Source organism: Schistocerca gregaria, chromosome 10 (assembly GCF_023897955.1).
Source record: "Schistocerca gregaria isolate iqSchGreg1 chromosome 10, iqSchGreg1.2, whole genome shotgun sequence".
Lineage (NCBI taxonomy): Eukaryota > Metazoa > Arthropoda > Insecta > Orthoptera > Acrididae > Schistocerca > Schistocerca gregaria.
In genome coordinates this window covers 121,139,484-121,211,572 of record NC_064929.1, presented here as the reverse complement: position 1 = coordinate 121,211,572, position 72,089 = coordinate 121,139,484, and the positions used below count along the sequence as shown (strand labels likewise).

General features: G+C 43.6%; 1 protein-coding gene across 2 annotated transcripts; it reads right to left on the bottom strand.

The window, feature by feature from the left end:
* Positions 1 to 21,953: 21,953 nt before the first annotated feature.
* Positions 21,954 to 47,174, bottom strand: LOC126293479 (constitutive coactivator of peroxisome proliferator-activated receptor gamma-like). Of its 2 annotated transcripts, none has more exons than XM_049986723.1 (2): positions 47,046 to 47,174; positions 21,954 to 24,563 (listed from the first exon to the last, which is right to left on the bottom strand). In XM_049986723.1, exon 2 carries the CDS (start codon positions 24,540 to 24,542, stop codon positions 22,776 to 22,778), a length of 1,767 nt encoding a protein of 588 aa, XP_049842680.1. In that variant the 5' UTR covers positions 24,543 to 24,563; positions 47,046 to 47,174; the 3' UTR covers positions 21,954 to 22,775. The 2 variants fall into 2 exon arrangements, with proteins under 2 accessions (XP_049842680.1, XP_049842679.1); XM_049986722.1 differs by lacking the exon at positions 47,046 to 47,174 and adding an exon at positions 44,696 to 44,791.
* Between the last annotated feature and the right edge of the window lie 24,915 nt (positions 47,175 to 72,089).

Here is a 72,089-nt window from a genome sequence, read left to right as displayed (position 1 = left end):
CAACAATTGCACATGAGAAACTCCGCCCAGTGAGCATGGCTTTACATTGGTGATTATCTTATGGTCTCGTAATTATCTAACGCTACAGTGCACTTTCTGGATAGGATGGTGGATCTTTTGCTGTATCTCACACTTAGACTCTCACACGCATCATTACGAAAATTTCCTCCAGACCGAGCGGTGCAAAAAAGGAACATGCATAACCCACTGCCCCTGAAACTAACTTGTTACTCTCCCATGCCAATCACACATACTTAAATTTCATGAAATACATCACACGAGTAACATACAATACAAAGAATAGTCACAACGTTTTAATCATATCACTTTCCCACTTCAATTAGTATTCATCCCAGTTTCACACGACACTGCCCAACTTCGTAAGTTTTCTTTCCTACTATGGACTCTGGAGGATATATGCACGTCTTCGTGTGCAATGCAAGCCAAGTGGCGTTGCTGGATAGACGGCTGACACGCCTTGCTTCACTCTCCAAGTATTATAGTTTGAATCAAGCGTCACACGGAAACATAACACGCAAAGTAATATCAAGAACATATTCATCACACACGCGAGTCCTCAACTGATACCATGGACGAGTACATCTCCTTATCCTTTGTCTCATACACAGATTGAGACCCTTACAGTACTCAACACGTGGAAGTACTCGTCTCTAATTTCAAGTCCTGCACACGCCATTTCTTAAATATTTCCAACTTATAGTACACACGCCAGTAATTCAGCTTAACTTTAGCACTCGGAAGCATTTCAACTTATTGCTACACGTGGTTTCATTGAGACCGTTGGTCACTTCAAAAAGGTTACTACGATCCCCTTAATGTTACCTGTCTGACATTTAATTATCCCCACAAAAGTTCTTTGAAATAGAGAAATTATTATTCCACATGCATACCATTCTATCGACTCTTTTGTCTTTACGGAGCACACCTAAGACAGGTCTTACCAACACAAGATCCAGCCCCAGAATGTTGAAACATGGCCGTTCTTCAGCTCATCTCGCACCTCTGTCGAGGTGGGGGAAGACCATGCTACCCATTGGTCAGCCACATTTCAGGCGCTCAATGCTCCGGTAAATTTCATCTCTTTGGTTCCACCAAAGGTGACCAAAGGACCGTCTCAAAGATGATCATATATTGCATATTCACTATCTGTGGTTAGCAGACGACCATACACTCATTCATTTCGCAGATGTCACCAAACTGGATGTAGGGATTTATTTTGTGGGAGTGCACATGTAATCTATTAAATAAATAAATTGTCATTCTTTCCTACACTGGTATCCGGCTTCGCTGTATTAATTGAAATTGAGTTATTATTAGAAAAAATATGTTGTTCTGACAAGGATAACGATGAATGTTGTACCTATTTTCAATGTCGGGCAGTACTGTACCCTTTCAGCTTGATAGTCTGATTTCATCAGCTTCCTTAATAACACTATCCCAATAGCTGGACATGCAAGCCAGAATCTCCGTGCTGTATTCCATACGATGACTGGTGTCAAGGCAATGTTCTGCAATAGCGGATTTGCTCGGCTGTTGTAAGCGTGTGTGACGCTTATGTGCAATACACTGATGTTCCACAGTCCTGACTGTCTGACCAATATATGACATGCCACAACTGCAAGGAATACGACAGACCCCAGCCTTACGCAAACCAAGATCATCTTTTACGGACGCAAACAGGGCCTTAATCTTAGAAGGTGGTCGAAAAACGCATTTCACATCATATTTCCGCAAAATACGGCCGATCCCTTTGGAAATGCTTCCTGCGTAAAGCAAAAAGGCCGTAGACTTAGGTGCCACTCGGTTGCTATCGTCACTCACTTCTAGCACAGAAGGCTGACGGCGCAGCGCACCTTTCATCTGCCTCTCACTATAACCATTGTGACGAAAGGTGACTTCGAGATGTGACAGCTCAGCTGCCAAACTTTCACGGTCTGAGATAACGTGGGCCCTGTGAACCAAGGTGCGAAGTACTCCTTCACGCTGAGCTGGATGGTGACAACTATCAGCTCGCAGATACAAGTCAGTGTTGGTGGGGTTCCCATAAACAGAATGTCCCAACATACCATCAGTCTTCCTTTTGACCAACACATCAAGGAAGGGAAGGCATCCATTCTTTTCCACCTCCATAGTGAACTGAATATTCCGGTGGATTGAATTCAGATGTTCCAAAAACCATGAGGCCACACAACAAAAGTATCGTCTACACATCTGAAAAAAAACACGCAGGTTTCAAGGTCGCTGACTCCAATGCACGTACCTCAAAGTCCTCCATAAACAAATTGGCCACAACAGGTGACAACGGGCTTCCCATTGCAGCTCCATCAGTCTGTTTGTAGTACTTACCATTGAATAAAAAGTAAGTGAAAGTCAGCACATGTCGAAACAAATTTGTTAACTCGACACCAATCTTAACCTCAATTAGCTGCAACTATTCAGAGATGAACGCAAGTGAAAAGAGAAACCACATCAAAACTGACTAAAATATCAGAGTCACTCAAATGCCCAGTCTCAGTGTCTAATTCTAATTCTCGACGTTCTGTGATCAATCTCACGGAGTAAACGTTTGACGACGCAGCTTTGTCTGTGCTGGGGAAAGGTTCGAACTTCGCACCAAAGCCTAAGAGTTTGCCAGTCGTTGATTTTATTAGTTCTGTCGAACAGGGTGTTTATAAACTATCTTCCGAGACTGCAGAAGGGGTTAGGAGGGAAGCTTCTCGTGTGTCGACTGGGGCCCGTCCACCCGAGTGTAACATTACAGCAGCTGAGGTGGCTCCTTTTCGTTCACTCAGAATGAATCCTGATATTGTTATTTTACATGCGGACAGGGGTAACGCCACCGTTTTGTTGAACAAGCACGATTACACCCAAAAGATGAACTGTCTACTTTCTGATTTGGCGTATCGCAAAATCGGTGCTGACCCTACTTAGAGTGTTGAGAGAAAGACAAATGAACTCCTGAAGAAAAGTTCTTTGTCACAGGAGACTATCAAGAGTCTTAATTCTTACTGTGCTGTACCACCTAGATTATATGGCCTTAACTGCAAGGACTCAGTATAGAGTTGCACTCCAGTTTGCTCTCGCCAGAGGTGCTCTCCCAGTGAAGTACTGAGAAGAGACTTGCTCCTTGCTCTTTTAGTACACGTACGAGCGCACACGCTCTCATTACGTGATCGCGCTCTAAGAGCAGCCCCTCTCCATGCCATATGTGAAGGGGTATATACACTCCTGGAAATGGAAAAAAGAACACATTGACACCGGTGTGTCAGACCCACCATACTTCCTCTGGACACTGCGAGAGGGCTGTACTAGCAATGATCACACGCACGGCACAGCGGACACACCAGGAACCGCGGTGTTGGCCGTCGAATGGCGCTAGCTGCGCAGCATTTGTGCACCGCCGCCGTCAGTGTCAGCCAGTTTGCCGTGGCATACGGAGCTCCATCGCAGTCTTTAACACTGGTAGCATGCCACGACAGCCTGGACGTGAACCGTATGTGCAGTTGACGGACTTTGAGCGAGGGCGTATAGTGGGCATGCGGGAGGCCGGGTGAACGTACCGCCGAATTGTTCAACACGTGGGGCGTGAGGTCTCCACAGTACATCGATGTTGTCGCCAGTGGTCGGCGGAAGGTGCACGTGCCCGTCGACTTGGGACCGGACCGCAGCGACGCACGGATGCACGCCAAAACCGTAGGATCCTATGCAGTGCCGTAGGGGACCGCACCGCCACTTCCCAGCAAATTAGGGACACTGTTGCTCCTGGGGTATCGGCGAGGACCATTCGCAACCGTCTCCATGAAGCTGGGCTACGGTCCCGCACACCGTTAGGCCGTCTTCCGCTCACGCCCCAACATCGTGCAGCCCGCCTCCAGTGGTGTCGCGACAGGCGTGAATGGAGGGACGAATGGAGACGTGTCGTCTTCAGCGATGAGAGTCGCTTCTGCCTTGGTGCCAATGATGGTCGTATGCGTGTTTGGCGCCGTGCAGGTGAGCGCCACAATCAGGACTGCATACGACCGAGGCACACAGGGCCAACACCCGGCATCATGGTGTGGGGAGCGATCTCCTACACTGGCCGTACACCTCTGGTGATCGTCGAGGGGACACTGAATAGTGCACGGTACATCCAAACCGTCATCGAACCCATCGTTCTACCATTCCTAGACCGGCAAGGGAACTTGCTGTTCCAACAGGACAATGCACGTCCGCATGTATCCCGTGCCACCCAACGTGCTCTAGAAGGTGTAAGTCAACTACCCTGGCCAGCAAGATCTCCGGATCTGTCGCCCATTGAGCATGTTTGAGACTGGATGAAGCGTCGTGTCACGCGGTCTGCACGTCCAGCACGAGCGCTGGTCCATCTGAGGCGCCAGGTGGAAATGGCATGGCAAGCCGTTCCACAGGACTACATCCAGCATCTCTACGATCGTCTCCATGGGAGAATAGCAGCCTGCATTGCTGCGAAAGGTGGATATACACTGTACTAGTGCCGACATTGTGCATGCTCTGTTGCCTGTGTCTATGTGCCTGTGGTTCTGTCAGTGTGATCATGTGATGTATCTGACCCCAGGAATGTGTCAATAAAGTTTCCCCTTCCTGGGACAATGAATTCACGGTGTTCTTATTTCAGTTTCCAGGAGTGTATTTTGATCTCTTCCATTACTCCTTCAGCTCAAGGCGACAGGAATATCGTCTGCCAATCAGCATTGCTCTTCTAAAACGGGAGAATGACGTTTTGTTTAATCTGGCCAATCTAGAAATCTGTAGCAATGTTTGCAGCCTGTGAAAACCTCTGTAACTATGTGCTATGTTTGTAAACAATGCATAGCCTGGGCGCTCCCACACAATGTACTGGAATTTGATTTTAAGCCAAACATGGGGTCATTCCCATTTTCACTCGGCCACACGCTGTCTGCTCCACGGGTGGCCGAGGTTGACTCGTCCTCTGAAGGCACCGGCCTCCCAGTGTGTGGTCTGCCTCTTTCGAACCATGTGACTGTCATGTCTTGAATGTGTGTGTGTACGCCCGCCTCGAGTATCTCAAACCCGCGCTTACTTGTTATTTGCATATCATTTACGTGATTTCATACAGCATTGACTTTATCTGAACGAGTTTGGGTTCGAATGAAGCGTCTTGGTGTACGGTATATCATTGTGAGGGCGGAATATGTAAGCAATGAAGGTCAGGAAACCCCGACGTTTTACGTACCTCCCTCCTTCTGACAACATTTTTGTCTGGGTTTTGTCAATGCCGAGGAAAACATTGAGAAAGTCACGCGAAAATGTTGTTTTAGGTTTTCCAGTAAACTTTTCTCAGCCATTCTTAACAATTTTTTCTAATGATTTCTTCATAGCTATTGTTTCTATTTTTTAATTCTACAATTTATGTTTTGTTGTCAGGCAAATATAGACTTTACAAACGTTGTTATTCTTTGTCGTTGCCAGTACGTGTCTCTGCTTTTCTTTTCGATTTCCAAAAAATGGTTTTTACAATATAAATTTTTTAAAAGTCGTTATTGTACAGTGTATCATGTTTTAGTGTGGTTATATCTTTTCTTTAGTTAAGCTTCGTGTGAATGTTCGCAAGAGCTCTGTTGTGTGACTGTTTTATTTATTTTAGGCATTATTTTTCTTCTTTTGTGTTACTGTTTTAAAAGTGAAGAAGTGTTTTCTCTTTATTCTATCCTCTTTCTGCCTATGATTAACCAAAACCTTTTTTATCTAAAAAACTAATTTGGCTTAACAAGGATTTTTTGAGATTATCTACTTATAATAATTAATTTCCTTTACATAATATTTTAAGGTCTCTATCACATTATGGGCTTTATGTATATGATATAATTACTTTTATAAAAAGGAAAAAAATATTTTTACAAATATATCATTTTCTTAACTCTGCATTTGTATTTTATCAGTCTTTTCGTTTTGTGATGCGTCACTTTCTATGCTCGACGATCCCCACTGAAATACAGGAAGGCATCGACTCATTTGTATGGGTGTCACAAATCATGAGAGGAGCACTCGAGCTTGTGATGCCAGGACCTTCTTGTTGACATTGTCATCTTGGAGTAGTACTTTTAACCGATGATGATGACTGTGGTTTACTGCATAAACAGTGATCTCTTGGTACTCCTTAAGGTCACACCTGGGACAGTATGGCAGTTTGATGATTGTAGTTGACTACCGACGATCGTCACCCAATATTGTGCTGTGACGTCTTGGTACTTCACACCTGGTTCAGTATGGGAATTTGATGATGTGGTAGGGCGAAAAATGTTCATTTTGCTGAATCTATTTCTAGATAATGTTGTTTGGTACTACTTAACATTCCGTTTGCCGTTCGCTTGTATTTGTTTGCCGATTCTAGGTTTATTTTTGGAGAGGTGCTTGTAGTAGTTGCCATGTCTCAAAGATCATGGAAAGACATTTGTTACAATTTGCTCTTCTTCATCTTGCATCTTCTCTTCTTTCTTGCATTCTTCTGCTCTTCTTGGGCTAGGAATATGTGAAAGTGTATGAGTGATATAGGATTTGTAGAATCTGACTGCCTTTTCAAAAGTTACTTGGTGAGTTTGTAGATCTTAGTTTTTTTTTTGTACCTTTATTGTCGTCTCGTCGTATTATGATTCTCCCCACGCTCTTCTGTTGTGTAGCAGTGTCATGACGTCATGACATACGAAATGTCCATGCTGCGTGTTGTCCTCCTGAAGTTCAACCTGGCTTCAACCTGCATTTCCAGTGTGGCGTTGGTATTCATGTTGTTGTTATTGTCCTATGTGCTTTCTCAACATGTCTGTACCCTCTCTGTCGCTACCTCGAAGCATCTGGTGTTAAGGGAGCTGGTGATTGGTGTTGCAGTCGATGTCCCTTTATTCGGGTAGAGAAATTTTTTACAGTGTTTTGTTTTATACAAATAACAAGAGATTTTGGCTCTATGCAATGTAATGTTTATAAAAATGAGAAAATTATTATTTAGTTCTCATATAATAATTTTATTAAAGCATATATCTATCATTTTTATATCCTACCACTTCTTCATTCTTTTAATTTTTGTGTACATTTATTGTTTGTATGGATGTTGTAGTGTACTTGATACTAGAAGAGATTGTTAGTGTGTATTGTGTCTCTTTTTATTTTTATTAATGAGTTATTTTGTTGATTCTTAATTTATTTTTTGATTTAGTGGTTAGCACACGATTTGCGATTGCTCCTCTGTCTCTTTCCCTTTCTTCCCTTGTACCATTTCTTCCATTCACATTCTTTTAGGTGGCTCACATATTAGATACCAATACTTTTACCTGTTTTTGGGTTCGTTAGCTCTACGGCATTTTCGTGAGCGATCTAGGAAATTATCATTGGCCCTTTATAGACTGCAAAAAAAAAAGTTTTTTTGACTCTTATGTGAAACGTAATGAGTTTTTACGAATAACTTTTGGCCCAGTGTGAAGCGTTTCATTGTGGCAGATTTGTCTTGAGTGATCTTACGTCCTATTGCTGCTGAGCGAATATTTTGTAAGGCAGAAGCGACGATTTGGCTATGTTGCTTTCTGGGAATAACTGGAAATTTAATGTTTTTTTTTTATTTTTTCTGATGGATCTATATTCTTTAATACTGCAATTGGTGAACACGTAGGGGTACTATGTGGTGTCTCACTAATTATTTCTTGCAAGTCTCGTAGATACAACTCCCAAGTACAATGGTTCTTTCTGCAAAATAGTCTACAAAGCGTTCCCAATTCTTTCATGGTACGTTCGGCCAGATTTCCACTTGGTTTATATTTGGAAATAAACTTGGGTTTGATTTTTAATTTGTCTAATGTGTTTTTCCAATGTACTGATCTGTATTGGGGCCCACTATCAGAGATGATTCTCTTCATTCTCCCAACTTTTGAAGTGCTTTACTAATTGTCATTCAAGTGGCTTTCCTTAAGGGTGTAAGTGTAGTTTATTTTGATGCTAGTTCAATTACAACAAATATGTAGGTGAAGCCTTTCCTTGTTTGTGGAATTGGACCATAAATACCAGTTGCTGCAATCTGTCTTAATTTATCAGGGTTAATTGGAAACATTGGGGGTCTGATATGTCACATGTTTTGACTGTATGAAATTTTTACAACTTTTAAGAACGCGTCGAATACGTCGCTACATATTTGGGAAGCATACTGTTTGTTTCATTTTTAGATAGCATTTCTTGGGTCCAAAATGTCCGCTGCTAAAGTGGGTATACCAAATGTATTTATTAATTACTTCGTCAGGAGGAGATTTTCACTCTGCAGCGGAGTGTGCGCTGATATGAAACTTTCTGGCAGATTAAAACTGTGTGCCCGACCGAGACTCGAACTCGGGACCCCTGCCCCTCGCGTGCAAGTGCTCTACCATCTGAGCTACCGAAGCACGACTCACGCCCGGTACTCACAGCTTTACTTCTGCCAATATCTCGTCTCCTACCTTCCAAACTTTACAGAAGCTCTCCTGCGAACCTTGCAGAACTAGCACACCTGAAAGAAAGGATATAGCGGAGACATGTCTTATCCTTTCTTTCAGGAGTGTTAGTTCTGCAAGGTTCGCAGGAGAGCTTCTGTAAAGTTTGGAAGGTAGGAGACGAGATACTGGGAGAAGTAAAGCTTCTGTAAAGTTTGGAAGGTAGGAGACGAGATACTGGCAGAAGTAAAGCTGTGAGTACCGGACGTGAGTCGTGCTTCGCTAGCGCAGATGGTAGAGCACTTGCACGCGAGGGGCAGGGGTCCCGAGTTCGAGTCTCGGTTGGGCACACAGTTTTAATCTGCCAGAAAGTTTTTTACTTCGTCAGGGATGCATGCTAACCATTGTAGAGTATCATCATTACGTTTGAAAAATAGGATATTATCTTTTACTATGTATTTTTTTTCTAATTTCAGTGTTGGTTTAAATGGTAAGTTGGTGTTTAATCTTATGGCAGGTTGGATTTTGGTTTTGTTCGTCAGATATATTTTTTAAAGCATTCGTGAAAATTTTCGGATGGTACGTTTTTTAGATAATGGACAGTCCGTTCTTAATCTTCAATGTTGATTTTCTGATGCTCTGCCATTCTCTGTGGAGAACGAGACAACGCGTCGGCCAGAATTTTTTCAGGTCCTGGTATGTATGTGATTGAAAAGTCATACTCCTGCAGTACTTGCATCTATCTTGCCAGACGTCCGTGGGTTAATTAGGAGCACATTAAAGACTCTAATGCTTTATTGTCTGTGTATACTTGCGTTTTTCTGCCAAACAGAAAATGTCGATATTTTTGAAATGCCTATACTATGGCTACAGCTTCTAATTCTGTTACAGAATAATTCTTTTCTGCTTTCGATAGTACTCTACTTGCAAAGGCTATTGTTTTATGTATTTTCTAACCATTCTCCTCAGTTTGTTGAAATGGTACCGCCCCTAGCCCTGTCTTTGCACTATCAGTTACTAGACAGAACACCTGATTTAAATCTGGGTGTGATAAAATTGGAGCATTATGCAATGCCTCCGTCAACTTATGAAATTCTTCATCTGCTTGTTTATCCCATATCCAGGGTGTGTTTTTTCCTGTCAGTGCACACAGCCTAGGAGCTGCAAGTGTCCCTATGCATATAATTTTTTTTAAAAATTTATCAAACCCAAGAATCCGCAAAGACTTTTCTTTTTGTAGGGAGTAGGAATATTACGAATAGCGTCTATCTTCTTCTCGTCTGGCGTTATAACTTTTGCAGATACGTTATGTCCTAAAAAATTAATTTCTGATTTTCCAAAATGCGATTTAGTAATGTTGACGGTGACCCCATGTTTTTCCATAATTTGTAGAAAATTATCCAGTATATAACTATGTTCTGCCCGAGTTTCCTCCGCCACAAGAGCGTCGTCAACATAGCAAGTAATTTTCTGAAGTATGTCGAGATTCAGTATGGAATTCAGACCACAAATACAGGCAGCTGACGAAATTTTGAGGCCAAACGGTAAATGTTTGAATTGATAGCAACGACCAAAGACTGTGTATTTTCGACATGAAGGCTCCAATTCTATTTGCCAAAAACCTGACCGCGAATCGATGGATGAAAAAAATCTGTACTCCATGAAACTTCTGAATGAACTCTTCCAATTCCTCTGGTCTATCTGTTTCCAATTGTAGTTATCTGTCTTGAATCGAATAACAAAGTATACTCCTATCCTTCTTACTTACAACGTTTAAGGGTGAATTATATGGTGACTTGGCGGGTTCAGTTATGTCATCACCCAACATTTCTCTGATTTCAAGAAATACTTGCTCTCGATAACTACACTCCTGGAAATTGAAATAAGAACACCGTGAATTCATTGTCCCAGGAAGGGGAAACTTTATTGATACGTTCCTGGGGTCAGATACATCACATGATCACACTGACAGAACCACACGCACATAGACACAGGCAACAGAGCATGCACAATGTCGGCACTAGTACAGTGTATATCCACCTTTCGCAGCAATGCAGGCTGCTATTCTCCCATGGAGACGATCGTAGAGATGCTGGATGTAGTCCTGTGGAACGGCTTGCCATGCCATTTCCACCTGGCGCCTCAGTTGGAGCAGCGTTCGTGCTGGACGTGCAAACCGCGTGAGACGACGCTTCATCCAGTCCCAAACATGCTCAATGGGGGACAGATCCGGAGATCTTGCTGGCCAGGGTAGTTGACTTACACCTTCTAGAGCACGTTGGGTGGCACGGGATACATGCGGACGTGCATTGTCCTGTTGGAACAGCAAGTTCCCTTGCCGGTCTAGGAATGGTAGAACGATGGGTTCGATGACGGTTTGGATGTACCGTGCACTATTCAGTGTCCCCTCGACGATCACCAGAGGTGTACGGCCAGTGTAGGAGATCGCTCCCCACACCATGATGCCGGGTGTTGGCCCTGTGTGCCTCGGTCGTATGCAGTCCTGATGGTGGCGCTCACCTGCACGGCGCCAAACACGCATACGACCATCATTGGCACCAAGGCAGAAGCGACTCTCATCGCTGAAGACGACACGTCTCCATTCGTCCCTCCATTCACGCCTGTCGCGACACCACTGGAGGTGGGCTGCACGATGTTGGGGCGTGAGCGGAATACGGCCTAACGGTGTGCGGGACCGTAGCCCAGCTTCATGGAGACGGTTGCGAATGGTCCTCGCCGATACCCCAGGAGCAACAGTGTCCCTAATTTGCTGGGAAGTGGCGGTGCGGTCCCCTACGGCACTGTGTAGGATCCTACGGTCTTGGCGTGCATCCGTGCGTCGCTGCGGTCCGGTCCCAGGTCGACGGGCACGTGCACCTTCCGCCGACCACTGGCGACAACATCGATGTACTGTGGAGACCTCACGTCCCACGTGTTGAGCAATTCGGCGGTACGTCCACCCGGCCTCCCGCATGCCCACTATACGCCCTCGCTCAAAGTCCGTCAACTGCACATACGGTTCACGTCCACGCTGTCGCGGCATGCTACCAGTGTTAAAGACTGCGATGGAGCTCCGTATGCCACGGAAAACTGGCTGACACTGACGGCGGCGGTGCACAAATGCTGCGCAGCTAGCGCCATTCGACGGCCAACACCGCGGTTCCTGGTGTGTCCGCTGTGCTGTGCGTGTGATCATTGCTTGTACAGCCCTCTCGCAGTCCGGAGCAAGTATGGTGGGTGTGACACACCGGTGTCAATGTGTTCTTTTTTCCATTTCAGGAGTGTATATGGAATGGAATAAGGTGGAACACAAAAGGTTTTGTGATATTTGACCTCAAATTTGTACTGAAAATCTTTAATTCTACCTGTCTTTGGTGCAAATACATCCGTTGTGATCTCAATATGTCTTCTAATTTTTTTTTTATCGTGGAGCAAAATATCATCTATTTCCTCTATCTTCTTTATAATCTCTTAATGAATTTCTTCTATTATTTCTGGTGGGAGTGGGTCAAGGTTTTCCTCAAACTTATATCTAGGGTGTCTGTCTCTCCTCCTCTATTTCATTCCCTTCTTGACTTAAATGCAATTGCTTTACTTTTCCCTGTTCTTTTTCATCGTTCAAAGTTTGAATAAAATATAGTATTACATCATCTATTGTTGTGAAGCCTTGTGGTATGCAAATTTGAACCTTGCGCGCATTAATGAAATCTTCACCGATTATCATATCAGCCGTAAGTTTTGGTACGATTATAAAATTGTTTTTAAACTCGTAACCTTGCCAATTGAATGAAAGACGTGTTTCGTATTTCACCTCTGTTGCATTTTTACCTAAGGCTCCAAAAACTCTTATCCATTTTGTCGTTAAAAGCGGTACTTCTTCCTCTCTATTGCACCTTTCAAATAGGCTTTCTGAAACAGTCGTCACTTGCCTTCCACTATCTATGATTGCTTGTGTCGTGATTTCACCAATGTTTATCATTAATATGGGTTGTATAATTGTGGATGTTACGATTTCCTTTTCTTGCATCAAATCCTCTGCTATAGATTCGTAGCTTAACCTGTGGATAATTGTACCTTTGTGTTTGTGTTTGCTTTGGTATTAACTCCGCGAGCAAATCAGTTTGCGACCTATCGACCCCTTTTCGTCTGTTTTCGAGCTCCTGCCTCTCCTTTTCCTTAATTTCCAAACATTCCCGAATGTACTGTCTCTCTATCTCCTCATAGTCACCCATCTTGTATACATTGTAGGTCTTTTGTGTTCGTGGCGTCTGTGTTTTGTTTTGATCTAGGATACTCTGGTCTGTTTTATCGCGTTCATTTACTTGCTTCCCGCCAAATACATTGCTAAATCCGGTTAACAGTTCGTCATCGCTTAGGTTTTTAATACACGGAAGTCGCGGCAGTTCATCCTCGCTGTCAGAATTCTCCCATTCAATGTTGTTTTCCCAGGCTATGTAGTGTAATTCAAGCGTATCTGGCGGTGACTCTTTGTCGGAAATTTTCGTAAGTCCCTGTTTGTCTGAATTTTGGCTATTTTCAGTTTTTTTTCTAATTTTGATCTAGCTACTTCCAAAACATGAATGTCCTTTTTTGGTCGTTTTAATGAATGGACGTCAAGTTGCCTAACCTCTTCCGGATTTTCCCGTCAATCTTTACGTTTTTCTGGATTTGGTGGCCCAATTTCTACTTACGGTTTCCCTTTGCTGTGTTGTTCTTGTCTCTGCGGACCATAATTTCCTCTGTAATTTTTCGCGCCCTGGTCTCGCCAGTTGCTGTTTCTAACATAATGACCTCTTTCAAAGTACCCTTCACTGTTGGCATTTTGATTCATAAACCCATATACGCCACTGTATGAGTGTCCATCACCGTTCCTACTTCGGTACCAATTATTCTGGTTATCGTTTCTGTGCCAATTGCCTCCATTGTGCCACTGTCCTTGTCTTTTAAGTTGCCTGAAATTATTGGTGTTAGGATTACGATTATTATTATTGGAATATTCGTTCCTAGTTCTCTCCTTTTACTGTTCCCTTCCCTTTCTTTTTTGTTTCACCTCGTCTTCTTTAAACATAAATTCAAGTTCCCGTAAAACCTCTTTGAATTGCTATTTTCATTTTTTCCTACTGTCGGTTGTTGATACATTACCGGCAATTTCATTGTACATAGACGTATCAGCTCTCCGTTACTGTATGGTTTGACTAGGCATTGATTCTTTTTGTCCATTGTATCAAAGAATTTCTCCCCAGAGTTTTCATTTGGTGTCATCTGAAGTAACACGTACTTAATTTTGTTTTGGGCCTCCTTAGGCCAATATCTTTCGAGAAATGCTGTTCTGAACTGTAGGTAAGATGCACAGGTAGCCGCGATCTTTTGCATCACCTCTGCTACTGTCCCTGACATGTGTACACAAATGAAGTGAAGTTTGTGAGCTACGCTCCAGTGGTTTGGTAAGCCTGCTTGAAACTGATCGGTGAATGTAATATGATGTTTCCTTTGTTAAGATGTTTAGACTTTATTTATTCTGTTTTGTTTTAATGCTCATGTGTGAAGTTGATGTTTCAAAGTTATTCTGATCTTTTATGTATTTACTTACGTCATAATTCCTGTAACACTGATGAATATGTTTATTTCTATTGTTTTGTAAAGCCTGTATTACTACAAATGTTATCTGTAGTCTTATGTTCTCTAATGATGTATTTTGTACGTTTGTTATTGTATTCTTATGTTATAAAATTGTAATTGACACCAGTTCATCAAATTAAGTAACTTGTAAGTTACATTTCACTGCACACGTTTCTGTTGGTCATAGTATATGGACAATATGTGAGAAGTAGGGACTGTTAGTGTTTGCACGTGTGTTAATAATTCAGCAAGGGACTGGATAACATCATTGCTGGTTCTAAGGACATTTAAAAAAAAAAATTGTGAGTGCACAAGTGGTGGCTCATGGACTTGGTCTATTGTCCACAAGAGTCTTCTATGGTGATTGTGCACTTGCACAGTCGCAACAGATGGCTGCTAGCCATCTCTACAAGGACTACATTGGGTCTACACCTTTGAAGACTCAACAACGCCATTATTTATACAAGGACTGCAGTGGGTCTGCACCTCTGGTGGCCCACCAATACCGTAATCTCTAACAAGACTACAGTGGTCTGTTCTGTGATGACCTACCTACCAATATTCTACAAAACGTCGACTGACTTTGCTGTGGGTTTGTTCTGTTGTGGCCCATTACCTGTCTACACCGTCTTTCTGTTGGAAGGACAACACTACTTCTTCAAGACTGAATGGAAATCCACTACTTCTGTGTGCATTTTCTTTTATTGTCCAGACTTTGAGAAAAAAAAACACTGCAATTTTACTGTGATGAATGATCAGGACTGTCTTTATGAACTGTGAGAAAATTTTAGCTTTTGACCAACATTGTATCAATAAGTGTGTGCATTTGATTCCTTTGTTATTGTAACTATGAAATTTGTTTTCAAATCTGTATTGGCCACTGCCCAAAACAATTTGTAAAATTTTTTGTGGGGAGCATGGGGGCTATGTAAGTAGTCTGTTTAGGTTTTCTTATTGGTAACGCCACGTAGCGCTCTGTATGAAAATCACTGGCTGTGCTGTGTGCAGTCTGTGGCTGGTTTGCATTGTTGTCTGCCATTGTAGCGTTGGGCAGTTGGCTGTTAACATCGCGTAGCGTTGCGCAGTTGGAGGTGAGCCGCCAGCAGTGGTGGATGTGGGGAGAGAAATGGCGGAGTTTTGAAATTTGTAAGACTGGATGTCATTAACTGATATATGTAATATGACTTTTGAACAATATTAAGGTAAATAGATTATTTTTTTCTCCATCAAAATCTTTCATTTGCTAACTATGCCTTATCAGTAGTTACTGCCTTTAGTAGTTTGAATCTTTTATTTAGCTGGCAGTAGTGGCGCTCGCTGTATTGCAGTAGATCGAGTACCGAAGACTGTTGTGAGGTAAGTGATTTGTGAAAGGTATAGTTTAATGTAAGTCAGGGCCATTCTTTTGTAGGGATTATTGAAAGTCAGATTCTGTTGCGCTAAAAATATTGTGTGTCTGTTAAACACAGTCATGAATAATATTTCTAAGGGGACGTTTGAAATGTGCGTGCATGCAGGTTAAAGCCTTCATCCTTGAAATGTTGAAATTTTCTAACTGTAAGGAAGTGGTCTGTATCATATCTGCTCATAAATCCGGTTTGTGGCTGATTCATAGACTCAAATAATCTGCCAATGTTTGTGGTCGTGTTTATTCTCTGGTAATCTACTGCCTATCTGCCTAGTCTCAATTTCCTGACTCATACCAGCGTCATACCGTATCATTGGCAAACAAAAGTGTTGTTCGTGTGTTTCTACTCTCGTCGTTCGCGGTATAGTACCTGTGCTGCTATGATGTTGTGTCATTGGATTCTCTGTTTCAGTTGCCTGTCTTTCGACTGGTATCGGCTGAATGTATGTGTTCCGTTTTTTCTGGTCCTTGTGGCTTGTGGTGTATTACTTTGATGGGGATCTTCTGTTTCGATTTCTTCGCAAGTGTTATTTCTAGCTCGTGTTCGTGCACTGACTTAATGCTTGACTTGTCAGTTGTTTCGCTACAGGTGTAATCGGCCTCGATCTGTTCTTCGATAGTTTGTATCAACTCTGTTCGAAGCTTCTCAAACTGATCTTCGCTTTTAAATCCTACTTTATTGATCCGCTGACGATATTTTTTTCAGTGCAATCTTTGCCACCTTGCTTTGAATTGCTTGTTCTTCCGAAATTTGTATTGCTGTTCGAGTGGCTTTTTTCGTAAAACGTTCCACCTTTTTCGCGTCTGTGTTTATCTGAGTGATCTGACTATCCATTCTGGCTATACCTCCTTAAAAAAAAAAAAAAAAAAAAAAAAAAAAGAGAGAGAGAGAGAGAGAGAGAGAGAGGGTTCAAATGGCTCTGAGCACTATGGGACTTAACATCTGTGGTAATCAGTCCCCTAGTACTTAAACCTAACTAACTTAAGGAAATCACACACATCCATGCCCGAGGCAGGATTTGAACCTGCGACCGTAGCGGTGACGCGGTTCCAGACTGAAGCGCCTAGAACCGCACGGCCACACCGGCGGGCATCACTTTTTCCATTTGAATTTTAACCTGTTGGATCTATGTCTTAATAGCCTGATTTCCTGTTTCAGTTCCTGATTCTGTTTCGTCATACTAGCGTTTATTTTTTGTACCATCTCCATGATCGCGTCCTGTCCTGTAACACTGCCTTCTGCTGAACTATGTATTCTCGATCTATTGTTTTCTACTCGGTCAGTTACGTCGTGTACTGGGCTACGCTGTGGCGTTTCTAAGTTTGATAACTGCTGTCTGTGTTGAGGACTAGTTGCGTTTCTCATTGAACCATTACGTGGCGCAAACCTAGAATCTACCCTGTAGGAATCAACATGGATTCCGGAAACAGCGATCGTGTGAGATCCAACTCGCTTTATTTGTTCATGAGACCCAGAATATATTAGATACAGGCTCCCTGGTAGATACTATTTTCCTTGACTTCCGGAAGGCGTTCGATACAGTTCCGCACTGTCGCCTGATAAACAAAGTAAGAGCCTGCGGAATATCAGACCAGCTGTGTGGCTGGATTGAAGAGTTTTTAGCAAACAGAACACAGCTTGTTGTTATCAGTGGAGAGATGTCTACAGACGTTAAAGTAACCTCTGGCGTGCCACAAGGGAGTGTTATGGGACCACTGATTTTCACAGTATATATAAGTGACCTAGTAGATAGTGTCGGAAGTTCCATGCGGCTTTTCACGGATGATGCTGTAGTATACAGAGAAGTTGAAGCATTAGAAAATTGTAGCGAAATGCAGGAAGATCTGCAGCGGATAGGCACTTGATGCAGGGAGTGGCAGCTGACCCTTAACATAGACAAATGTAATGTATTGCGAATACATAGAAAGAAGGATCCTTTATTGTATGATTATATGATAGCGGAACAAACACTGGTAGCAGTTACTTCTGCAAAATATCTGAGAGTAAGCGTACGGAACGATTTGAGGTGGAATGGTCGTATAAAATTAATTGTTGCTAAGGCGCGTGCCAGGTTGATATTCATTGGGAGAGTCCTTAGAAATGAAGTCCATCACCAAAGGATGTGGCTTACAAAACATTCGTTCGACCTATACTTGAGTATTGCTCATCAGTGTGGGATCCGTACCAGATCAGGTTGACGGAGAAAATAGAGAAGATCCAAAGAAGAGCGGCGCGTTTCGTCACAGGGTTATTTGGTAACCGTGATAGCGTTACGGAGATGTTTAGCAAACTCAAGTGGCAGACTCTGCAAGAGAGGCGCTCTGCATCGCGGTGTACCTTGCTCTCCAGGGTTCGAGAGAGTGCGTTTCTGGATGAGGTATCGAATATATTGCTTCCCCGTACTTATACCTTCCGAGGAGATCACGAATGTAAAATTAGAGAGATTCGAGCACGCACGGAGGCTTCCCGGCAGTCGTTCTTCCCGCGAACCATACGCGATTGGAACAGAAAAGCGAGGTAGTGACAGTGGCACGTAAAGTGCCCTCCGCCACACACCGTTGGGTGGCTTGCGGAGTGTAAATGTAGATGTAGATGTGAAACAACTCCGCATTCTGTCCTCTCTGTTGTGTATGTCTTGTGTTTGCAGGTACAGTTGCGTCTGTTTCGTGGCGCTCGTAACTCCGCAAAATTCTGTGTCTGTTGTTGGGGCATATTTAGAATGTGTACGATAGGTTCTACGTATTCTAAATATTCCCCCTCTTCCTCACTGTCTACTTCTCTTCGAACGTTAGCTAACCGACGGATCATTGACTGTATTGACGCGTATTCTGTCCCTGAATATGCGGCAAATAAACGCATTTCCTGTGCTCGTTTCGCTTCTAATCTTTGCCATTTCGTACGTGGGCTGTTTATTTCTGGCTCAGAATGTGCCCTACCGGGAATTTCATATTCTCGAAATTCGATGTTCTCGTCCCTTCGATTCCCATCTGTCTGACCTGTCTCAATTTTATCCCAGTCCAACTGAGACTGCTGATTCCAGCTCCCCGACAGACCTAATCTCTGATTCACCGTCTGACCTATTCTCAGGTTCACCTTCTGTCCTATTCTCCATAACCTCGTTTACTTGCTGTCTATCTGGCTGATTCTCCCCCATCTTGTCTACTTGCTGTCTCTCACGTAACCTTTTGGCTTGTGCTCACGTTAACATGGAAATTCTTTCAACACACCACAGCCCTATCTACAAAACTGTACAACCACTTACCAGTTGGTTGAACCAACAACAACAACAACATCGTGACTTCTCGGCTAGTGTTTGTCTGCTCTGCTACAGTCTTCAATCTCCACCTGTGCGCTCGCAAAGGGAGAGAAATGTTATTTCTTAATTCTAACTTATATGATGCTGCGTCAGACTGCGTCTCTGCATCACTCTGTGTCTGTGCCTATCACCTGAAAATCCTATGACCTAACAGCTACTCTAAAATCGTAAAAAAATGCGAAACTTTGCAACACAACAACACATGCCCTGTTCCCTACAATTCAGCTTTCTTCACTACCTGTATCTATTCTTATCCCAATCTTTGCAAATAGCTATTTAGTATATGAAAAAAAGTTCTTCAAAGTGCTAGTGCTATGACCTGCCGTACCTAACTATCCTGACACTTTCCTATCTTGGTAGCTTACACATTTTACCTATCCCGGCAGGGTCGCCATTTTCTGTGAGCGACTTGGGTGGTATTCTGTCATTCTGCGCAATGGATTAATCTGAGATGTACCATTTACCCTTTGGCTCCTGGAAGATGCAATTTCCACTTCCACGCCACTATAGAAGTCAGACAGACGATCCTAAGAGAAATGCATGAAAAACTTACAGCAAGAAATATCTTCTGGAGTCGTCCGCTGTAAGGAAATGACACAAAAGTTCACAAAATTTCTTGCTAAAGTAGTGGGATACTTGGGTACTGGAGTAATGCTAGTTACTGTAAGAAAAACATGAAACTAACGAAAATTATTATATTTTAGCAAAAATTCAGAGAAATCACAATGGCGCTTTTAGTTATGAACTGAACAAGTTATTTCCGGGTTCTTTTCGGAATGTGAAGTTACTTAAGGATAGGATTCGCTAAAGAAATTTCTACACAAAGTTTAAGATTGTTATTGACTTGGCAGAATGGCTGAGAGCCGCACCTACTCAACTTGAATAATCATCCGTTAGAATGTTGCTAGGTACGGTCGAAGATGTCGCATGTGAAATACAGTGAACTGTACTGCTGTGGAGGAAATATGGGTCTCGCTAGAGCTGTAGCACAATACCGTAAGCTACGATGACTGCTGTCTGCGCCATTCGCTGCTGACTAATAAGATAACTCTCATCTGGATTGACCTTCGCCAATCAAACTCCCCCTAGTCTAACTATTGGCATGGTACACCGGTCAGATAACTCTCGACAGAGATGCTCTCCCAGTGAAGTACTGAGGAGAGAATTGTTCCTCGCTCTTTGAGTACACATACGAGCTCACACGCTCTTGTTACGTGTTCTTGCTCCAAGAGAGGCCCCTCTCCATGCCAGACATGAAGGGTTATATCTTTCGGTCAATTCCATTACTCCTTCAGCTCAAGGTGTCAGGAATATCGTCCGCCTATCGGCACTGCTCTTCTAAAATGAGAGAATAATGTTTCGTTTAAGGCGACCAATCCGGAAATCTGTAGCATCGGCGTTTGCCATTTTCTGTTTCCCTGTGAAAACCTCTGAAACTGTATGCTATGTTTGTAAGGAATGCGTAGGCTGGACGCTTCCACACGGTGTAGCGGAATTTGCTTTTAAGCTGAACACAGAGTCGTTCTCCCTTTCACTCGGGCAAACGCTGTATGCTCTACGGGCGGTCGCCGGCCGACGTAGATACATTGACTCGTCCTCTGAAGGGACTGGCCTCCTGGCGTGCAGTTTGCCTCTCCCGAACTAAAAGCTTTTGTGACCGTCATGTCTTGAATGTGTGTGTGTACACCTGCCTCGAGTATTTCAATCTCAGTGCGCACTTGTGATTTACTTGTTATTTGCATATCGTTTACATTAATTCATACAACATTGACTTTAACTTATCGAGTTTGGGTTCGAATGAAGCGTCTTGATGTGCGGAATCTGATTGTGAGGGTGGAATATGCAAGCAATGAAGGTCAGGAGACCACGATGTCTTACAAACTGTTTGAAGATATGGCTTGCCTTTTACATCTGTGATCATGCTTGCGTTTTAAGTTATTGACCTTCAGCCATATTTAAATTAAATTGGCTTTCAGCCGGTAATTAAGTCCCAAAAATTCAAGCTGTGTGTTTAAAGAATATATATACTTTTTTGGTCTCTTGTAATGTTTGATCACTAAGAAAGTTATATGTTCGAGTGTAACTGACAACCCTTTCTTTTGGCCCCTTTCCACAATTTATACTATCTGTCCTGTCCCGTGGGAATAGCAGGTCGTCTCAGGCATTGCTTCTAAAGTCGTTACTAGGACCATATTTTTGCATTGTGAATTTGTTAGGTGGTCTTTCATACTTAAACATCCTCACGCTAAGTTCACAGTACTGTATTTGCAGTGTAACAGTGGTTTTTTTCCGAACTTTGAAATGACATTATCGGACGTGCTTAATAATACTGTAGTGTGCCTCTGTGCGCATATATGCACCCCACGCCCCCACCACCGACCCCATGTTTGTGCGTGCGTGTGTGTGTGTGTGTGTGTGTGTGTGTGTGTGTGTGTGTGTCTGCTGTTCTGTAGCTATGTTAATTTAACAGTTACTACAATGCAGTACGCCACCTTCTTTATATACGATTCCATTTGATTCACTCCATTATAAAAAAAAGAAGAAAAAAGAAACACGCACACATATGAAAGTACAGTTCTCTGTGAAGTGTGCTTGAAATTTAGTGTTTCAATCTGGTGGTAGTTGTAGGATAAGCCTACAGTCAATATTCTTATAAAGAAAGATGTTTACATAGCTGAACTCCACACCCCTTTGAGCCACACTGAAGCCCTTTTGCGTCGCGTTATGAACTGCCACTGTAGCCTACATATTCGTATAGCATAAATTCGCCGTTATGGCAGAATAAACAAACTGCAGATACTTTTGTAGCCCCTCACACTATTATTGGGGTGATATAGCTACTCTGCTCAAGACTTACTATGGAACTCACAATGATAAGGAAACTTTGGACGACTTTTCATGGAACAGGTAACCAGAACATGTTTTTGGCGATGAAATACTATGTGTAACAAAGATAAAAGCTGGGAGAGAATTCAGTACAGCAGATGATAAAGAACTTAAAGAGCAACAGAGTCGAAAATGGGAAAGTTACGTATTCCAATGAGAAATATTCCATGGGAATGGTTTTACAGTTGTGCCACGTTCTGCAAGTTGCGAAGTTCTTCAGAGTGAAATCGGAAAGGTAAATGAAGGAAATGGAATAAAGAAAAACAAGAGAGCAGAGGATCAATTTTGACGGTCAATTATTCTAAACATGCGATGTTCTTATGCCAGTCTGTACAAATAATTCTGTCATAAATAGTTTTATAACAGTTTTTCACCATTTATCTTCCTGTTAATTACCACTCACGTAATATTAGATATCACCTGAATATGTGAATTTGTAGTTACAAAATATTTCAATAACACATTGATATATACAGCAAATAACTTAGAAATAATTAAAAAACTTAAATGCAGTGCACATAATTTTTCAGTGAAAAAAATAACACAACTTCTTAATATTCCTTGTATCTTTCACAGTGGCATGATTAGTCATAAGTTGGAGTTTTATACATGAGTGAATCTGTGGAGTACTTGGACACGGATCAATGTTGACCATATGTTATTCTGGATTCTGGTGCATTAGTAAAAAATGGCTCTGAGCACTATGGGACTCAACTGCTGTGGTCATTAGTCCCCTAGAACTTAGAACTACTTAAACCTAACTAACCTAAGGACATCACACACATCCATGCCCGAGGCAGGATTCGAACCTGCGACTGTAGCAGTCGCACGGTTCTGGACTGCGCGCCTAGAACCGCGAGACCACCGCGGCCGGCGGTGCATTAGTATTTCCCAACCAACGTTTTAATATATTTCGGCCGCTTTCGACATGATGGTGTTTCTCACTCCCCATGTTACTCATGATTGGCTGTTAAGAAGCTAATAAAATAGTAATTTTCATCTTGTTCAACAACAGATACAGACATTTTCAAAATAGATATAATGCCCCTTAGCAGTAGGCGGGAGTGCATTAACGTCATACATTGCATGGTGACTGTCCATTCACTCATGAGCAATATGGGTGTGTTCTACAACATTCAGCAACTTGTGAATTGGGTCGAGGTATGAAGGGTCCCAGGGAGCATGAGTCCCCACCCTTGAGAACGATTGACTCTTAGCCTTGAGGTAAAGTTCGTGGAAGAACTTCCCATCAAAGTAGGCATCCAGCTGGCAGTCAGCCTCCGTTGGGAAGGACAGACCACAGACAATGGCCGCATCCAGCACTTGCAGGGTGGTACGCACAAAGAGTCTCGCTAGGAAAGCGGCACGTGTATCCAGCATGGGGATGTGTTTTTGGGCCAGTTCCTCTGGTGTGAAATTGCCTACAGTGATGGCGACCACGGCAAAGATCTCAGCCTCCTGACACCTCAGGACTTTGACTTCGTGGCGGAGAAAGTACAGTGCGGCAGCTGGCACGACCAGATACTGTGGCTCCAGCGACCTGAGGAAAGAGCCCTCTGAGTCAGGAGCCCCCACTATCCAGCTGAATAGCCTCCAGCGCGTGTCCACATCTCCAGCCCACAGTTTCAGCAGGCCTGGGTGTTCCACATTGAGTGGCAGGTGCTTTTGGACCTCCACTTGCTCCCGGTACACCTCCGTCTTCCTGGTCACCAGCTCCTCGACATGAAATGGACCGTCTCCACTTTCCCACAGCAGTACACTGTACATCCTGCTCCTCATACTTTTAAGCACGTCTCCTGTCGCCATTCCATCATACTCATCGTGGAAGAGCTCTTCCAGTGCAGGACCAGTGTCCAACGTGTGACACTTGGCAACTGAGAGTACGGCTGCTGGTATCTCACCAGACAAGTGTTTTGCTGTAATGCGCTGGAGAACAGCAGACCAGCTAGACTTATCTGAGGCCATTACAGTTGCCCTTCGCTTGTACCTGAAGTGGTCAATGTCTGCCTTCACGGTGTCGACGAATTCTCGCCACCTGGAACCAAACGCAATGCGGCACATTTCCTCCACCGTGTTGTTCTTCACCAGCTCCGCTACAACGCTGGCTAGATGTTCTCTTCGGCCGTAACGAGAGCTAAGTCGCCCGTGAACTCGTCGCCTCTCTTCCAAGTTGATGTTATCACTTCCTGCGAATGTTACAAGCGCAGGCAGGTCTTGTTGCTGGATGCCAAGGTGGGAGGCGATGGCAGACGAACGAAAACGCATCATCCTCACTTCGCCATCTATCTGATGGGATCCGCCGAATGTGAACATGTTTTTTGCATCCTTATATATCAGAAAAGTTGCAGTATTTGACATCACACCGAGACAATTTTTGCAGCTAGCTGCGAACTGAGCGGTCTCCTGGTAATAATCATCCACACAGAGGCGCACTTCAGTTGATGGTACATCCCTGAAGTTCACCCTGGCACACGGTATCAGCCCCTCTGGTAGGCATTTCCACCCAGTAGATGCATTACCAGTCACGTGCAGATTCTGCTTAATTTTCTCCACATTATTTTTTGACACGTCTGGACATTTCTCCTTCTTCTCATCAGGTGGTAGTCCATTGAAGAAGAACACGAGTCTAATGCCATTTTTACTGAATTTCTCCACAAAGTTCCAGCACGCCTCCCGGAATTCCTTGTACTGCCCACCACAGCGAAAATCGCAGTTACGGTACAGGTACCACACGCATCCCACTCCGTCCACTGCAATCACCGCATCCTCGCCAGTCTTCCTTCTGTGTTCTTCTGCAATGTTCCCCACAGACACATCTTCATACAAATCATTTGCTCTGGCGTAACGCATAATCGATTTGAAGCTCATCTTTTAGATTCGTTTCTCGTCCTGCGAACAGAAAAGGAGAGAGTTATCATCTAACACTCACTCACAGTAGACTCCAAAATAAATAAATAAAACGACGTACCACGAAGGAGTTGTCCAAATTGATGGCAAACTGATACACATAGAGGTATTGACAGAAAGTAACACATTGTAATCTTTGGTGGCCGGTGGAAAAATGTGTGACACTGCAGTGCAATTTCACCGCGTAGTTGGCAAGGATTGTAAACAGGGAGCATGTCGATACCAGGGCTTGAACTCTGCAAAAATCGTCGAGTGGACTCAATTGGACAGTACCTATGCCTCGCAGACAGGAGCGTGAACAAGATACGCAGAAGGCATATACTTGGGCTCTACCACACCCGTTGGAGTAAGTGGCTAGTCGCTGGACATTTGAACAGGAGAGATGTCACTATTCGAAGGTGTTGACTGGAATGGGTGATCCATCACCGAACACAGCATCAAGAAGGAAGCGGTCGGAAAAGTTTCGCAAGAGAGCTTCTGTAAAGTTTGGAAGGTAGGAGACGAGGTACTGGTAGGAGTAAAGCTGTGAGGACGGGACGTGAGTCATGCTTGGGTAGCTCAGATGGTAGAGCATTTGTCCATGAAAGGAAAAGGTCACGAGTTCGATTCTCGGTGCGGCACACAGTTTTAATCTGCCAGGAAGCTTCATATCAGCGCAAACTCCGCTGCAGAGTGGAAACCTCATTCAGGAAGCAGTCTACCTATACAGGCGACTGAAGGTGAGGACTGAGAGATAATCAGAGAGACACTCAGAGCCCGAGATGACATTATCATCGCTCCAATGTGCTTCACTGCCCACAATGGACGCTAACAAACGGCAAACGGGCTGAGCTCACAGCGCCCCTTGAGCATACTACCATTGTCATTTGTACCAACAAGACCATTTATAGTGGTGTCCAGTAGTTTCTGCCTTGTATCTCATTGACGAGTCCTGCTTCGAAATGAGCCTCGATGACAAGCTAAGACGTGTCTAGAGACGCTACGGATAGCAGTGGGATAACAACCAGATTCCTGGCAGAGGCTCGATTTCTCCCTCAGGCATGTTTGTCCTTAGGATAGTTTAGGTTAAGTAGTGTGTTAACTTAGGGACTGATGACCTTAACAACCAGACTATCGTCCGAAGTATGCCCCGACAACTTGGCTCTCATTTCATTTCGAAGCAGGGCGTCTTGAGTTACCAAGCACGGCACCCTGACAGCACACTGGGATGCCGACGATATTCTACGACCTTCACGGCAAGCGATCCTGGGCCTGCGTTTCAGAAGATAACGCACGTCCTCACAGGGCCGGCTAGAGATTCTAGAGCTTGTCTTCGTGTTTCGCCAAGCCATACCTTGACCAGCAAGGTTGCGGATCTCTCTCTAGCTGAGAGCATTTGGAGGATTGTGGGCAGGGCCCTGCGACCAGCTCAGTGTTTTGACTATCCAACGGGCCAGTTGGACAATATTTGGCACAGTATCCCTCAGGAGGACATCAAACAACTCCAATAAGCATTGCCAAGCTCAATAGCTGCTTGCTTAAGAGCCAAAGGTGGGCCAACGGATTATTAATTTGCTCAGTTGGCGAGAAGAGCTTATGCCATTTGAGATGGAGAAAGCTTGATACAAGAAGTGGACCAACTCAAGGTTGTATTTAAGCAGAATGGCTGTACAAATAAACAGATCCAATCTTGGTTTGCAGTTTGGACATTTGCCTGAACCACCAGAAGGTACCTGCTAATCGGCGGCTTTTATACTTTTTGCTGAGAGCAGTTCCTCAAAAAAAAGGAAGAATTCTAAAAAGATATCATATCAAATATATTTTTCGTCCGCCAGACAAGATTTAAGAGCTTTTTGGCTCAGTTAAGGATGACTTTAGTTTGAGGAATCCCAGTGTGTACAAGATGCCTTGCACTGTGGGAAGGCTTATATTGGTCAGACAATCTGGACCAATAAAAGGTTCAAATGGCCCTGAGCACTATGGGAGTTAACATCTGAGGTCATCAGTCCCCTACAACTTAGAACGACTTAAACCTAACCAACTTAAGGATATCACGAACATCCATGCCCGAGGCAGGATTCGAACCTGCGACCATTGCGGTCGCGCAGTTCCTGACTGAAGCACCTAGAACCGCTCGGCCTCACCGGCCAATCAGAACCATTCAGGACTGATATGTTGAGCACCAGAGGCACACATGGTTGCTTCAGCCTTAGATATCTGCAGTGACGGAGTACTGTCTCACCGAAGGACATGGAATGCTGTGTGACGAGACACAAATGATTGCCACTGCATCTCGCTATTGGGACAGTGTTTTAAGAGAATCCATAGACATTCGATTATCTAATAATATTAAAAATAGAGACAAGTGTCACCTTTTATTAAGACTTGGAACCCGGTGTTATCAGACATTAAAAAATATCGGTCTGTGTTTCGATCGTCGGAATAATTTTCGGTCGCGATATCTCGATTTCGCCTGCTTCCACCACTGGGGCACTGTATGTTTGGTTGCGCTAGAGGGCAGTTACGGCACCTTCTCGCGCACGCGTTGTGGCCCTTCTGCGGCCTATACCGGTTGTTACAAAAAATGTACGGCCAAACTTTTAGGAAACATTACTCACACACAAAGAGAGAAAATATATTATGTGGACATGTGTCCGGAAACGCTAACTTTCCATGTTACAGCTTTATTACTTCCCTTCAAATCACGTTAAACATGGAATGGAAACACACAGCAACGGAACGAACCAGCGTGAGTCCAAACACTTTGTTACAGGAAATGTTCATGCATCCACCCTCCGTCGCATGGAATCCCTGATGCGCTGATGCAGCCCTGGAGAAGGGCATATTGTATCACAGCCGTCCACAATACGAGCACGAAGAGTCTCTACATTTGGTACCGGGGTTGCGTAGAGAAGCGCTTTCAAATGCCCCATAAATGAAAGTCAAGAGGGTTGAGGTCAGGAGAACGGGGAGGCCATGGAATTGGACCGCGTCTACCAATCCCTCGGTCACCGAATCTGTTGTTGAGAAGCGTACGAACACTTCGACTGAAATGTGCGGGAGCTGCATCGCGCATGAACCACATGTTGTGTCGTACTTGTAAATGCACATGTTCTAGCAGCACAGGTAGCGTATCACGTATGAAATCACGATAACGTGCTCCATTGAGAATAGGTGTCCTCGTCGTTCTAGGTCTTCCCCAGTCGCGAGTGATAGGCTGGAATATTCCGTGCTCCCTAAGACGGCGACCAATTGCTTCGAACGTCTTCCTGTCGGGACACCTTCGTTCTGGAAATCTGTCTCAATACAAACGTACCGCGCCACGGCTATTGCCCCGTGCTAATCCATACATCAAATGGGCATCTGCCAACTCCGCATTTGTAAACCTTGCACTGACTGCAAAACCACGTTCGTGATGAACACTAACCTGTTGATGCTACGTACTGATGTGCTTGATGCTGGTACTGTTGAGCAATGAGTCGCATGTCAACACAAGCACAGAAGTCAACATAACCTTCCTTCAATTGGGCCAACTGGCGGTGAATCGAGGAAGTACACTACATACTGACGAAACTAAAATCAGCCCTAACATGGAGAGTAAGCGTTTCCAGTCATATGTCCACATAACATCTTTTCTTTATTTGTGTGTGAGGAATGTTTCCTGAAAGTTTGGCCGTACCTGTTTGTAACACCCTGTATAGGGGCCGCCGCTTGCGCTGAGAAGTCAGTTCCGGCGATATCGTGTACCAGCACTCTCACCTGAAGATGGCGGCCAGTTGGACCGCTGAAATATTGTGTCAAGATGTCGTTATGATCCGGCTGCACACCCGAGAAGAATATTGTCAATTATTACGCCGGAAAAGCCTTCGGAGTAACATCTGGGGCTCTTTCTCTTCAATCAATCATCGCCCGCATCTCGTGGTCGTGCGGTAGCGTTCTCGCTTCCCACGCCCGGGTTCCCGGGTTCGATTCCCGGCGGGGGTCAGGGATTTTCTCTGCCTCGTGATGGCTGGGTGTTGTGTGATGCCCTTAGATTAGCTAGGTTCAAGTAGTTCTAAGTTATAGGGGACTGATGACTGTATATGTTAAGTCCCATAGTGCTGAGAGCCCTTTTTAATAAATCATCCAGTCTTCGTGATATTGTAATAATCTGTTTTTCTTCGGATACACAACACATCTACCGATTTCCTTCCCATTCGGACAAATCGTTCGCTGTGCGACATAATAATACATTTTATGGCAGAAGAAAAGTAGTATATACCGACTGAGTACTATTATTTCGACTTTTTTTGAAGGAGAATTAACTTTTTTTAATGCAAAATACACGTTACAACCAGTTCGAAGAACACCTGCGTAGAGGAGTTAAAGTATAGAACACATGTACCAGTGATATGGCAGTCGGATAAGCTGTGGACGAGAGGGGGAAAGGTGGGCTACTTTAATTAGTTGGAAACAAGAACGTAAAATTTGCTGATGGAACAAAGAATGGACAGGTTACTATACAGGGTGTAAATTTTCAGTTGACATATCAGAATAACTCGAGAAATAAGCTTCACACGAAAAAAGTGTGTACAATCCGAAGTTGATTATTTTCGAGGGGGACATCTGCTGGTGCTAAAATTAGCCCCCTGGCGGTGGGGCGGTACGTAAATTAAAAATTTAGAATTTTTTATTGGAGAATCAGATTCTACATAAAAATCTATGCACATTTTTTCTTAAGCATTTGATTTGATTCTTGGTAGTTGGCACTGTAATTCAAGAAAATCCATGTTCTTACTTTTGCGCGGAAAATGATTATGCATAAATAAAAAATACTTATTTACTTCGTAAATTTTGATTCCCTAAAACTAAAATTCTCCCTCTCTCCCCACATGGTGACGTTTGTGAGAGACTAATTAGCTTTTCACAAATTCTGAACCAAACATAATTTTTTTCCGCACATTCGGGTCAACATTTGTGAAACTCTAATTCCTCTCTCTCAAATCCCACCCTATGGGAAGAGACGTAGAATTTTAGTTTTAGAGAATCAAAATTTACAAAGGAAATAAGTCATTCTTATTTATTTGTAACCATTTTCCACCCAAAAATGAGAACATGGATTTACTTGAATTGCAGTGCCGTTTAAGACAAAATATACATAGGTTTTTATGTAGAATCTGATTCTGCAATAAGAAATGGGGTTTCCCATTTGAAATTTTAAAGTTACATCCCGCTCCACCCCCAGGGGGCTGAAGTGGCGAGCTAATTTTAACACCAGCAGATATTCCCCTCGAAAATAATCAACTTTGGATTCTACGCATTTTTTTGTGAGAACTTTATTTCTCGAGTTATTCCGGTTCCTCAACTTAAAAATTGCAACCTGCGTAATTTAACTGAAACTGATGATGCAGTACATTTCGGTCCTGAAAAAGTTTTGATCTGGACACTGTGCACAAATATTCTTGTATTCGTATTGTAACCTATACTGCCATGAAAGACAAATCGTTTAACGTCGTTACCAAATATGTCGAAAAGTTGTAAGTAGGCTGTTTAGGTTTATTTTATTGGTAAAGCCACGTAGCGCTCTGTATGAAAATCGCTGGCTGCGCTATGTGCAGTCTGTGGCTAGTTTGCATTGTTGTTTGCTGTTGTAGTGTTGGGTAGCTGGATGTTAACAGCGCGAAGCTTAGCGCAGTTGGAGGTGAGCCGCCAGCAGTGGTGGATGTGGGGAAGTGAGATGGCGGATTTTTGAGAGCGGATGATCTAGACGTGTGTCCATCAGAAACAGTACATTTGTAGGAATGGATGTCATGAACTGCTATATATATTAACACTTTTAAACGCTATTAACGTAAATACATTGTTTGTTCACTATCAAAATCTGGTTTCTGTACAAATTGTTAATAGCCATTCGCTCCCTGTATTTTACCCCTGCCACCCTTAGAATCTGAAAGACAGTATTCCAGTCAACATTGTCAAAAGCTTTCTCTAAGTCTACAAATGCTAGAAATGTAGGTTTGTCTTTCCTTAATCTTTCTTCTAACTTAAGTGGTAAGGTCAGTATTGCCTCCCGTGTTCCATTATTTCTATGGAATCCAAACTGATCTTCCCCGGGGTCGGCTTCTACTAGTTTTTCCATTCGTCTGTAAAGAATTCGTGTTATTATTTTGCTGCCGTGACTTATTTAACTGATAGTTCGGTAATTTCCACACCTCCTATCTTTGGAATTGGAATTATTACATTCTTCTCGAAGTCTGAGGGTATTTCGCCTGTCTCATACATTTTGCTTACCAGATGGTAGAGTTTTGTCAGGACTGGTTCTCCCTAAGCCTGTCAGTAGTTCTAATGGAATGTTGTCTACTTCTGGGGCCTTGTTTACACTCAGATCTTTCAGTGCTCTGTCAAACTCTTCACGCAGTATCGTATGCCCATCTACATCCTCTTCCATTTCCAAAGTATTGTCCTCAAGTACATCGCCCTTGTACAGACCCTCTATATACTCCTTCCACCATTCCACTTTCCCCTCTTTGCTTAGAACCGGGTTTCCACCTGAGCTCTTAATATTCATACAAGTGGTTCTCTTCTCTCCAAAGGTCTCTTTAATTATCCTGTAGGCAGTATCTATCTTACCCCTAGTGAGATAAGCCTCTACATCCTTACATTTGTCCTCTAGCCTGCCCGCTTAGCCATTTTGCATTTCCCGTCGATCCCATTTTTCAGACGTTTGTATTACTTCCTTCCTGCTTCATTTTTCTGCAATTTTATATTTTCTCCCTTAATCAATCAAATTAAATATTTCTTCTGTTACCCAAGGATTTCTAGTAGCACTCGTCTTTTTACCTACTTGATCCTCTGCTGCCTTCACTACTTCACCTCTCAGAGTTACCCATTCTTTTTCTACTGTATTTCTTTCCCCCCATTCCTGTCAGTTGTTCCCTGATGCTCTCCCTGAAACTCTATACAACCTCTGATCTAGTCAGTTTATCCAGGTCCCATCTCCTTATATTCCCACCATTTTGCAGTTTCTTCAGTTTTAATCTACAGTTCATAACCAATAGATTGTGGTCAGAGTCCACATCTGCCCCTGGAAGTGTCTTACAATGTAAAACCTGGTTCATAAATATCTGTCTTACCATTATATAATTATAAAATTTATTATTATTACCATTATATAATTATATATACCTTCTAGTATCTCCAGGATTCTTCCTTGTATACAACCTTCATTTAAGATTCTTGAACCAAGTGTTAGCTATGATTAAGTTATGCTCTGTGCAAAATCCTACCAGACGGCTTCCTCTTTCATTTCTTATCCTCAATACATATTCACCTCCTATGTTTCCTTCTCTCCCTTTTCCTAGTCTCGAATTCCAGTCACCCATGACTATTAAATTTTTGTCTCCTTTCACTACTTGAATAATTTCTTTTATCTCATCATACATTTCATCAATTTCTTCGTATCTGCAGAGCTAGTTGTCATATAAACTTGTAATACTGTGGTACGCGTGGGCTTTCTGTCTATCTTGGCCACAATAATGCGTTCACTATGTTGTTTGTAGTAGCTCACCCGCGCTCCTATTTTTTTATTCATTATTAATCCTACTCCTGCATTACCCGTGTTTGATTTTGTATTTATAACCTTGTATTCGTCTGACCAAAAGTATTGTTCCTCCTGCCACCGAACTTCACTAATTCCCACTGTATCTAATATTAACCTATCCATATCCCTTTTTAAATTTTGTAATCTGCCTGCCCGATTAAGGGATCTGACATTCCACGCTCCGATCCGTAAAACGCCCGTTTTCTTTCTCCTGATAACGACATCATCCTGAGTAGTCCCCGCCCGGAGATCCGAATGGGGGTCTATTTTATCTCCGGAATTTTACTCAAGAGGATGCCATCATCATTTAACCATACAGCAAAGCTGCATGCCCTCGGGAAAAATTACAGCTGTAGTTTCCCCTTGCTTTCAGCCGTTCGCAGTACCAGCACAGCAAGGCCGTTTTGGTTAGTGTTACAAGGCCAGATCAGTTAATCATCCAGACTGTTGCCCCTGAAACTACTGAAGAGGCTGCTGCCCCTCTTCAGGAACCACACGTTTGTCTGCCCTCTCAACAGATACCCCTCCGTTGTGGTTACATCTACGGTACGGCCATCTATATCGCTGAGGCACGCAAGACTCCCCACCAACGGCAAAGTTAGGACTGTTCCATAAAGAAGTTGAATTTATGCGGATGCACCCCGATATTTTATGGAACTTGTTTTCATTCTTCACCAGTCCAATGCCGGTGTTGGTGGCTCCAGGCGAGGCGTAAAGCTTTGTATGGTGCAGTCATCTAGGATACACGAGTGGGCCTTCGGCCCTGAAAGCCGATATCGATGAGTTTTCGTTGAATGGTTCGCACGCTGACACTTGTTGATGGCCCAGCATTGATACCTGCAGCAATCTGCGGAAAGGTTGCCCTTCCGTCATGTTGAGCGATTCTTTTCAATCTTCGTTGGTCTCATTCTTGCAGGATCATTTGCCGACCATAGCGATGTTGGTGATTCGGTGTCTTACCGGATTCCTGATATTCACGGCACACTCGAGAAATGATCGTACGGGAAAATCCCCATTTCGTCCTATAGTTCGTGCACCGACTATAACGCCACGTTCTAACTCACTTAAATGTAGATAACCTGCTACTGTAGCAGCAGTAACCGATCTGAAAACAGCGGCAGAATCTTGTAGTCTTATGTAGGCCGTATTTTACTGGTTGTTTACGTACCTGAAGCCGCACGCCTATACCAGTTTCTTTGGCGTTTTAGTGTATTTACAGTTGTAATGTTGGTTTTCTTGTTACAGGTATACTAGTGAAGTCATAAAGTTTTTCTGTACAGCAGTTTCTCATTCAAGAGAGGCGCTGTGTGAGCTGTATCGTAAAAACGGCCTCCTCCCAGGAAAAAGCTCAGTGTGTTGTGTGGCTAGCAGAAATCAAATCACCGCTTACTACGCAGCAGATGTTTGTGTCCCGTTATGGAAAGATAGCACCTGATATGATGTTAATCAGAACATGGACGGATGCTTCTTTAGCAGTGGGGTCGTTTCAGAGGCGGAAAAGTAGTTACAGGCCATTTGTTTTGTAAAAGAATGTGCAGGCAGTTCAAACCACATTCACGAGGTCGCCACACAAATGGATTCGATACGTTTCGAGGGAGTTACGAGATCCAGGAAGCACAGCGCATGACGTGGCTCCAGTAAGTTTTAAATTGTATGCGTACAAGGTCCGAATTGTTCAGCGATTACAACCAGATAATCACCCAAAACGTGAACGATTTGTAATGGACATGCTAAGGCCCTTTGTCTGAGGACAATGTTTTCTTGAAGAGAGTATAAATCACGGATTTTGATGCGCTTCAAATTTGTTGTAAAGGCACTTAACCTGAGTGCCTGGTTATTCGGCTTTATAGTGACGGGCCTTGGTTTACGAGAAAATAGATTTTGAAGTTCTTTTCTTCTTTGTATACCCAAACATTATATGACTTATGAACAAGATAGCGTAGCGCAGCGGTAAAGGTTCGCGGATACCGCGTTGGATGTACCGTGTTCGAATCCTACTCTAGTATGTTTTTTTTAATGTATTCAAGAACCATAGTTCAAACACGAGTAGACGAGTTAACTGTAGTACTACAGTAATGTAGTCATGTCCTGCACGAAATTTGGGAAGTTCACGAAACTGGTGTACGAAGAATTTTTGCGTTCTGTAATTCTTCCGTAAGTGGGACAGAATTTTTTTTTTTACCTCATTGATTGGTGGGGAGGGGAAATCGATTCAACTTCATACGATATTAACTAATGAAAGGAAAGCGAGCACCTGCACTCTAAAAGCGGTCCCACCAAAGTGCACTCCTTATTGCCATCCCTGCGACGTTTATTTTTACCGACAGGAGAAAATCTTCACGAAATTTATTCAGAATGCTCCCGACTTGATGCAAGACAATAGAGAGATCGCTTCTAGGTAAGATTCGATGAAATGGCATTCGCTAATCCTACATCAGCGCACCTAATTGTGAAAGCGTGGTTAGGTACCTACGGTTCGCATCGAAATTAGCGGATAAAAGAGAAATCATTTTGAATACGAAACAACTGTGTTTCCCGGTTTCGCTCACGAAGATACCGTGCGCCTGCAAGACGGGTGCTTTCATAAAACGCGCGTGATGCTGCGAAAATTTCTGCTTCGGTTGTTTCTATGATAAGTATCACCCACAATATAGTTCTGGCACATCAAACAACGTGAACTATGAAAGATAAGATTTTCTAATATTTTATGACAGAAAAATTAATAATTGAATATATCTTTATAATTTCGCACACCTAACACTGTGTTGATATTCTTTGAAGTACAATTGAAAAATTCGGTCGATTTTGAAAAAAAAGGTACATAAGCAGGATTTGAACATGGTATCTCCAGTACAGTAGCCGTGAATTATTACCGCTGCGCTACGCTGACTTGCTGGGAATACAAGTAATGTTGCAGGCATACAGAGCACGCAATGAAATTCAAAATCGATTTTCTCGAAAACCAAGGCCCGTCGCTAAAAAACCGGATAGCCAGGTACTCAGGGTAGGTGCCTTTACAACATATTCGAAGCGCATCAAAATCCGTGATTTACTGTAGGGAGGGTCCCCTTGTCAGTTAATCGCCACAAAGTCAGCATCGGCGATCATAAAATCCTCATGTCGTACGAGATCACATTCGGGGCGTTCCAAAGGTGGTGTGGGTTAACGTGTGATCGTGTGGTTGGCTCATTTTTCTTCCTTGAAAGCAGTTGGGGTGGACATCTTTATCTAGACGGTCCCAGCTACAGTATATGCAAGACCCTATCATCTTTCAGCAAGATAGCGCTCTCTCCATTTGGGTTCGAGATATCCGCGAGTTTCTTAGTGAGACATTCCGCAACACAGATGGCCCAGTTCCATGGTCTCCGAGATCACCTCACATTACCCCACCTTAGATTTATTTCTTTGGCGGTATGTGAAGGATACCGTGGGCAGGGTTAATGGAAGCGTCCGAAGCCACCAGTCTGCTCTGACCCGTGATGCAAGGATGTTGTGTGTGACGTCATTACGGCGCTGAGTTTATCGGTTGGTTGCGTTCGTAAATGTCGTCTTCTCGTGTCCGATGGTGCCCTCTGGTGGTGGTGGTGTGTGTGTGTGTGTGTGTGTGTGTGTGTGTACTGAGTGCAATATGTTGTATTGGATTCATCTGAGCCTTTGTATTGGATGTGTGGCAGTGATTGTAGCTAGTGACATAGAGTTTGGAAGCTTTTCCAGTGAGTTATCAATGACTTTTTTTGTTTGTTTATGTATTTGGCGTTACTGGTTTGTTGTTTGTGATGTGGTAAGATGTTTAATTTACTTTGTGTCTTCTGTTGTTAGGTACGAATATGACGATGAAATATAAAAGTGCTATGTTTTGGTTGAATTCCTCCAGTTATTTGGACTGATCGCTGAGATTGTGAAGTGTAGTATTTGTCGCGAGAATATGAGGTTCATCAGCGTTCCGTCGTCTCGGCTGGGGGACGGGTACATGTGACATGTATGTTTATATGTGTGTGTGTGGGTGGGGGGTTGGTTGGGGGTGGGGGGAACACGACCTAGTTTGTTGGGGCGCCGAGATTTTTTGGTGGTAATTATTTGTTATTTTGAGTCTGTTCTTCTAAAGTTATGATGCTTTTTGTAGTTATAGTGTATCGAGTGTATTTTAATTTATGGAAGGGGGGTGGGCGTGTTTGATCTTTAGACTGAGGTATTGTGGCTTTGGTTTTATTTTTGGTACGTGTAGGCTTTTTGGTATCAATAATTGTGCTTAACATGTATAGGTCAAGGGATGTGTCTTATTCCGATTTTCGTTGTTTAAGTTGTAGGGATCGGTTGGTAGGACATGTTTTGAGGCATCAAGGGATCACAAATTTAGCATTGGAGGGCAGCGTGGAGGGTAAAAATCGTAGAGGGAGACCAAGAGATGAATACACTAAGCAGATTCAGAAGGATGTAGGTTGCAGTAGGTACTGGGAGATGAAGAAGCTTGCACAGGATAGAGTGGCATGGAGAGCTGCATCAACCCAGTCTCAGGACTGAAGACAACAACAACAACAAGTTGTAGGTATTGATATTTTGGTATAGTTAGCTGTGTTTGACCTATACAGGTCAAGGGAAATGTCGTATTCCGATTTTCGTAGTTTTGGTTGTAGGTGTCGGCATTTTGGTATCGCGCAGGTTCGAATCCTGCCTCGGGCCTGGATGTGTGATGTCCTTAGGTTAGTTAGGTTTAAGTAGTTCTAAGTTCTAGGGGACTGATGACCACAGATGTTAAGTCCCATAGTGCTCAGAGCCATTTGAACCGTTTTTGGTGTCGTCAGTTGTGGTTGACCTATACAGGTCAAAGGAAATGTCCTATTCCGATTTTCGTAGTTTAAGTTGTAGGTGCTGTGGTTGACCTATGTAGGTCAAGGCAAGTGTCCGATTCCTGTATGTTTTGTTGGTATAGAAGAATGTAGTATTTTTGTTTTTTTTTCTTTGTCATTTTGTGTGTTTTCGGATCGTGGTGTGTTCTTTACTGTTATACTTAGCTTATCCCCACCCTAAACCCCCCAATTGCCCAGTTAGTTTAATTATATTTTTGGAGGGAGATGTTATTGTCTTATTTATATGTATTTTCGTCTTTGTCGCCGTGTGTCTGTAGGGACGCCACAAGCGCCATGTAGGAGACACTTAGAATATCCATTTCCGCCATATTGATGACGTCTGACACTTCTGGATATTGCAACAACGTATCTGAGACGACGTTGGCACAAACACAGCAGAAATGTTGCAGGGTGTGTGGCAAGGTATTTAATACCGGCTTTATATATTTTGCTTTTTACCAGAGATGCACATATTGAAGTGATTTAAATGTTGAAGAATATTACCAGTATCAAATATCTAAGGTTCAAAACTTAATGAGTAGAGACATATGTGAAATAACGGACGTCTCATTTACTGTATCCAATGGAAAGATCCATTATTTTGTTGCCATGATAAATATTTATGGACACTGTGTACTTCGTTGCGTCCCACTTACATAGGAAGGGAGGGGAGGGGGATAATAAATTTGATAAAGTAACCGAAATAAGTATCTACAAAAATTTTTAATCGATGTTGGAGTTAATATAGTCCAAAGATGATGTGGTCTGACAAAAAAATCTATGACAAGAAATACAAATCTAGAGAAACAAAACTAAAACATTGTCTCGCAGTGGTAAGGCCATAATGTTCACCTGTATGCGAATGCTTAAAAATTAGCTACAAGCCGGACGGGCTAGAGGTACTTGGAGGACGAATAGTTAGAAAAATTTGGATGGAATTCAAACTAAAGTTGGTTGGAGATTAAGACGTAATGAGGATCTATACGCAAATATAGGGAAAATATCGGAAGTAATGACAAAGGAAGGATCGGTTTTCGTGGGACACTCCTGCTGAATGAATGGGGGCAGGCTAAAGAAACAAAACAAATGTTGCAGTATCTCTGGAAAAAGTTATCCTAAACAAGCATAAGAAATCGACAATGGCATGGATTGCAAGAAAGAAGAACAGAGCTAGAAAGAAACACCTGTAAGAATGGGAAATAAATGAACCTTTTCAAGAATAAAATGATGAATTTAGAAGGCTTTCAAGGCGGAAGTAACAAGAAACTGGAAGCAACGAGGACAGAAGAAAGGAAAAGGCAACATGGGGATAACATGAGGGAGGACCGGAAACATAGGAAACAACAAAAAAAGAAAAAGAAGCTACATGAAGAATGGGTATGACTGACTTAATGGAATAATGGGTGTGAAAGAGCTACAGTTGGCGGGGGGAGCTTTGGGAATTGGAAGTGAGTTGCATGTTAAAAAGAGCGCGAGTATGTTAGCATGCCAAAGGTTTTGGAAAAATTTTTAAAGGTACCGAGGAAGGTAAAATGAAGTAGCTCGTACTCGACTTTCCAGCCACAGTCTTTCAAAGACTTTCACATTCACCTTTTTTGGGCCACGCCAGGAGAATGTTTTTCGCTGGTGTATTCGTTATCACTGCCGGTTTTGATTAATAGCCATCATCACAGTATCTGTATACAGAAAAGTGAGGCAACATAACACCAGAAACGCATGGAGTACAATCACTTACACGAGAAAAAAATGTTCAAATGTGTGAGAAATCTTATGGAACTTAACTGCTGAGGTCATGAGTCCCTAAGCTTACACACTACTTAACCTAAATTACCCTAAGGACAAAAACGTACACCCATGCCCGAGAGAGGACTCGAACCTCCGCCGGGACCAGCTGCAGAGTCCCTGACTGCAGCGCCTTAGACCGCTCGGCTAATCCGGCGCGGCCTTGCTCGAGAGATGGTATAATTTTATACATACAAAATTTTATATATTATTTAAGTTTCATGTGATGTAGCAGTTTGGCACTGTTATGACTCCAGCCCCACAAGGACTGATGGATCAGATGGCTCTGAGCGCTATGGGACTTAACTTCTGATCTCATCAGTCGCCTAGAACTTAGAACTACTTAAACCTAACTAACCCAAGGACATCACACGCATCCATGCTCGGGGCAGCATTCGAACCTGCGACCGTAGCGGTCGCGCGGTTCCAGACTGAAGCGCCTAGAACCAGAACTGAGAAAGGCAAAGAACAAACAGGTGTCCGCACTCAAGAAGTGGATTGCCATATCTGAAGGTGGATCTATAATTGATTGTCAGCTATTTATAAATAAATGAAAGAGTTATAGACTAGTGAGGCAGGTTATGGGAAAAACCAGCGAAATGCGAATAGAACTAGGGCACAGACCGTCCCGTGCGATGAGCGAGAATCTCAACAACTTTGCCTGTTTCCGATATAGTCAGTGGCAAGATATCGGCTCAAGTAATTCCAAATCGGTACTAAAATCTCTACAGTAGTTCCTCAGACTAGCCTGGGCATACAAAAGAAGCGAGCAGGTGACCTCAGTTCATACACGTAGATATAGAAGATTTAATAAAATGTTTTTATTTACTTACTAAAACCCGACAAAAACCAACATTTTGTATTTGCACGCAGTAGTGTTCAACAGTTATACTTTTGACTTATAATGAATGCAGTGTATGTTCTACTTGCAAATTTTTTTTTTTGTTTTTTGAAACTGCTGTAGTTTAACAATTTTCATATTCTTTTTACTTAACTTGTACTGTGAACTTCGATTCTTGCTGCCAAATTTCATGATCCCACGTCAAGAGGAAGTCCCCTATAGGTTCTGGTGAGTCTGATTTAGAGAATCGAAATATGTGATATAAATGGCCGAGGATTTTGGGTGAATCGACTTACACTGCCAGGGAACCATAGATATTAAGGTGTGACAAGTGTGGGCTTTATGCGTCTATCTGTTCCTGGGGAAGAGGGTTCTCAACAGACAGATATCAAAGCTAATCTGTAAGACTTCCGTTTCTATACACTGAGGCACACGACCCTAGAAAACAAAGAAAAGACACAGCTGGTGCTGCTTCATGCATTCAGCGTTGAAAGCTACTAAAGCCTTTACAAAAACTCTATTCTAGACACAGATGCACGCTAATGTGTGCTACAGAAGTGCAAGACAGTTGTGCAACAGTATGGTAAAGACTGAAGACGAGTAACATCTCAGAGACAGTAGTGTAAATACATAAACTGGCACGTAAGTACAGATAATGAAAATATGGAAGATACAGTAAAGATATTAGTGCTACTGAACGGTTATGCACAGTTGTGTCATGCATTTCGTCAAATAGCGCATAGCTGTTCGCAATTTCCTCCTACAAATGTTTCACGTTGCTGTCATTTACCCTATCAATATAACTCTTCAATCAGACCCTTCTTTATTATTTAACGTATGAACTAAAATTTTTTTCTGGATTCATATCTGTGTTTTTTCTTTGTTTTACGACTAATTTCATTTGATTTTGTAATATATTTCGTTTATGATACTTCTGTAATATAAACAATTTATTTTAATATATTACATTTAGTAGATTATACAGGGTGATTCACGAAGATATGCTAATATTTTAATATGCTATTCTACCAGTAAAACTAAAGAAAAAAATTATATAAACATAGATCCGCAAATATTTAGTAACAGAGTTACGGCTAATAAAAGATTTTGCCTAAAATTTAGGAATTTCGCTAAGATGAAACCATCGCAAAACTGTATTAGGTTTAAGTAAAGCACGATTTCCATTTATTTTGTGCTTATTCATTTGGTGCATCTAATAAAACATGTCCGAGACGTGTATCTACAGTAATTTTCCAAAATATCCACAGAAGCAATGATGTAATTTCGTAAAATTTTTAATTTATTAACTACTTGGCACAATTTGTTTTTTAAATGCCAGACAATTGTACAAAGTTTTCCAGAAGTGGTATAGAATTTAATTTTGGAAAGTGATGGTAATAAAGTTAACTGAAAGTGCATGAGTGTGTCAGATAATCTCCTTTTGGTAATACCATAGCACATGTTAATTTTTGTTAAACCGAAAAAAACAACACTCAGTGTTAATGAAGTGATATGGTGTACATACAATATGTCAGAAACAACTCATTAACGGTTGCAAACAATGACATAAACGTTTCTACATTCTCATGGAAAGTAAAAAAATGTATTTGTAAAATAATCTGTGCTTCTGCGGATGTTCTGGAAAACTACTGCAGCTACAGGTCTGGGACATGTTTTATTAGATTCACCAGACCAGTAACAACAAAGTAAATGGAAATCGTGATCTTCTTTAAGCTCGTACAGTTTTGCGATCGCTTTATAGTAGTCAAGTGCCTAAATTTCAGGCAAAATCTTTTATTAGCCGTAACTCCACAACTAAATATTTGCGGACTTATGCTTATATGAACCTTTTTCTTTAGTCTTACTTGTAGAACAGCATGTTAAAATATTTGCATATCTTCATGAATCACCTTGTATATACCTATAAGTTATTAATATTGCTTTAAAAAAGCATATGATAGTATTCACAGACCTTCAATGTTGAAAATACTACGAAATCTTGGATTACATCCTAAACTACTGAAGATGATAAGCTTTACTTTAACAAATACTAAATCAAAGGTGAAGTTCAGAAGTGAAATGTCTGAACCCTTCATAATTAAAACAGAACTAAGACAAGGTGATGTATTATCACCCCTTCTGTTCAACTGTACTCTGGAATATTTAATGAGAGAATGGTATAAAGAAAATACAAAAAATATAAAAATTGGGTACAATAAATACAAAATTAGCCTAAATTGTTTGGGATTTGCAGATGATCTGGCACTACTAGCCAACAACACTGAAGAGGCTAGGGATCAACTCACACATCTCCAAAATATTGCTGGAAAAGTAGGATTAAAAATTTCATTTGAAAAAACAAAAATAATGGCAACAGACCCCCTTGTAATAAATAGTGTACAGATGTGTGGGGCTGATATAGAAATTGTAAAACAATTTAAGTACCTTGGAGAAAATATAACCTATAACTTAAATGAAAAAATGTCCTGGACAGAGAGAACTAATAAATTATCAAGAGCCCAAAAAGTATCTAGAAACACATACAACAAAAAATGTTCGTCAATAAATACAAAATTAAAACATTACAAGACTGTTGTCCAACCAGAAATAACCTATGGAAGTGAAACCCCATTTAAGCTAAATCAAAAGAACAGCACAGACAAAATTCTAAAAATAGAAAGAAGAATAATAAGGAGATGCATCAATAAAAGTACCAAAAAGCAGGAGAATGGCGTATTGTTCCAAATCCAGTAGTATATCAGGAGATAGAACCAGTAACGGATACCATGAGAAAGAAGAAAATATCATTTTTTGGCCATCTATCGAGAACTCCTGAAGACAGATTAATAGGCAAAATTTTGGAGAAACTCTGGAAACAAAAACAACAACCTGTCTGGATAAAGGAAATAAAAGAAGACATGAAAGAACTAGACATAACGCTGGAGGACTTGAAAACCAAATCAAAACAAGTAAATAAATTAAAAAATAGAAATATTAGATTCTTACCAAAAATTGATAAAAGAGATACAACTAAAAGGGTATTTTCAGAAGAGGAACGAAAACAAAGATCGAATAGAATGAAGAAATACTGGGAAGCCAAGAAGTAAAAAACAATGAGAAATGTTAGGAAGACCGGAAAGAAATTGACTGAAGTGGTCCAATGAGGCCATAAAAGCACAATAATAATAATAATAATAATTGATTATTTTAAGCTACACTCCTCGAAATTGAAATAAGAACACCGTGAATTCATTGTCCCAGGAACGGGAATCTTTATTGACACATTCCTGGGGTCAGATACATCACATGATCACACTGACAGAACCACAGGCACATAGACACAGGCAACAGAGCATGCACAATGTCGGCACTAGTACAGTGTATATCCACCTTTCGCAGCAATGCAGGCTGCTATTCTCCCATGGAGACGATCGTAGAGATGCTGGATGTAGTCCTGTGGAACGGCTTGCCATGCCATTTCCACCTGGCGCCTCAGTTGGACCAGCGTTCGTGCTGGACATGCAGACCGCGTAAGACGACGCCTCATCCAGTCCCAAACATGCTCAATGGGGGACAGATCCGGAGATCTTGCTGGCCAGGGTAGTTGACTTACACCTTCAAGAGCACGTTGGGTGGCACGGGATACATGCGGACGTGCATTGTCCTGTTGGAACAGCAAGTTCCCTTGCCGGTCTAGGAATGGTAGAACGATGGGTTAGATGCCGGTTTGGATGTACCGTGCACTATTCAGTGTCCCCTCGACGATCACCAGAGGTGTACGGCCAGTGTAGGAGATCGCTCCCCACACCATGATGCCGGGTGTTGGCCCTGTGTGCCTCGGCCGTATGCAGTCCTGATTGTGGCGCTCAGCTGCACGGCGCCAAACACGCATACGACCATCATTGGCACCAAGGCAGAAGCGACTCTCATCGCTGAAGACGACACGTCTCCATTCGTCCCTCCATTCACGCCTGTCGCGACACCACTGGAGGCGGGCTGCACGATGTTGGGGCGTGAGCGGAGGACGGCCTAACGGTGTGTTGGACCGTAGCCCAGCTTCATGGAGACGGTTGCGAATGGTCCTCGCCGATACCCCAGGAGCAACAGTGTCCCTAATTTGCTGGGAAGTGGCGGTGCGGTCCCCTACGGCACTGCGTAGGATCCTACGGTCTTGGCGTGCATCCGTGCGTCGCTGCGGTCCGGTCCCAGGTCGACGGGCACGTGCACCTTCCGCCGACCACTGGCGACAACATCGATGTACTGTGGAGACCTCACGCCCCACGTGTTGAGCAATTCGGCGGTACGTCCACCCGGCCTCCCGCATGCCCACTATACGCCCTCGCTCAAAGTCCGCCAACTGCACATACGGTTCACGTCCACGCTGTCGCGGCATGCTACCAGTGTTAAAGACTGCGATGGAGCTCCGTATGCCACCGAAAACTGGCTGACACTGACGGCGGCGGTGCACAAATGCTGCGCAGCTAGCGCCATTCGACGGCCAACACCGCGGTTCCTGGTGTGTCCGCTGTGCCGTGCGTGTAATCATTGCTTGTACAGTCCTCTCGCAGTGTCCGGAGCAAGTATGGTGGGTCTGACACACCGGTGTCAATGTGTTCTTTTTTCCATTTCCAGGAGTGTATATATTTACCTAGGATTATACCTACTTATGTTGTTTGATTAGAAAAGGTTATTATATAATGAACTACTTAAGTTCATGTAAACAAACAGTATATATTATTATAATATTATCTTATATATTTAAATGTAGATATAAACGACAGAATAATGAAATTATAGTGTAATGCGAAAGGTAAAATTTCGGAACCACTTTAGCCAGACAAATGCCTATTTTTGGGTTCGCCATAGGCGTGTTCAGACTTCATGCAAGGTATGAAAATTACCAGCAGAACTAAACGCAAACTGCAAACTTCCTGCAATTCTCTGCGGATCCTTCAGTTATTGTTCACGACATTGTTAAACAGATTTAACAAAGAAACACTATCTCATCACGCTATCAAGAGAAATACAGATTGCAAAGGCTTCCGAAGCTGCTATTAACACAGCCAGCTGCAAAATGTGAACTTACTTGCAGTAGATGTGGCTTCGTTGTTTTTGTGAAAAAAAAAAATACAGTCACGGAGGTAACGGTACAGTCAGTTGCAGTCGCGCAGCGCACTGTATCAGCTGTTTATTGAAACAGTCAGCTTGTGCATTATCTGGTAAACACGTGATGTTTGTTACGATATCTGGAGTCCACTTGTTGCAGGCTTGCCACTGCATTGCATGTCAATGCACCTCAACAAAACAGTTTTTCGTTGTCGGAGCTATTGCAGTATTGTGGGTCTCTGTAGCACATTTTTGTGTGAGGTAGATAAAAACACAGGTGTTAGGTGAGCTGAATGTTCCTCGCGTACAACACGACATTCAGAGTGCTTTGTGATGGAAAACAGTACCAGCGGAGAATGGCAATGCTGTTGCGTGCCTTCCCTACTTCTATCAGAGTATCTAGAGTGCTTGGAGCGCAGCGTATCAGCTGACTATGGCATCTCTATCGCTGATATTATATCTCTTGTACCGTTGGACGATGTATCTTTCTAGCTCTCTTTGTTTTCCTTGTTCAAATTTACACTGCTGGCCATTAAAATTGCTGCACCACGATGATGACGTGATACAGACGCGAAATTTAACCGACAGGAAGAAGATGCTGTGATATGCAAATGATTAGCTTTTCAGAGCATTCACACATGGTCGACGCCGGTGGCAACACCTACACCGTGCTGACATAACTTTCCAACCGATTTCTCATACTCAAACACCGGTTGACCGGCGTTGCCTGGTGAAACGTTGTTGTCATACCTCGTGTAAGAAGGAGAAATGCGTACCATCACGTTTCCGACTTTGCTGCTCGCGTTGGTCGAGATCCAATGACCGTTGGCAGAATATGGAATCGGTGGTTTCAGGAGGGTAATACGAACGCCCTGTTAGATCCCAACGGCCACAAGCAGTCGAGATGCCAGGCATCTTATCCGCATGACTGTAACGGATCGTGCAGCCACGTCTCCATCCCTGAGTCAACAGATGGGGACGTTTGCAAGACGACAACCATCTGCACGAACAGTTCGATGATTCCGCGATGTTTGCAGCAGCATCGACAATCAGCTCGGAGACCCAGGCCGAGGGTTACCCTTGACGCTGCATCACAGAGAGGAGCGCCTGCGATGGTGTACACGACGATGAACCTGGGTGGACGAATGGAAAAACGTCGTTTTTTCGGATGAATCCAGGTTCGGTTTACAGCATCATGATGGTCACATCTATGTTTTGCGACGTCGCGGTGAACGAGAATTGCAAGCGTGTATTCGTCATCGCCATACCGGCGTATCACCAGGCGTGATGGTGTGGCGTGCCATTGGTTACACGTCTCGGTCACCTCTTGTTCGCATTGACGGCACTTTGAATAGTGGACGTTACATTTCAGATGTGTTACGACCCGTGGCTCTACCCCTCATTCGAGCCCTGCGAAACCCTACATTTCAGCAGGATAATGCACGACCGCATGTTGCAGGTCCTGTTCGGACCTTTCTGGGAACAGAAAATGTTGGACTGCTGCCTTGGCCAGCACGTTCTCCAGATCTCTCACCAATTCACAACGTCTGGTCAATGGTGGCCGAGCAACTGGCTCCTCACAATACGCCAGTCACTACTCTTGATGAACTGTGGTATCGTGTTGAAGCAGCATGGTCAGCTGTACCTGTACACGCCATCCGAGCTCTCTTTGACTCAATGCCCAGGCGTAACAAGGCCGTTATTATGGCCATAGGTTGTTGCTCTGGTTTCTGTTTCCTCAGGATCTATACCCCCGTCATTTGTAGTACAATATAGTTGTCGAATGAATACCCGTTAATCATCTGCATTTCTTATTGGTGTAGCAATTTTAATGGCCAATAGTGTAGTTTCAGTTGTCAGACGAGCCACTACCCCGAAAAGGAAAGAAAAAAAATCACTAATGATTCATTCCTCTTCATTTAGTCAGTCAGTTATTTACATGTCCACTGCGCGCGACATATCATAAATATGTGGAACGGCTCAGTTTACAGTACTTCATGCATTTGCTTTTAACAATAGCGAAATTGCAAGATCGTTGAGGTTTACGTGGCACCTTGTTGACTAACTGCCTTGGGTTTTGTATCGAGTTCTTCGGTCGATGTTTGTCTGTTTATTTTTCTGGCGTTTTGCCTGCACGAGAGGCTGGCATTGTCAAAGCTTTAGCCTCCATTGCTGTTGGTGAACTGGAGCCGAGCTCGCAGCCGCAGACAATACAGGGTGTTTCAGAAAGGACTTTGCAAATTTAAAAATTCATATAAATTTATTGAAAGAAGACAAAGAGCTGGATTTAGTGTTATCTTCTACGGAAACACATAAAGATTTTTTTTTACCTTAAACTAAATATGTTGTATGTGGCTTCCGCTGGTTATCCTGCACACATCCCATCAATTTCTTCTCAAACTCGCTCTATCATTGGAGGTGTAACTTGATCAGAGGTGACGTAAGTTGAGGTACAGAATCTGGAACAGACGGTGCAAACACGATATCCTTGATGAATCCCCATAAAAATTCGAGTGGTGTTGGGTCTAGGAATCGTGGGGGCCATGCAATTGGCGCATCACCGCCAATCCATTGGCCTGCAAAGCGGTCACTGAGAAAATCCCAGACGTCAGCCAGGTATTGCGGCGGTGCACCATCTTTCATGAAGTATACATTTCGCTCTTGGTCATCCTCATCGATCTGTGGTATTAAAATTTGTTGTAACATATCCCGTTGATGGTTCTCTCGTGAAGAAAAAGGGGCGGTACACATTTGTTCTCGCTCAATGCAGTAAAAACGTTCAGTTTAGGGCTATCACGAACATGTTGCAATGTATGATGTGGATTTTTCACTGACATGTGTTACACTTGCCACTTAAGTGAAGAGTCGACACGTCAGAAAAGATGATTTTGTCCAAGAAATGTTCATCCTCATGTAATCGATTTAACATATACACACAGAAGTTCTTGCGAGCAATTTTGTCGGTGCCTTTAAGTGCTTATACGATGCAACCGTTTTCTCAACATACACCAAACAATCGTATGTGGGATTTGCAGTTCGCGAGATGCACACCAGGTCGATTTCGTAGGCCTGGTGACAAAACGCTCAACGACGTCAGATGTGCTTGGATGACCTGATGATTCCCCATGTCTTACCGAACACCTCGTTTCTACAAAACATTTATACCACTCATAAATTGTAGGCCTACTAGGACAGGCTGTTTGGTGAACTTGGTACGGAAATTACGCTGCTGTTGTCACTGACTTCGGTTCTTCAAACGAAAACACATAGGTAGGACGCTTCGTTTCAGTGAAGGCAGCCATCTTTAACGCAACTGCCGCTAGCGCTCCTTACGGTGCGATTCGGCGCCAGCGAATTACGCGAGACAAAGCTTGATGTACTTCCCTTCCCGCGGGGCAACAATGAAAATATGTTTGGGGAGCGCAAGGCTTTTTAAATGGCTGAAATTTGGATGTAACGTTAAGTTGAACTGAAAGTATTTTTGTTTATTCTTTTAATAACCGGCTGATTGTTAAAGATTAATATGACCAAACTTTTTGTTCACGTTAATTACAGTAAAGAGAGCCAGTCGAGAAACACATTGCATTTAATTTGAAAACTGAAATAATATTTTAGTATTTTGCCTAGGCTAATATTTTTCTTTTAAAAGCATTAGTCCTTTATTATAATTTGCAACTGCCCACACAGGCGAGAGAATTGTTCTTACCGCCGTTAACAAACAATTAAAGTCCGAGTCGCGACTCTGGATCTCGGCGAGTAAATGAGAATAAAAATCCCAAAAACTATCTATTCTTCCGCTGCGTAAGGCGGCTGTGGAGAAAGTATTTGTTATATTATGAACGGGTGATTTCGCTTCTGCTAAATTCGTGAGTTAAAACTGTCACGTAATGACGTCTGTTGCTGCAGCGGCGGCTGGTGCTGTTGCGCTGAAAACTACTTACAATAATGATTTTTAAAAAAGAAGTGGACATGGCACAGGGCTCACCTTCTACAAATAAAAGTGAACAATAACTTTAAACTATTATATTATTAAATTAATATCACAAATGAGCTTATATTCACCAGCAATTAACAAGAATGTCCGACCAGTACCACATCACACCAGAGTGAGAGAGAGAGAGAGAGAGAGAGAGAGAGAGAGAGAGAAAGGATAGTAAAAGAACATTTGAATTCCGTTCTCCTTCACATTAAACTTAGCTGGATTGTCTTGTACATAATTAGTAATCTTTGCACTCGAAAACTGAAATTAACATAATAACAGTAAAAAGGGAATTTTTCTTTTTAGCCTGTGCGGCCTGTATCTCACTCAGTATAATATTTTGCATCGCGATAAAAGCTCTCGTTCATACTAATGCTTAGCGGTTCTTTTTCGATATTTTCACTGGGAATAGCACAAAGCCCCCCTAGTCGCACTTTGTATGTCTTGCAGTTGTGGGTAGAACTTAAAAGTCATTGGTTGTTATTAACATGACTTCTTCGTTCGACCAACGTTTTCTCAACATACATCAAACAGTCATATGTGGCATATGCAGCTCGTGAGACGAACACCAAGTCGAATTCGTATGGCTTTTGAGAAGACGCTCAATGAACCCGTCAGATGTGCTTAGATGACGTGATGATTCCTCATGTCTTACCGAACACCCTGTTTCTACAAAACATTTATACGACTCATAAGTTATAGGTCTACTAGGAGGAAGTTTAACGAACTTCGTAAGGAAATTGCGCTGAACTACTGTCGTCGACTTCTGTTCTTCAAACCAAAACACACAGCTAGGACGCTCTGTTCAGTGAAGGTAGCCATCATTAACGCAACTGCCACTAGCGCTCCTTACGGCGCTATTCAGTACTAGCGAACTACGCGAATCAAAACTTGATGTACACTCCTGGAAATTGAAATTGTGGCATATGCAGCTCGTGAGACGAACACCAAGTCGAATTCGTAGGGCTTTTGAGAAAACGCTCAATGAACTCGTCAGATGTGCTTAGATGACGTGATGATACCTCATGTCTTACCGAACACCCTGTTTCTACAAAACATTTATACGACTCATAAGTTGTAGGTCTACTAGGAGGAAGTTTAAAGAACTTCGTAAGGAAATTGCGCTGAACTGCTGTCGTCGACTTCTGTTCTTCAAACCAAAACACACAGCTAGGACGCTCTGTTCAGTGAAGGTAGCCATCATTAACGCAACTGCCGCTAGCGCTCCTTACGGCGCTATTCAGTACTAGCGAACTACGCGAATCAAAACTTGATGTACACTCCTGGAAATTGAAATAAGAACAATGTGAATTCATTGTCCCAGGAAGGGGAAACTTTATTGACACATTCCTGGGGTCAGATACATCACACGATTACACTAACAGAACCACAGGCACATAGACACAGGCAACAGAGCATGCACAATGTCGGCACTAGTACAGTGTATATCCACCTTTCGCAGCAATGCAGGCTGCTATTCTCCCATGGAGACGATCGTAGAGATGCTGGATGTAGTCCTGTGGAACGGCTTGCCATGCCATTTCCACCTGGCGCCTCAGTTGGACCAGCGTTCGTGCTGGACGTGCAGACCGCGTGAGACGACGCCTCATCCAGTCCCAAACATGCTCAATGGGGGACAGATCCGGAGATCTTGCTGGCCAGGTTAGTTGACTTACACCTTCTAGAGCACGTTGGGTGGCACGGGATACATGCGAACGTGCATTGTCCTTTTGGAACAGCAAGTTCCCTTGCCGGTCTAGGAATGGTACAACGATGGGTTCGATGCCGGTTTGGATGTACCGTGCACTATTCAGTGTCCCCTCGACGATCACCAGAGGTGTACGGCCAGTGTAGGAGATCGCTCCCCACACCATGATGCCGGGTGTTGGCCCTGTGTGCCTCGGTCGTATGCAGTCCTGATTGTGGCGCTCACCTGCACGGCGCCAAACACGCATACGACCATCATTGGCACCAAGGCAGAAGCGACTCTCATCGCTGAAGACGACATGTCTCCATTCGTTCCTCCATTCACGCCTGTCGCGACACCACTGGAGGCGGGCTGCACGATGTTGGGGCGTGAGCGGAAGACGGCCTAACGGTGTGCGGGACCGTAGCCCAGCTTCATGGAGACGGTTGCGAATGGTCCTCGCCGATACCCCAGGAGCAACAGTGTCCCTATTTTGCTGGGAAGTGGCGGTGCGGTCCCCTATGGCACTGCGTAGGATCCTACGGTCTTGGCGTGCATCCGTGCGTCGCTGCGGTCCGGTCCCAGATCGACGGGCACGTGCACCTTCCGCCGACCACTGGCGACAACATCGATGTACTGTGGAGATCTCACGCCCCACGTGTTGAGCAATTCGGCGGTACCTCCAGGCGTCGTCTCACGCGGTCTGCACGTCCAGCACGAACGCTGGTCCAACTGAGGCGCCAGGTGGAAATGGCATGGCAAGCCGTTCCACAGGACTACATCCAGCATCTCTACGATCGTCTCCATGGGAGAATAGCAGCCTGCATTGCTGCGAAACGTGGATATACACTGTACTAGTGCCGACATTGTGCATGCTCTGTTGCCTGTGCCTATGTGCCTGTGGTTCTGTCAGTGTGATCATGTGATGTATCTGACCCCAGGAATGTGTCAATAAAGTTTCCTCTTCCTGGGACAATGAATTCACGGTGTTCTTATTTTAATTTCCAGGAGTGTATATACAGCCGTATCTTTAGGTGACTCACCCTGTATATAAACCGAAAAAGATAATCAGAGTGTCTCAGATCGGCAAAAGGGACCCAATTGCAATGTCGGGAATATTCCGCATTACCATACAGATGCGGAAAAGTCTGTGTCCGGTGACTGGGCATATATCAAAACTAGGATCACAAAACATAAGCGTTATTCCAGGTTGGGGAATGTGGAAAAATAGGCCGTAGCAGCGCATGCACTGCGACATACCGACCACATTGTCAAACTTGCCGACACGGAAGTTCTGACTGTAGACACCCGCTTGTTCACAGAAGCTATAGAAACGCTAAAATGTGAACAGCTCCAACAACAAAGAGGAAAGCCTTAAGGTAAACGGATCCTGGCTTCCCGTCCTGCAGCGAACGACCGCCGCAGGTAGCAAGAGGAGAACCGCACCGGAAACGACCGCGGAGAAGCCCTCGGACGTTGGCGCGCCAGGTACATACAGTCTGCGGCCGCAAGCTCGGCTCCACCACCGGCAACGGAGGGTGGAGCTTTGACAATGCCAGCCACTCGTGCTGGCGAAATGTCAGTAAAATCATCGGCCGAAGAACCCGTGACAGAACCCAATAGGCAGTATATCAGTTGCTCAATTCGTATGGAAATTGGATATACGAGGCTCATTCGGGAAATAAAGAAAGTGTATTTACGACATCGGAGTAGCCCTCTCAGACTTCATTCTACATCTACATACATAGTCCGCAATCCACGATACCGTACGTATTTTCCACTCCCAAACAGAATGAGGGGAAAATGACTGCCTATATGCCTCTGTACGAGCCCTAATCTCTCTTATCATATCTTTCTGGTCTTTAAGCGAAATGTAAGTTGGCGGCAGTAAAATTGTACTGCACTCAGCCTCAAATGCTGGTTCTCTAAATTTCCTCAGTAGCGATTCACGAAAAGAAGCCTCCTTTCCTCCAGAGACTCACACCCGAGTTCCTGAAGCATTTCCGTAACACTCGCGTGGTGATCAAACCTACCAGTAACAAATCTAGCACCCCGCCTCTGAATTGCTTCTATGTCGTCCCTCAATCCGACCTGATAGGAATCCCAAACGCTCGAGCAGTACTCAAGAATAGGTCGATAGCTACATCTCATACAAATACTTTCAGAAACGATTCCCTGACATTTATATGTATACTCATTGTTCACAAGCTTCTCTTCTTCAGAAACGGTTTCCTTGCCATTGCCGGTGTAAATTTCATATCCTCTCTACTTCGACCATCGTCAGTTATTTTGCTCCCCTGATAGCAAAACTCATCTACTACATGAAGTGTCGCATTTCCTAATCTAATTCCCCCAGCAACACCTGATTTAACTCGACTACATTCCATTATCCTCGTTATGCTTTTGTTGATGTTCCTCTTATATCCTCCTTTCAAGACACTCTCCATTTCATTCAACATTTCTTACAAGTCCCTTGCTGTCTCTGACAGCATTATAATGTCATCTGCGAACTTCAGAGTTTTTATTACTTCTCCATTGATTTTAATACCATCTCCGAATTTTTCTTTTGTTTCCTTTTCTGCTTGCTCAGTATACAGATTGAATAACATCGGGGATAGGCTATAACCCTGTCTCACTCCCTTCCCAACCACTGCTTCTCTGTCATGCCACTCGACTCTTATAACTGAAATCTGGTTTCTGTACAAATTGTAAGTAGCCTTTCACTCCCTGCAATTTACCCCTGTCTCCTTCAGTATTTGAAATAGAGTATTCCAGTCAACATTGTCAAAAGCATTCTCTAAGCCTACAAATGCTGCCAGCAGAAGGTGGCGTAGGCCTTAAGAAAGCGGGCGTATACAAATTCCCGGGCGGCTGTGGCAAATCCTATATCGGCCAAAATAGTTCGCACCGTCGAGGACCGATGCGCGGAACACGAACGTCACACCCGCTTACGCCAACCCAGCCATTCGGCCCTAGCAGAACACTGCATTTAAACCGGACACACAGCGGAATTCGAAGAGACAAAAATCCTGACGGCCACAAGTGCCTAGCGGGTCAGTATCTACAAGGAGGCCATAGAAATTCGAGTAACAGATAACCTCATCAACAGGGACACCGGATATCAACTGAGCATTGCCTGGAAACCATTATTAAACACCATCAAACTCATCTACTGCACCTACAGGGTACGACTCGGGACCCCGCGGACATAAATACCACGGACACAGCGCAGACAGATCATCGCATCAACACCTCCTGATGATGGCGGGACGGTTATTCGTCGAAATATCGTGGAACTGTAACGATCGGATCCGGCTGGACACCCGAGAACCTTGGATACTGTTACTGATTTGTTTGACTGATGGAGCTGGTAAGTGCTACACCACCTGCTGCACTCCCTTGACTTAAGCCCTCCTAAGTTCAACTCAGTTTCTAATCTGAAGGAAACACTTCACGGCATTCACATCAGAAATACTACAAATTCTTCGGGAAATCGACCGTGCTACTCGAACTGTCTAAACAGCTGGCACTGCTAGGAGTATCCTACGACTTCCACACTTCCTTACACACAATGCTGGTGACTACTTTGAAAGACAGTAAAACTTTGAAACACGTATCTATTTTGCACGAGCAGTAAATAAATAGTTACTACAATTAAAGCTCCATCCCACACACACACACACACACACACACACACATATATATATATATATATATATATATATATATATATATATATATATATATATATATAAGACAAAGAATATACTTAATTATAAACACAGGTCCGCAAATATTCAGTTACCGAGTTACGGCTGATGAAAGATTTTACCTGTAAATTTGGCATCTTCGCTAGTATAAAGCCATCACAAAACTGTACGAGGTTAAGGTAAAGCAAGATTTCCATTTATTGGTTTGATGAATGTAATAAAACACGTCCCATACGTTTACCTTCAGTAGTTTTCCAGAACATCCAGAGCAGCAAAGATTATACAAGTAAATCTGTTCACTTTCCATTAAGAATGTAGGAACGTTTATTTCATTGTTGCCAACCGTTAGTAAGTTGTTTCAGTCGTTTCCTAACCTTGAAACGAATTATCTTCCCGTACCGTTCAGTGAAAGAACATAATAACAACAGCGTGTTTAAGTGAAACCACCCAGTAACTGTGGCAGTTTGTGTATTATTTATGAAATGGGGATGCCTTTCAAATTTACGACAGAGGAATACGCCGATATGGTGTATATTTATGGCAAATGTGATGGTGATGCCACGGCTGCAGTTGATGAATATCGCGTTCCGTATCCAACTCGGCGAATACCGAGTGCACGAACAAATAGCGGGGTATTTTGTAAGTTATGGGAGACAGCTTCCCTACCCAGTGTTCATAATCAGTACGAACGGTCGATACGTGAAGACGTTGATGAGGATATTTTGGATGCTGTCCAGCATAGCCTGGGTACCAGTACAGGACGTATCTCTCAACGATTAGGCATTCCACAATCTAAGGTATGGCGTACACTGAAGCACAATAATCTGTATTCTTACCAGAAACTAAAAATACATCATTTACATCCTGGAGATCCCACCCTTCGCTTGGAGTTGAGCAACCGGTTGGTTGAATACTAATCGGCAGTTACACAAATACATGTTATTTGCCAATGAGGCACAGTTTACTCGAGAGGGTACAAACAATTTACGTAACCAGCACGTGTGGTGTCAAGCAAACCCACAATTCCTCCAAGAAGAAATTCCCCGCTTGCTCGGAGATGTTCCACTTGCAACGCGATTGAAAATGTATTTTCGACATAACAGGTCCGCTCCACATTTTACCAACGCCGTTACTACACATTCAAATGAACATTTTCCCCAGAAATGGATTGGTTGTGATGCTACACGTCTGTGGCCACCCTGATCGCCCGCTTTAACACCAATGGCTTTTTGTGTATTGGGATGGATGAAAGACATAGTTTATAAGCACTAAGTCATAATGCTCGCATTATGAATTCAATAGATGAAATTAAGAACAACCCTGTGAAAATGAAACGAGAAAAAATATCTGTTCATTCACGTACAGCTAAATGCACTGAACACGGTGGCGAAATTTTTTAACATTTATTGTGAATGTATTATGAAATTGTATGTACACACAAACGAGGATAATGGAATGTAGTCGAATTAAGTCGGGTAATGCTGAGGGAATTAGATTAGAAAATAAGACACTTAAAGTAGTAAAGGAGTTTTGCTATTTGGGGAGAAAAATAACTGATGATGGTCAAAGTAGAGAGGATATAAAATGTAGACTGGCAATGGCAAGGAAAGCGTTTCTGAAGAAGAGAAATTTGTTAACATCGAGTATTGATTTAAGTGTTAGGAAGTCGTTTCTCAAAGTATTTGTATGGAGTGTAGCCATGTATAGAAGTGAAACATGGACGATAAATAGTTTAGACTAGAAGAGAATAGAAGCTTTCGAAATGTGGTGCTACAGAATAATGCTGAAGATTAGATGACTAGATCATATAACTAATGAGGAGGTGTTGAATAGGACTGGGGACAAGAGACGTTTGTGGCACAACTTGACTAGAAGAAGGGAACAGTTGGTAGGACATGTTCTGAGGCATCAAGGGATCACCAATTTAGTATTGGAGGGCAGCGTGGAGGGTAGAAATCGTAGAGGGAGACCAAGAGATGAATACACCAAGGAGATTCAGAAGGATGTAGGTTGCAGTAGTTACTGGGAGATGAAGAAGCTTGCACAGGATAGAGTAGCATGGAGAGCTGCATCAAACCAGTCTCAGGACTGAAGACCGCAACACCAACAACAACGGTTTATTTTTATTCATTTGAAACACTGGCAGGTGCTACGGAAAGAAATACATAGGGTGATTATAATCAAAGTTAAAGTTTCAAAACGCTGTAGAAATAGCACCACTGGTCAGAATGACGTCGAATTACAGTGGAAAATTATCGGAGAAGGGGGAAACAGTATGACAGAAGAAAAGTAAATAGTTACAAAATGTGGTAATGGATGGCGCTGCAGGCATCATTATTTAATAGTGGTCGAGTGCAAATGACAAGTGAATCATACAACAAATCCTATGGTGAAGGTTTGACGCTACACAAACTGTACTACTCAGTGTGCTTGGGTGTACAGGGGTGATAGTGTTAGTTACGTAAGCCCATCCACCACGGCAAGGTCCTATCACATCGGATGGGAAAAATCGGTTTTTAATTTTTATGAGGCCAAAAACCGCATTAAAAAAATCAATCAAAATCTAATAGGATTATTGAATTCCGTGTGCCTGGTAGAAAACATGTTCTATATGCTGTCCACCGTTTTCTGCAAAACGTTGAAATCGAACAACAGCATGTTGCGCAACTGACCGAAGTGTTTCTGCGGTAAATTTCAGAATGCGTTGTGCAATGCAGCTAAGTTAGCAATCGCAACGCTGAACACAGCATACTTCAGATAGCCCGACAGCCAGAAGTGAGACAGATTAAGATCAGGTGATCGGGACGTCCTGGCTGTAGGGAAATGGCGGCTGATAGTCCCTGCATTTCCAAACTGGCGCTTCAGCAACTGTTTAACTATATTCGCAATGTGCAGAGAATCACCATCTTGCATGAAAACGATCCCATTCACACATCCACACTGTTGGAGAGCTGGAATGACGTGGTTGCGTAAAAGACACTCATAGCTCATACCAGTGATGTTACAGGTAACAGGACCGGAAGCAGCTGTCTCTTCGAAAAAATACGGCCGTTTGATAAATGATGCCGTAAAACCGCACCACATAGTGACCTTCTCAGGCTGAAGTGGGATTTGCGTGTGGATTTTCCGTTGCCCATATTCGACAATTCCGTGTATTGACATATCCTTTCAGATGGGCGTGGGCTTCGTCCGTCCACAATCTCTTGCACAGTCAAACATTGTCCAATTCGATGGGAGCAAGAAATTCTAAAGCAAAGGTCTCTTTTTCTGGCAGGTCAACAGGAAGCAACTGGTGGACATGGGTAATTTTGAGTGGATAGGAAAGAAGGATGTTTCAGAATTCTACGCGCCTTGCTCACGGATATGTCCAATGTTCGGTGAATTCTCCATGCAACTACACGTTTGCACACCACCCCTCGTCTCCTCCTGCATTGCACGCATCTCGTGGTCGTGCGGTAGCATTCTCGCTTCCCACGCCCGGATTCCCGGGTTCGTTTCCCGGCGGGGTCACGGATTTTTCTCTGCCTCGTGATGGCTGGGTGTTGTGTGATGTCTTTCGGTTTGTTAGGTTTAAGTAGTTCTAAGTGCTAGGGGACTGATGACCATAGATGTCCCATAGTGCTCAGAGCCATTTTTTTCCCCTCCTGCATGGCTGTGACCACTGCTTCCACTGATGTCGAATCAATTCGTTTCCTCCCACTACCAGGTTGCACAGCAAAAGAACCCATCTGTTCGAATATCCGAATCATTCTCTCCAGATCTACGGCAGTCATTGTTGGACCAAGGCCTTTTTTTTTTCAAACCTTTCAGTGTCTGGAACTTCTGCAGAGCGACGTGTGCACACTCACCATTCTTGTAACACAGCTTCACAAGCAAAGCGCACTCTTGCATCGAGACAGTCATGGTGAATGTCGCAGACGCGAGAAGAGGAAAAGTCGTGCACTCGGTGTGTTTATAGCGCGTGACAGGTGTTTTCATTAAGTATTCTGACCCACAGCACCATCTATTGATCAATTTTCACACTTTTTTTCATCTGGCACACGTTTTATCCCTTCTCTGATGATATTCAGTCGTAATTTGACTTCATTCTGGCCAGTATTGTTATTTATACGGCGATTTGAAAGTTTAACCCTAATTATAATCATAGCGTACTTAGATATTTCATTTGATCCCAGTTGTAAAAACAGTTTGTCACAAAAGATTGGACGTGTGATATTTACTACCTGCTTCTACACAGAGGTGAAAGAAGTCATGGGATTGCTCCCAATATCGTACCCGACCTCCTTCATCCCGGGGTAGTGGAGCAACTTGACATCTACATCTTCGTAATTACTCTGTTATTCACAATAAAGTGCCTGGTAGAGGGTTCAATGAACCACCTTCATGCTGTCTCTCTACCGTTCCACTCTCGAACGCCACGCGGGAATACCGGGCACTTAAATTTTTCCGTGCGAGCCCTGATTTCTCTTTTTTTACCGTGATGACCATTTCTCCCCATGTACGTGGGTGCCAACAGAATGTTTCCGCAATCGGAGGAGAAAACTGGTGATTGAAATTTAATGAGAAGATCCCGTCGCAACGAAAAACGCCTTTGTTTTAATAATTGCCACTCCAATTCACATATCATGTCTGTGACACTATCTCCCCTATTTGGCTATAAAACGAAACGAGCTGCCCTTCTTTGTACTTGTTTGATGCCATCCGAAAGTCCCACCTGATGCGGATCCCACACCCCACAGCAGTACTCCAGAATAAGGCGGAAAAGCCTAATGTAAGCAGTTTCTTTGGTAGACCTGTTGCACCTTCTAAGTGTTCTGCCAATGAATCGCAGTCTTTGGTTTGTTCTACCCACAATATTACCTATGTGATCGTTCCAATTTAGGTTATTTGTAATTGTAATCCCTAACTATGTAGTTGAATTTACTGCCCTCACATTTGTGTAACTTATCGCGTAATCGAAATTTAGCTGATTTCTTTTTATTACAGAGGGCTGCTAAACATCCGACCGAACACGCTGAGCTACCGTGCCGGCTACCCTAGACCACGGCTATTCGATGACTTTACAAGACGGTAAATGACAGCATCAACTGCAAATAATCTAAGACGGCTACTCAGATTGTCTCCTACGTTGCTAATATAGATTAGGAACAATAGAGGGCCTATAACACTTCCTTGGGGAACGCCAGATATTACTTCTGTTTCACTTGATGACTTTACGTCTATTACTACGAAGTGTGACCTTTCTGACAGGAAATCACGAAACCAGTTACCAATTGAGGTGATACTCCATAGGCACGCAGTTTGGTTAGAAGACGCTTGACACCCGCCAGGGTGGCCGAGGGCGCTAATGCGCTGATTCCTAGACTCGGGTAGGCGAGGCGAAGGCCGGTATGCTACCCAGCCAGGATGTGGTTTTCAGGCAGTTTTCCACATCCCACTATGTGAATACTGGGCTGGTCCCCACGTTCCACCAAAGTTACACTACTCGCAGATATTTGAAAACGTTCGCACTCTTTCAAAGCCTACACCAGACGCAGGGGGTTTCGGGGAGGTGTCAGGAAGGGCACCCAGCCACCGTCTGCCAATAACATTGCCAAATCTGCGAAAAAAGACGGCCGACATCGCGTTGGAGGGGGACAAAGGCCGAAAGGAAAACGAATGTGCAGCAACTTGACGTGGCATGGACTCAACGAGTCGTTGCAAGTCCTCAACAGAAACATTCAACCATGAAGCCTCTATAGCTGTCCATAATAGCGAAAGTGTTGGGTGTGCAGGATTTTGTGCATAAACTAACCTATTGATTATGTAACATAAATATTGGACAAGCATCATATTGTGCAATCTGGATGGCCAAATTACTCACTCCAATAGTTCAGAATGTACTTCGAACCAATCGTGAACAAGTATGACCCAGTGACTTGGCGCACTGTCGTCCATCAAAATTCCATCGTTGGTTGGTTAAGAAGTCCGTGAATAGATACAAAAATGATCTACAACAGATGAACCTACTCTAGTAAGTGATCGGTATAGCTGGACCACAGGACTCAGACCATTCCATGTAAATACAGCCCACACCACTACGAAGCCGCCACCAGCTTGCACAGTCCTCTACTGACAACTTGGGTCCATGGTTTCGTGGACTCTCCACCACAACCAAATCCCACCATCAGCTCTTACCCACTGAAATCGGAACTCATCTGAACAGGCCACGGTTTTTCGATCATCCAAGATCGCCCTGGAGAGGCACTGCAGGCGATGTCGTGCTGTTAGCAAAGGCCCTAGCGTCGGCCTTTTGCTCCTATAGCTCATTAACACCAAAATACACGCTGTTTCACACACCGTTGCTTGTCTGTTAGCACTGACAACTTCACGCAAACGCTGCTGTTCTCGGTCGTTAAGTGAAGGCCGTCGGCCACTGTGTTGTCCGTGGTGAGAGGTAATGCCTGAAATTTGGTATTTTCGGCACACTCTCGACACTGTGGCTCTCGGAATACTGAACTGCCTAACTATTTTCGAAATGGAATGGCCCAATGCGTCTAGCTCGAACTATCATTTTGTGTTCAATACCCTGTAATTGGCACTGTGCGGACATAATCACGTCGGAAAGAATTTCACATCAATCACCTGAGTACAAATGACAACGCAACCACTGCACTGCTCTTTTAAACATTTGGTACGAGGTACTATCGCCTTCTCTCTTTGCATATATCGCTATCATACGACTTTCCTCACTTCAATGCTTCTCTGATTCCTCTTACGTCTGCAATACTTGGCATTGATACTTTTGGCCCAGTGCTACAGTAGACGTTTTGCAAGGTAGCTGTATCGGCAGAAGTCGAAGTTATTGTGGCGTCGACAGTTACAATACTGGCCATTAAAATTGCTACACCACGAAGATGACGTGCCACAGACGCGAATTTTAACCGACTGGAAGAAGAAGCTGTGGTATGAAAATGATTAGCTTTTCAGAGCATGCACTCAAGGTTGGCGCCAGGGGCGACACCTACAACGTGCTGACATGAGGAAACTTTAAAACCGATTTCTCATACACAAACAGCAGTTGGTCGGCGTTGCCTCGTGAGACGTTTTTGTGATGCCTCGTGTAAGGAGGAGAAATACGTACCATAACGTTTCCGACTTTGATAAAGGTCGGATTGTAGGCTATCGCGATTGCCGTTGACATTGCAGCTAGGGTTGGTCGAGATCCAATGTCTATTAGCAGAATATGGAACCGGTGGGTTCAGGAGGGTAATAGGGAACGCCGTGCTGGATCCCAACGGCCTCGTATCACTAGCAGTCCATATGACACGCATCTTATCGCATGGCTGTAACGGATCGTGCAGCCACGTCTCGATCCCTGAGCCAACTGATGGGGACATTTGCAGGACAACAACCGTCTGCACGAACAGTTCGACGATGTTTGCAGCAGCACGGACTATCAGCTCGGAGACCACGGCTGCGGTTACCCTTGACGCTGCATCACAGGCAGGAACGCCTGCGATGGTGTAAACGACGAACCTGTGTGCACGAATGGCAAAACGTCAATTTTTCGGATGAATCCAGGTTCTGTTTACAGCATCATGATGGTCGTATCTGTGTTTGGCGACATCGCGGTGGACGCACATTGGAAGAGTGTATTCGTTATCGCCATTCTGGCGTATCACCCTGCGTGATGGTATGGGGGGCCATTGCTTACACGTCTCGGTCACCTCTTGTTCGCATTGACAGCACTTTGAACAGTGGACGTTACATTTCAGATGTGTTACGACCTGTGGCTCTAACCTTTATTCGATCCCTGCGAAACCCTACATTTCAGCAGGATAATGCACGACCGCATATTGCAGGTCCTGTACGGGTCTTTCTGGATACAGAAAATGTCCAACTGCTGCCCTGGCCATCACATTCTCCAGATCTCTCACCAATACAAAACGTCTGGTCAATGGTGGCCGAGCAACTGACTCGCCACAGTGCGCCAGTCACTACTCTTGAATAACTGTGGTATCGTGTTGAAGCTGCATGGGCAGCTGTACCTGTACACGCCACCCAAGCTCTGTTTGACGTAATGCCCAGGGGTATTAATGCCATTATTACGGCCATTATTCTCGGCACTGATTTATCAGAATCTGTGCACATTATTCTCGGTACTGATTTATCAGAATCTGTGCACACAGATTGCGTGAAAACGTAATCACATGTCAGTTCTAGTATAATATATTTGTCCAGTGAATACCCGTTTATCATATGCATTTCATCTTGGTGTAGCAATGTTAAACGCCAGTAGTGTAACATCAGTGCCTTAACTGATCCGTAAACTACTGCTAATGTGTATGGTAAATTGGCAGGAAAGCTGCGAGAAGTCGGAGGTGTTCTACTCCTTAAGATTGTGCGGATCTCTCACGGGCAATAGGACACATTTACGTCACAGCAAGCGAGAGAGAGGCGGGAAAATTGGAAACCTGTGGTAAGTTGCTGTGGGGCCAAACTGGTGACGTCACCTGTTCCTACGCTTACACACTACTTAATCTATTTTAAACTGACTTACGCCCTTGCCCGAGGGAGGACTCGAACCTCTGACGGGGGGAGCCGCGCTAACCATGGCAAGGTGCCGTAGACCACGCGGCTACTCCGCGCTGCGAGAGAGGGGAAATGGTCATAAGACAACTACAACTATGGTTTAAACAGTGCTTCTCGGCAACAGCAGGCCAAAATGAATCGCTTTAGCTTGAATCCTGGTCTGCATATAAAAATCGTTCTTCTTTAGAGCAAATTGTGGGTCGCGAAAAATGAGTGCCATTGCAGTTCGTTCCACCTGGAATCACCAGACAAAATCAGCCTCTGGATAAAACTGCTTGGCGGATTAAAACAGTGTGCCGGACCGAGATCCGAACTCGGGACTTTTGCGTTTCGCGGGCAAGTGCTGTACCAACTGAGCCCCCCAAGCACGACTTACGCCCCGTCCTCACAGCTTTACTTCTGCCAGTACCTCGTTTCAAACTTTACAGAAGCTCTCCCGCGAACTTTGCAGAACTGGCACTCCTGAAAGATAGGATGTGCGGAGACAAGGCTTAGCTGCAGCCTGGGGGATGTTTCCAGAATTAGATTTTCACTCTGCAGGGGAGTGTGCGCTGATATGAAACTTCCTGGCGGATTAAAACTGTGTGCCGGAGCACTTTCCCGCGAAAGGCAAAGATTCAGAGTTCGAGTCTCGGTCCGGCACACTGTTTTAATCCGCCACGAAGTTTCATATCAGCGCAGACTCCACTGCAGAGTGAAAATCTCAGCCTCTGGATGTTTTTTTGTTACGTGCCTATATTATCGCACTATCTGCTGCTAAGCCATGAAAGGTAGCCAGTTACACGTTAAGCTCCACGACCGACTATTTCACATTTGGGAGCGAGCCGTTTCATTCCATTATTTTGCACCACCACATTACACACCAATACAACTCCATAGCATTCTTTAAGAATGAACTCGAGACTTGAGAGGGAAGCGTTTTGCGGATGTGGAAGACGTATAACGCAATGTCATGAAAGTGCTAGCAGGTAACAAAGAGGACGAATTGAAAAGGCGCTTAGAACAATGGAATGAACGTTTGGATAAGTGTATTAATGCTAATGGAAAGTACTTAGGAGGAGATTAAGGTTGTATTTGGAAACAATAAAGTATATGCTTTCTATAAAGAAATTCCAGTTATTTTTGGGATCGCCCCTCGTACACAGTCACTACACAGACTACACAGCAGAACATTGTGTGTAATATGAAACCGAAGGTATTACAGTGAAGGGCTAACGAAACTGCTATATGCATGCATATTCAAACACGGAGGTACGTCAACAGGAAGAATACGACACTTCTGTCGGCAGCGTCTATATCAGACAAGTGTCTGGAGCAGCCGATAGATTAGTTACTACTGCTACAAAGTCAGGTTTATCGAGATTTAAGTGAGTTTGAATGTGGTGCATTAGTCGGCGCACGAGCGATGGGACACAGCATCTCCGAGGTAGCGACGAAGTGGGGATTTTCCCGTACGATCAATTCACGAGTGTACCATGAGCATCAGGAATCCGGTAGAACATCAAATCTCCGGCATCAGTCCAGCTGGGCAAAGATCCTGTAAAAACAGGACCAATGACGACTGAAGGGAATCGTTCAGTGTACCAGAAATTCAATCCTTCCGTAATCTGCTGCAGATTTCAATGCTAGGACATCAACAAGTGTCTGCGTGCAGACCATTCAGAGAAACATAATGGATATGGCCTTCCGGAGTCCAAGACCCACTCGTGTACCCTTGACGACTGCACAACACAAAGCCTTATGCCTCGCCTGGACCCATCAACACCGACATTGGACTGTTGATGACTGCTAATTATTGACTAGTCGGACGAGTGTCGTTTCAAATTGTTTCGAGCGGATGGATGTCTACAGGTATGGCGACACCCTCATGAATCCATGGATCCTAGACTCCAGCAGGAAACTGTTCAAGCTGGTGGAGGCTCTGTAATGGTGTGGGGCGCGTCCAGTTGGAGTGATATGGGACCCATGATACGTCTAGATACGACTCTGACAGGTGATACATACGTAAGCATACTGTCTGATCACCTGCATCCATTCATGTCCATTGAGCATTCCGAAAGACCTGGGCATTTCCAGCAGGACAATGTCACACCCTACACGTCCAGTATTGCTATAGAGTGGCTCCAGAAACACTTTTCTGAGTTTGAACACTTTCGCTGCCCACCAAATTCCCAAGACATTAGTATTATTGAGCATATCTGGGATGCCTTGTAACGTGCTCCTCAGAAGAGATCTCCACCCCTTCGTACTCTTACGGATTTATGGACAACCGTGCCAGATTCATGGCGTCAGTTGCCTCCAGCACTACTTCAATTCCATGCCACGTCGTGATGCGGCACTTCTGGGTGCTGGCAGGGGCCCTACACGATATTAGGCAGGTGTACAGAGACTCTGGTGTGTAAGGTATCGTAATTAAATAAAAGAGACAATATTTCGTCCAATATGAAATCTATTTTATAGAAACCGAATGGTAAAATACTTTAAACAACCATCTTACTACGTTTCCATATTGGGTAAAAAATGTTGTTTGTTGTTGTGGTCTTCAGTCCTGAGACTGGTTTGATGCAGCTCTCCATGCTACTCTATCCAGTGCAAGCTTCTTCATCTCCCAGTACCTTCCGCAATCTACATCCTTCTGAATCTGCTTAGTGTATTCATCTCTTGGTCTCCCTGTACGATTATTACCCACCACGCTGCCCTCCAGTACTACATTGGTGCTCCCTTGATGCCTCAGAACATGTCGTACCAACCGATCCCTTCTTCTAGTCAAGTTGTGCCACAAACGTCTCTTCTCCCCAATCCTATTCAATACCTCCTCATTAGTTATGTGATCTACCCATCTAATCTTCAGAATTTTTCTGTAGCACCACATTTCGAAAGCTTCTATTCTCTTCTAGTCCAAACTAGTTATCGTCCATGTTTCACTTCCATACATGGCTACACTCCATACAAATACTTTCAGAAACGACTTCCTGATACATAAATCTATATTCGATGTTAACAAATTTCCCTTCTTCAGAAACGCTTTCCTTTCCATTGCCAGTCTACATTTTATATCCTCTCTACTTCGACCATCATCAGTTATTTTACTTCCTAAATAGCAAAACTCCTTTACTACTTTAAGTGTCTCATTTCTTAATCTAATTCCCTCAGTACCACCCGATTTAATTTGACTACATTCCATTATCCTCGTTTTGCTTTTGTTGATATTCGTCATATATCATCCTTTCAAGACACTGTCCATTCTGTTCAACTGCTCTTCCAGGTCCTTTGCTGTCTCTGACAGAATTACAATGCCATCGGTGAACCTCAAAATTTTTACTTCTTCTCCATGAATTTTAATACCTACTCCGAATTTTTCTTTTGTTTCCTTTATTGCTTGCTCAATATACAGATTGAATAACATTGGGTGGGCTACAACCCTGTCTCACTCCCTTCCCAACCACTGCTTCCCTTTCATGCCCCTCGACTCTTGTGACTGCCATCTGGTTTCTGTACATATTGTAAATAGCCTTTCGCTCCCTGTATTTTACCCCTGCCACCTTCAGAATTTGAAAGAGAGTATTCCAGTCAACATTGTCAAAAGCTTTCTCCAAGTCTACAAATGCTAGAAACGTAGGTTTGCCAATTTCTTAATCTTTCTTCTAAGATAAGTCGTAATGTCAGTATTGCCACACGTGTTCCAACATTTTTCGGAATCCAAACTGATCCTCCCCGAGGTCCGCATCTACCATTTTTTCCATTCGTCTGTAAAGAATTCGCGTTAGTATTTTGCAGCTGTGGTTTATTAAACTGATAGTTTAGTAATTTTCACATCTGTCAGCACCTGCTTTCTTTGGGATTGGAATTATTATATCCTTCTTGAAGTCTGAGGGTATTTCGCCTGTCTCATACATCCTGCTCACCACCTGGTAGAGTTTTGTCATGATTGGCTCTCCAAAGGCAGTAGTTCTAATGGAATGTTGTCTACTCCCGGGGCCTTGTTTCGACTTAGGTCTTCCAGTGCTCTGTCAAACTCTTCACGCAGTATCTTATCTCCCATTTCGTCTTCATCTACATCCTCTTCCATTTCCATAATATTGTCCTCAAGTACATCGCCCTTGTATAAACCTTCTATATACTCCTTCCACCTTTCTGCCTTCCCTTCTTTGCTTAGAACTGGGTTGCCATCTGAGCTCTTGATATTCACACAAGTAGTTCTCTTCTCTCCAAAGGTCTCTTTAATTTTCCTGTAGCCAGTATCTATCTTGCCCCTAGTGAGATATGCTTCTACATCCTTACATTTGTCCTCTAGCCATCCCTGCTTAGCCATTTTGCACTTCCTGTCGATCTCATTTTTGAGACATTTGTATTCCTTTTTGCCTGCATTTTTATATTTTCTCCTTTCATCAATTAAATGCAATATTTCTTCTGTTACCCAAGGATTTCTAGGAGCCCTCGTCTTTTTACCTACTTTATCCTCTGCTGCCTTCACGACTTCATCCCTCAGAGCTACCCATTCTTCTTCTACTGTGTTTCTTTCTCCCATTCCTGTCAATTGTTTCTTTATGCTCTCCTCGAAACTCTGTACAACCTCTGGTTATTTCAGCTTATCCAGATCCAATGTCCTTAAATTCCCACCTTTTTGCAGTTTCTTCAGTTTTAATCTACAGGTCATAACCAATAGATTGTGGTCCGAGTCCACATCTGCCCCTGGAAATGTCCTACAATTTATAACCTGATTCCTAAATCTCTGTCTTACCATTATATAATCTATCTGATAGCTTCTAGTATCTCCAGGATTCTTCCATGTATACAACAACAAAAGAATGACTTCCTGACACTTAAATCTATACTCGATGTTAACAAATTTCTCTTCTTCAGAAACTCTTTCCTTGCCGTTGCCAGTCTACATTCTGTATCCTCTCTACTTCGACCATCATCAGTTATTTTGCTCCCAAAATAGCAAAACTCCTTTACCACTTTGAGTGTCTCATTTCCTAATCTAATTCCCTCAGCATCACCCGACTTAATTCGACTACATTCCATTATCCTCGTTTTGCTTTTGTTGATGTTCATCTTATATCCTCCTTTCAAGACATTATCCATTCCGTTCAACTGCTCTTCCAAATACTTTGCTGACTCTGACAGAATTACAATGTCGTAACCATACAGTAAAGCTGCATGCCGCCAGGAAAAATTACGGCCGTAGTTTCCCCTTGCTTTCAGGCGTTCACAGTACCATCACAGCAAGGCCGTTTTGGTTAGGGTTACAAGGCCAGATCAGTCAATCATCCAGACTGTTACCCTTACAACTACTGAAAAGGCTGCTGCCCCTCTTCAGGAACCACACGATTGTCTGGCCTCTCAACAGATACCCCTCCGTTGTGGTTGCACCTACAGTACGGCTATCTGTATCGCTGAGGCACGCAAGCCTCCCCACCAACGGCAAGGTCCGTGGTTCAGGGGGGGGGGGGGTAAAAAATAATATTTTGAAAATAATAAGACCTATGTTTAATAACAAGTTCTTCAAAGCTAAGACATCTGGCCGACAACGTGAATAGATCCCACTATCCATCAGTGGGATCGCGACCCAGTTAGAGAAGCACTAACACTAAACTCCATTCGAACAGGCCCTGTGAGGCCCAACGGAACCGACCGGCCGCCGTGTCATCCTCAGCCCACAGGCGTATATGGATACGAATATGGAAGGGCATGTGGTCAGCACACCACTCTCCCTGCCATATGTCAGTTTACGTGTCCAGAGTTGCTACTTCTCAACCAAGTAGCTCCACAGTTTGCCTCACAAGGGCGGAGAGCACCCCGCTTGGCCAACAGCACTCAGCAGACCGGTTGGTCACCCATCCAAGTGCTAGCCTAGCTCCGGTCGCGGTGGTCTCGCCGTTGTAGGCGTGCAGTCCGGAACCGTGCGACTGCTATGGTCGCAGGTTCGAATCCTTCCTCGGGCTTGGATGTGTGTGATGTCCTTAGGTTAGTTAGGTTTAAGTAGTTCGAGGTTCTAGGAGACTAATGACCATAGCAGTTGAGCCCCATAGTGCTCAGAGCCATTTGAACCATTTTTTGCTAGCCTTGCCTGACAGCGGTTAACTTCGGCGAGCTGACAGCTTCCGGTTAGGGAAACACTGCCTTCATCAATTAGAGTGTGATAACAAGGTGGTGGTTCAAATACAAAGAAAGAGGGTCTAGGGAGGCAAGATGGCCACATTCCAAGTCGATGATGGTACTGCCTGGAAGACAGCTAAACGGCTCCTAAGGAAAGGGCAGTCTATTTCTACCTTACAAACCGGCACAGAAGTTGTTTGCAAACTGTATGCCGAGGTCAGAGTGATCGCTCATGCCTTCAATGATTATCGTGCCACCTCAGGATGAAATCGGTGAACCACACGCCGAGCTTGTGGAGCAATGTTTGCCTGTATTACCTGCAGCACAAGAGGACATGGTATGGGATGAGACTGGCAACGGTGCGAGCGATCTGGCAACACCGAGTCGTTCCACCTGTGTAGACCGCTGTCTTTGTCCCTTCCAGACGCTCACTCCGAGTTTCAGCTCCATACAGCCACCATCTGTTTTTTGAGAGCGCCATCAGTGAAGTGGTGTTTTTGTTGTGTGTTACGAAAATGGAACAGCAGGCTTTAGAGCAACGTCGTACCATCAACTTTTGCGTTAAAGATGGGGAATCCGCTTTTGTGATGTCTCGAACGTTGAAACAGGCCTATGGGGAATGTTCCTTATCATGAGCACAAGTTTTTCGCTGTTGAAAATCATTTTTTGGAAGCCAAGATGTGTGTTACGAAAATGGGAATGCATTACTGCTGTCCCATAGCCCCCCTATTAACCTGATCTGATTCCTTGCGACTTTTTTTTCTATTTACGATATTCAAAAATGTCTTGAATGGACTTCATTATGGGACTCTGGAGAACATTCAAAAGAATGTGACCGACACACAATGAGATCTAAAGTATCGCGACACCCCTAAAAACTTAAGTTTTTTATATTAGGTGCATTCTTCTGAAGTATGATCTCGCTCAGGGAGATTTGAACCTCCAAAAGCAGGCGAAAACGAACATATGCATGCTTTTCTGAAACCTCCAGGAAAAACTGTCAACCAGGTTATTAACAAGGATATCCTCGAAGTGCTTACGAAAATGTTGAATCGAATGAGGCTGGACCCTGCAGAGTAGTGGATGCTGGTTATGTGACGTGGCCACTTCAATTATGGGAATGCATTACTGCTGCCCCATAGCCACCCTATTCAGCTGATCTGATTCCTTGCGACTTTTTTTCTATTTACGATACTGAAAAATGTGTTGAATTGACTTCATTTTGGGACACTGGAGAATATTCAAAAGAATGTGACCGACATACTATATGATCAAAACAGTCCGAACACCCCTAAAAACATACGTTTTTCATATTAGGTACATTCTACCGCTACGTATTACCATGTACTCTCATATCAGCGACCTCGCTAATCATTAGACATCGTGAGAGAGCAGAAAGGAGCGCTCCACGGAACTCACAGACATCGAAAGTGGTCAGGTCATAGGGTGTCATACGTCTGTGCGTGAGATTTCCACACTCCTAAAAATCCCTAGGTCCACTGTTTCCGATGTGATAGTGAAGTGGAAACGTGAAGGGATACCTACAGCGCAAAAGCATACAGGCTGACCTCGTTTGTTGACTGACAGAGGCCGCCGACAGTTGAAGAGGCAGGAATCTATCCAGACTATGACACAGGAATTCCAGACTGCATCAGGATCCACTGCAAGTACTATGACAGTTGGGCAGAAGGTGAGAAAACTTGGATTTCACAGTCGAGCAGCTGCTCATAAATCACACATCACTTCGGTAAATGTCAAACGACGCCTCGGTTGGGTTAAGGAGCGTAAAGTTCGGATGACTGAACAGTGGAAAAACGTTGTGTGGAGGGACGAATCATGGTAAGCAATGTGGGGCTCCAATGGCAGGGTGTGGGTATGGCGAATGCCCTGTCAACGTCATCTGCCAGCGTGTATAGTGCCAACAGTACAATCGAGCACCTGTTCATAATGTACGTCGTGTGGCGGAGTCATTACACGACAATAACATGTCTGTAATGCACTTGCCTGCACGGAGTCCTGACCTGAATCCTATTGAACACCTTTGGGATGTTTCGGAAAGCCGAGTTCGTACAAGGCGTCACCAGCCAACGTCGACACCTCTCCCCAGTGAGATTCCCCAAGAAATCCTCCAGCACCTGATTGGACATATGCCTGCGAGAGTGGATGCTGTCATCAAAACTAAGGGTGGGACAACACTATGTTGAATTCCACCATTACCGATGGACGGTGCCACGCACTTTTAAGTCGTTTCAGACAGGTGTCTGCATACTTTTGATCAAATAGTGGATGTGGTATGGTAGCCCTCTATCCCCCATCCATGAAGAAGATTCCCATTTTTACCTGAGGGATGTGTTTTTGAACATATAAAGACTACGAAACTTGGCCCTTTTCACATTTCTCGAGTGTCTTCGAGAACATTCTAGAGTATTTCAGAAGATTCCAGTATGTTTAGGAATATTCCACAATGATCTAGGATGTTCTGAAGCATTTGGGAATAGCGTGGAACGTTCGGGAAGATTCCAGAATGTGCGGAACATCCCAGGTCATCGTGGAACATTCCAGAACACTCTCGAACGTTATGGAAAGTTATCGAACACTGTGCACTATTCGAACTCTTTATGGTATGTGCAGAATTCGCTAACCATAGACAAAGACCCGCCATGGGTTTGAACGTCAGTTTTATAGCAGTGACGAAGGGAAGAACCGAAGAAAAGGAGTGCAGTGAGTGAATAAAAACAAACAGTGAAATTTGATTAATCAGAATGATACAACGACTCAATGTGAATCGAAAATAAAGTGTGAAAAATATGTAAAGTAGGTTTATATATTAGATAATACGTAAAAGTGGAGGAGATCTTGCCAGTCTTGTAGCGAAAAAGCGAAAACAGAAAGAGCAGCGAGAAAACGGAACAGACGAGGAGCACAAAGCACGTTTGAGTTTCCATCGAACGAAAATGACCACCCTGAGAAGCAGAGAAACTGAAGAACGAGGATATGAAGGAACTGAAGAATCTAGGATTGCGACATAATCTCATGATAAAAGACTGCTAGTTCAAGCGAGCCGTGAAAATATCACCCTACGAGAAACGCGGATAAGGACAAGCAAACAGTGCAACCTAACAAATGAAGCATTACACTACGACCCGAGAAAACAATATAACAAACACAAATACGTCGTGACGGGAAAATGGGTAACATCTGCCAATTTTGCAAAGCGGAAAAATGCAGTAGGGCAACAGCAGGATTCTGTTGCGTAAATGGATTACCAACACCAGAAGGACCACTGCAGTCAGTTTTACATTACATGACCGCGAAAACCCAG

Coding starts and splice junctions, on each gene's coding strand:
- LOC126293479 (XM_049986723.1), bottom strand. CDS start 24,542: ATGAGCTTCAAATCGATTATGCGTTACGCCAGAGCAAATGATTTGTAT.